This window comes from Condylostylus longicornis, unplaced genomic scaffold, assembly GCF_029603195.1.
Source record: "Condylostylus longicornis isolate FDR11 unplaced genomic scaffold, ASM2960319v2 ptg000135l, whole genome shotgun sequence".
NCBI classification, from domain to species: Eukaryota; Metazoa; Arthropoda; class Insecta; order Diptera; family Dolichopodidae; genus Condylostylus; species Condylostylus longicornis.
This window is the reverse complement of record NW_026578103.1, coordinates 3,269,192-3,341,280: the sequence shown is the minus strand read 5'-3', so window position 1 is coordinate 3,341,280 and position 72,089 is coordinate 3,269,192. Positions and strand designations below refer to the sequence as shown.

At 23.7% G+C, this 72,089-nt stretch overlaps 1 long non-coding RNA gene across 1 annotated transcript; it reads right to left on the bottom strand.

Annotated features, from left to right (window-relative positions):
* Positions 1–30,764: 30,764 nt before the first annotated feature.
* LOC129615256 (uncharacterized) lies at positions 30,765–61,971 on the bottom strand. Its single transcript, XR_008697444.1, has 3 exons — positions 60,487–61,971; positions 33,121–33,261; positions 30,765–30,989 (listed from the first exon to the last, which is right to left on the bottom strand). It is a non-coding gene; the product is annotated as an uncharacterized LOC129615256 (long non-coding RNA).
* Between the last annotated feature and the right edge of the window lie 10,118 nt (positions 61,972–72,089).

Here is a 72,089-nt window from a genome sequence, read left to right as displayed (position 1 = left end):
TGCCTATCAGTTCGCTTTTTGAATAATAAAACTTCACCATTCATAAGATGAAACGTTGAAGTTTTATGGGTAAATAGACTTTTGTGTCATAAAATCGTAAAATTTAAAAGCTTTTGATTATTAAAAAAACTTTTTGGAAATATTATCAGACAAAAAATTCCTTTAACCTTCGTTCATTAACTTAATCAATTAGCAAGATTGTATATTATTTTTTGAACAAAATAGTTATTAATTCAAAATTTCTCCTAAGTAAATATATTATAGATATTATGACAAAATTTCTCTCTCAAATATACTATATTTTCCTAAATATGTTATAGAAAAATGACAATATTTTTAAACCCAAAATTTATACGTTAAATATGAATTTCAGTTCTAAATTCAAATTGTTAAAAATTTGCAGCTTTATAAGAAAAATTAAATGCTTTTATCGAATGCATTTTGATTTTCGATACTACCACTAACATTTCGGTTGTTCTGTCCATCAGATACCTATGATCTTAAAATTTCCAATACTTAATTACACTTTTAAACATCATTTTCAAATAAGCTATTCTATTAAAAGATCAACTTTCCATTCCCAAAAAAGAAAAATGTTATACACTTTTTTAATATGTCAGCCATGGACATCATATATTACGCATAGATACGTTGTTTATACATACATACATAAAGTATGTGCATGCGTAGGTGATTCAGTGAATTCCTTTAAATTTAAATTCAGGTACAAAAATTTTAAATTGTTCATTGTAACTTTTAAATTAAATTATAATATAAAACAAAACTTTAAGTTTTATAAAGATTTTCAAGAATCATTGATTTTTGCCCATCTATATAATATTCATATGTATATATTCAAACATATACCTACCTAACATAAAATACACGAATAAAATTTCGTAAAATAAATCAAATTCTATACTTTAAGTATGAGTACATAGAAAATCGACATTTTAAATATAATTGGATGTTTTTAAAAAATACAAAACAAATCCTATAAGAAAAATTTCCATACTGTATCATCCATCTTAATTTAGAAAAATTTATTTGATTATTGAAAATCGCAAGAAAATATACTTACACAAGAATTCAATTTAATAAAGTAGACAAATACACATTTGTATATATACGCGGGTGTATGTTCGCAAACATATTCAAAAACATTGCTTTTCTTTATTTTTGTTTTTAGACAGATAAACTGGCATTAAAATTGAACTTTGAAAGAATTTTATATTTCCAAAATATATAAATTCACAAAAGAACGCAATTGTAGGTATGTAAATAAATAAGTATATATTTATTTATATTATGTATATAATATAAATAAATATACGTATTTGTATATTAAAATATAAAAAATTTACAAAATGAGAAAAAAAAACAAAACCGACATATTGATATTGGAAGTATTATGGATTTTCCTCGAACAAAAAAAAAATTTTAATGGTATTTCTTTTTCTTATTTATGTATTTTCTAAATATCAATAATATTCAAACTTAATATAAACACACTCTATCTCCGATCACTCTCCATATATACATAAATAGAGAATCACACATACATTTTCACGTTTATGTATATTTTCTACAAGAAACTTTTCTTTTTTTATTAATAAAAGGTGAAAATGTGGTATATGTTCGTTATAATACCAGCTTTATTCTTTGTAAAAAATGAAAAACAAAAAAAAATATATAAAATTTTTCTTTGTTTTTCAGGTTTATAAAGTGAGAAAGCAAGAAAATATAAAATATCATCCCTTCAAGAAAAAAAAAACAAAGTAAAATATTCTAGGATTCACTGATTCAAAGCGAACAAAATATCGAATATATCGGATGAGTCAGTCTTAATACCTTCATATAAACAATACCTAGAGATATTTATATAATTATTGTGTACAAGGCAGTTTTCTGTACTAAAATATTTAAAAACATGAAGCTTATAAGGATTTTTTATTATGTATTTATGTATGTATGTATAAAGATTTATTTTTATTAACATAAATAGGGTGACATATTTTCAATTTCTTAAATCTAGAAAACTGATTTCAATCTTCTGTCTAACAAAGAAAAATAACTAACTTGCGTTATGGTAGTTCTTAACTTTTACTAAAAATTCGAATTTCGGATAATTCAACTAATTTGTAACGATAATAAAAATGAAAAATGAGAATGCTTCTTAAATCTTATTAAAAAAATAACTACTTTATTTGCCTATTTGTTTTAATTAAAATAAAAATTTAAAATGGCATTTTTTTGAAAAAAATTAATTCAAATTCTTTAAAGTTTTTTCTCCTTAAATAGAACATTATCAAATTAAATAGGGATAATTATTGTAAAAGTATAAAATATTTTTGTTTTAAAATTGTCAAAATTATTTATAAAATTCAATTTAAATGAATAATTATTTGAAATATTTAATTTTATTACAACCCCGTTTTTTTGTGTATACAATAACAATTTTTAATAATAATAAAAAATTACAATTTCAAGGCCGCATACCAAATATAAAAGATTCTTGAAAAAATTTAAACAAACATTCAATTACCCTGTATAAAGATTTCTATTCATATAATTTAAATATCCTATATTTTTATTAAAAATATCTCGTATTTTATACAGAATGTAAAAAAAATATAGAATGGGAACTTCAAAAAAATGTAAAGTGAAAAAATTGTGTGAAAAATGATCGATCATCGCTTCTGAAAAGAATAAAGGAACAGTAGCTTTAACAGTATATATATACTAAAACAAAGGAAACAAAAAATGAGCATGTTGATTGACACTGTTGGCAAACATGATGAAAATAAATAGAACAAAAAAACAAAGACATAAAAACATGAAAAATAATTTTTTTTTTAATAAAAATCTAAAAAATTGAAACAAAATATTTAAGTAATAAGTATATAATATAAATTTGACAACCATACCTATCATATTTATGTATTAAAATATATATATTATTTAGCTAAGTACCTGTATACAACGGCAAATTATTTCATACATTTAAGTTATATAATAACTACCCACAGAGGAAAATCATTTTGCTCTACATCAAAATTTAATATTCTATGAACAATAGAAAACAAAAACATAAGGGAACAACAAATACATAAACAGTGCTTATATGATAAAAAACAAAATGTGAGAATCATTCATGAATAATAACACAAACACATGGAATACATTACATCTAAGTACTCGTATATGAACTGTAAATAGATAAATTGAAAATTGCTTTTATGTATAAAGCAAATACATGGTACAATATTATAATGTCCAATTTTCCATTAAATGAAATTTGTTTAATGATTGTCACTCAGAAAAAAAGAAAAAAAAAATGCAAATTAAAATAGAATCAAAAAAATATTTTTAATGGATTTGGTTAACTATAAAAAATATTGATCTGAAATCCAATAGCAAAACTTATTAAATTATACCCTAATGAATCTTTTACAGGATAAAGCATATAGATTTGTGTATGTGTACTTCTACATGTCAACAATCTCTTAGGTTTCAACACAAACTTCTAGTTGGATAATAAGTATTATGAATATAAATAATGTTTTTGTAGCCTACAAATAATGTGGTCCTTTACCATGTCCTTTTATTAATTTAATATAAAATCTTAATGCGTAAATGTCTCAGTCAAATTCAAAATTAAAAATGATTCTTTGTTTTAAATTTAAAAAATCTCCTAAATTTAAAACAAAACTCTAACTCTAAAATTTCAAAATTTTTATTATATTCATTAAAATAAAATTAATATTTTGATTACAAATCAATTTAACATACTCTTTCAAAATATATTTTAATTATATATTTTCATTTTAATTCTTTATAGAATAATTAATTACTAAATTATCCGCAATATATTATAACAATTAATTTAGAATTATATTACATATGTATACATACATAGTTTTCATTAGCTAAATACACAAATTAATAATATATGATGTCCTTGAAACCACATTAGTTGACAAAAAATATTATATTTCTGTAACATCGTTGAGTGGTAAATTTAAAACCAAAATAGCATAAACAAAAAATTTCTTACATACAAGTATTACATACATATGTTCATTTTATACGTATGTGTATACAATAAGCAGATTATAATTCAATTATGTATGTATGTAAGCACATAATGTTTCTAATAAAAGTACAGTCGAATTTATATTTTAAAGCATTACCGTCCTAAATAGCACATGATAATAGTATGTATATGTAATAACATTATGTAGTATTGTAGAGTGTAGACGCTAGATAAAGCTTTAAAAATTCTTTTAATCCTAAATCGTCATTAAACCGAAAACTTTTAAATTTTATGCTGTTCAAACCAATATATTCCTTTAAATCTCAAATCAAACAGTTGATTAAACTAGTCTTAAATATTTCAATTAAATAAAGTTGGATGAGAACCAATGGTGTTTGTAGAAGCACATTTCCCTTTGACAAGTGAAAATACCTTGTTAAAAACAATCAACGACATTATTTAAATTATTTTAAATTGTATATAACTACATTATTTAAAAATATATCAATTTATTCCATATATGAAAAATTCGTTAACGTAATGGTTGAACTCAAGGGTTAACTGAGCGAGTTCATTTTCACTATTTATTAATATCTAACTCCTAAAACTTGTGTTTTATATAATCGTCGGCAAATTTTTGTGGTTACGTAAGAAATTCGACTGACCCATACTATATGAATGTGAGTATGGGTCACTCGAATTTCTTACATTACCCACTTACAAGAAGAAATGACATTTTCAACTGATTTCATTGATTGTTTTATATTGACAAATAATTAATTTGTATGGAATTTTATGTACCTATATTCGTATCATCTTATGATTGAGATCTTAAAATTTTTTGGAAAAATTTTAATAGTCAAAATCGAATATATTTTTTCTTGCAAGCAGAATAGGGGGCCGAATTTTGAAATTGAATGACGACTGCTTCAGAAGATTTGAAAAAAAAAGTATTTTCCCTGTGAACGGTTAATTTTAAAATGGCCCATTTTAATTTTTTAAAGAACAACTATGTTATGTCGCGTTATAGGAAGCCAGCCACCATCTCGCTGCATTTACGCAATTTAAAAAATGTTTGTGGTTTCGTTACAATAAATAATCACAAAATGGTATTTTTACGATTTTAAGGGGGAGATAACTAGAGAGTGGGAGATATGGAAATATTACTATCTATATGAAAATAAGTTTCCTGAAAAGATGTACTTATTTATATGTAAAATTTTAGCTTTCTATGTTAGGGTGTAGGAGTTTTGTAAAAATAAATTCGGACAGACGGATAGAACTAAACTAATGAGCACTTTTTTCAAAAATTTAAAATAAAAATGCTAATAGAAAGAAGAAACAAGATTTCAGTAAAATTCGTAATATTCACAAATCGCAAAACCTTTTGAATGTCAAACAAATTTGTATATTACTGTAATATTTGTGTATCAATATGTAACGTATTACATATAAATTCAAAATTCTAATTAATTATTATGTGATTTATGTATGTACTTTATATTTAAATATTAACACGTATAGTTAAATATATGCATGTACCTATGAACTCATATGTATTTGGATTTGTGCCATACAAATACAATTGTTTTCTAAATTACAAAACAACACACAAACATAAATACGTATGCATACATACATATAAATGAATTGACATAAGTGATTTTTGAAAAATATGAAAATTAAAAGAAAAAAATTTCTATATAAAAAAATCCTTAAAATTCTTTAAGCACACATATTAAGAAAATTTTTGTACTGAGTAATGTAGATACATTTCTTGCATATATACATACATATGTACATATTAATATTATATATACATATTATCATTAAAGAATATATATTATATACATATATATACATATTAACATTAAAAAAGGAAAACAATATAAAAAAATAAAGTAGAAAAATGTGTACATAAAAAGAAAAAGGCTTTAAAAATATTTGCATAGCTAACAAAATTTTAATTACAATGCCATCAATCAAGCCGATGACACCAAGAAAAATTTAACAAAGTCATATCCTTTCACTTTATTCATACATATAAATAAGTACATATATATAACATAAGAATTTCTGAATGGAGGAAACGATGTAAAAAACCTTAATTTTAAAATTAATAAGAAAAACGTGCAAATAAACATACACATGCACAATTTTACATATATCATTAAAATAAAAGAAATGTCTAGCTGTCTATTGTAACAAGTTACATATTAGATTCTAGCAATATATTCAAAATTTAAGTTTGGTCTAGGTTAATGTGTCGCTTTATATGTTAAGTACTCTAACCGATTCCATGTCGAAAATTTAAGTGAAATTGGTTTTGTAAGTAAGACCAATTTAGGTTCACAATTTAAATCTAGACAATTCTGCTATTCCTTCCAGGTACATAATTATTATAAATTTTTGCTTATATGCTTTTAACCAAGTGCAAATACATATGTACAAATAATACATTTTGTATATCAAATTATAACTGATAACAAATACATGTTACTTATTTACCATAAATACAGATTTGATTTTGTCATGAAAATTATAGAATTTCGAAGAAGTTGGGAACTGTAATTAAAAAAACAGGAAACCTTAACATTATAAAAATATTTAAAAATTTAGTAAATACTTTAGTGTTAATAGTCTTATTTATCGTTACACCAAATTGTAGAAAATTTTTTCATTGAGCATCAAAAATGTCAAAACTTATTTATCCCTCTTTAATTAGGAAATTTAGTTTTAAATTTAATTTATTTCCCTAAAAGTACTAATTGACATTTAAAAATTATTAGAAAACTATTTTGAACAAACACTAATACTATGGTGTCCAAGTTCCAGTTAAAGAAAAGTTCGTCAAAGTAGCTTATTAATATATAATTTTTCAATATCAAATTTATAATTGTTAATCTAGATATGCGGACATAATATGTATACGAACATAATATAAAAACATCACTTCTTTATACCCAGTAAAATAAAAGCCCTTTTAAAGTTATAACAAAATTTCCATAAAACTGTATACACTTTTTTCAATGTAAAAAAAGTTAACGCAAAGGCAAAATAAAAGGTTATTAAGATACATTTTTGTAGTTATTATGAAATTTATATATTTTTACATATATATATTTATATATATTTGTTTATATAATATATATGTGTATATAATCAGTTAAACGGTTGTTATAGGTACATGAACGGTAACCTTTTATAATATATACAAAACCAATTTTTTTATTAACATTTTTATTTCAGTTGATAGTAAAAATGTATAACACATACTTTGAGGTTCTAATTTTATTTTTATTATATTATTAATAGTTATTATACAAAATAAAATAGAAACTATATTATAGGTCTGAGTTGTTAAAAATAGAAAAGAAATTAATTTTCTAAAATAGGGTGATTTTGATTTAATTATCATTATTGTTATTACATTAAGTTAAAATCAAAAAGTATTAATATAGGAAAAACTTTTTTGATAAAGCACAAATGAACAAGGTATTAATAGTGTATATTATATGGTTTCTAATAGGTGTACCTATATTAAGTTTTTAAATTATTTATAGAAGTTTATTAACATGCAAATGTAGTTTTAATTAATATTAAGTGATTGACACTCTATATAAATAATATATTAAAAAAATTTCATTGTGATTAATATTTAATTAATTTAATTTATTTTAGGAATTAGAAAATCATTTTGTTATGTTTTTCTATACTTGTGTTTATTATGACTAATGTGGGCTAGGAAAAGCTTCAATTAGTATAAACCACCTGTCAAAAAAGCAAATAGTTTCAATGGCTTACACAGAACCTGTATGTTCAGTACAATCATATTTATTGATTGAAGAAAGTCTTCCCCATAAATATTCCAAATATTATTGTAAACCCTTGAAGTCAACTGTGTGATGTAATTATCTATATTACTAGTCGAATTCTAACGATTCATTGAAGACACTAAATGTCCTAAAGAACGATTTTAAACAAATAAACTGATAATAAACTGGCCAATTAAAGAACTCTTAGATGTTCTAATTTACTTTAATAGAACAATGTGACACAGAGTGAAAATTAAAGAGCATGTTGCATTATTTTACATATTCAATTGGGATGCTGTTATTGATTAATGTACGCGAGTACATTGTTTATATAAGTTGCAATATTTTATTCAAAGCAAAAGAAGCACAAAGCATTTTGGGCACTTCTTTTCTACATAAGATATTTTATATTTGTTTTTATGTTAAACCAAAATTATTCCTTTGAGTTTCAGTATTCAAGATTTTAAACTCGAAATCTTTTAAACTTTAGAACAGTTTTTTTTCGGTTCTTCAGAACCTTTATTTCTTCGGTTTTCACAACTATGAAAATCAATCATAACTATTACGAAAAATAGTTATGATCCTCCCTCAAAATTTATTAGATTCCCGAAAATACTGCGACAATTTAAAGATTTAATATGCCTAGCTTCTTTTTTAATTTTTAGCATTTGCTTAAAAGTAAAAATTACCCTCTGAATTTTCAGAAAAAAATATTTACGTTCCATGAGCACAAAGGTGTTGTTTCCAATTGAACCTTTTAAACTAGAGAACGTGTTTTAAATTACTTTAAAATAATTTACTGCTTATCAAGATAAGTAATTTGGAATAATACTTATAAATATGTAAACAAGTACTTCATGTTAATATTGCTTTTATTTTATAATAAATAAAATGAAAATATTAGAACATTTACACTCGCAGATGCTTCCATTTCTAAATTTTGCAATAGAAATCTAATTTTACTTATTTAATTACATCAAAAAAATTTGACGAATTCTTTTAAAACACTACAACATGTTAAATAACTTTTTTTGTGGCACAATTTAGTAACTTACCTAAGTATATAACTTATTTTTAAGAAAATAAAATAATTATTTAAATTTTAAATAAAGAAAAGTTTTCTTTGACATAATTTTAACCTATTTTAGTGGTTGCCATTAACCTAAATGAATAAATTTTCAAAAATAATTTCAGGATTTTTAAATTATCTACTTAAATACTTAATGGTAAAGTTGTGTAGTTGAACAGTAATAGAACACAATACAGTATACTATATACTTATATATGAATATATACACGTATGTATAGTGAAATTAAACACCTTTAATAAAAATACATAGAAAATATAAAAATTTTATTCAAATGAGACATCTACATCTATTTAAAAACTTTTAAATTTTCCTAGTGACAAAGGTTAAAAGAAAAAGTGTTTTTAAACATTTATTCATTTTTTTTTAAATTACAGAAAATTTCAATTAAGGGTCTGGCTAGAAGATAAATTTGTTTCTTTATTTTGGATATTGGTATAAGGTTTTGCTTTTAATTAATTGACAACCCAAACTCCAACATATTAAGTATGCTTATACATATTTTCATATGCATGTACGAAAATATGTATAAATGTAATTAAATATAAGCAATAATACTTTATAAACGAATGAATATTTCTAAATTATTCAAACTTAAGGGAGAAAAATTAAAGGTATACTATATTTGAAAAATTTATGACAATTAATGAATGAAGTTTATTTATTAAAAACACAAAATATACAAAATTGTTCTTAAGAGTGAAAAATCGAAAAAAAATTTAAAAAGTTTAGAGTCCACCATTCAATCAGATCAGCATAGCTACCCACTCACAAAATTTATTCAAACTTTAAATTTCAATCTTTAAGTAGTTGGTCAACTAGTCCACTAACGATTCTACGTGTTGAAAATTTGTATTGAGGGACAAGTTGAATATTTGATTAGCATTAGATTTATACTAAAATTGAGTGTCTTTGATCTTATTTCAGAAAATTTTGCATTTTCTACTTGGCAATCTTAGTTGCAATCGTAATATTGTAAGAGAGTTATTGTCATAAAGCTTCGGAGTGAGTATTTCTCGAAGGAATTTATATATAATTACAGAATAATACTTTATGATATGTACATACTTGCATAAGTAAAAATTTTCTGTGAAGATCAAGAAGGATTGTAAATAATATAAATTTTTTAATAAAATTATAATTTAGGTATTGCCAACTCAATTCAATTAGTTTTTGGATATAGTTGTCATAATAAATATATTTTTTATTTTCATCTCGAAATATACTGGGTGTACCGCATAAGGTGACGAATAATTTCATGGATGATTCTTTGATCAATTTTCAGCAAAAACTTTTAGGGATTGCGGGGGTGCAGATATACTCGTTTTCGAGATGCGGGCTCTTTTAAAAAAAAAAGGACCAGATTTTTCCTGCTTAGAAATTTGCCTGTAAAGCAAGCCCTTGATAGAGGTATATTGAGGTTCTACAATGTTTTAGAAAGCTGAAGAAAGCTGAAGTTTTAGAAAGCTGAAGAAGAAAGTATAAGTTCTTATGGATTCTACAATGTCTTTAAAATGTATAACTTAAAGTTAAAAATTCTACTTTGAAAGATTTCAAATTCAGTTTTATTTTTCTTAAATGCTACCAGAAATGTCAGTAAAAATTCATTGTCAAACTTTTAAAAATCCTACATAAAACATCAACTCTACAATGATTAGACATTGGTTGTCATACGTTCACGACAGCATTTCAAATTATTTTAGGTATGTATAGAACAATGTATGTGTTCTATACACAACGTTTATATTTATACTTAAAATAATATACAAACAAACTTTTCTTCATACGTGCATAACTAAACATACATGTATAAGAATATATACTAAGTCTTTAGTTTGATTGTATTTCGATTAATTACATGATAAATATTGTTCTGTTGAGTAAGTAGTTAGTTATAATTATAAATCAAACAATTTCCTTTTCCTTTCAACAATTCATCATACAATATAAATATGTACAAATGTAAATGAATAATTAATTTCAAAGAAGTACGAGTACTAAATGAAAACACGACAGAAAAGATTATATACAAACAGAAACACATATTTTTAATTAGATAACAACATTACAAACTTATAAGCAATTATAAAAGGTGTTCATATTCATCAATATTTAATGAAATCATGTAAATTCAGCAAGAATATTTAAAATATGTACATAAGTATTTACGGTAATTGCATTGTACGTTGAGTTACTACAGAAATTTTTTTATGAATTGCAATTTAAATAATTTGATTTGGTAGATTCCTTTTTCAAATATAAGTATTTGTGTAACTGCAAGTGTACGTAAATTAGAATAATAAAATAATATCACAAAACTTGTCATTTAATTTGATTGAAGTCGTTATTTGCTACGACAATAAATGCTTTTAATTTTCTTAAATTAAATTGAAGTAGCAAATATTTAACCATATAGTTAACAAATAATAAAATATATTGACGTGTTATTGAAAAACTTATATTTGAAAGTCAGACTGCTGGAACTTGATTGTATTTGCTACACTTTTAATAATATCAGAGATAATATCTTAGCTGTCTATACATGTATAGTTACAATTGCTTTATTATTCGAAATTATTTACAAAGTGATTGTAAAGCTCTAGTTAATTTTTAGTCCTAAATACTGGCCAAAATGATTAAGTTATACAAATGTATTCAGTGCATTAAAATATTTATTAACTCTGATCAACGCATCAATATGTATTTAAAAAACAAGAATTCATTTAAGTACCTTAATTACCGCATTTGTTGCCATCACATACCTACAATAAAGTAAGTATGTGATGGCACAAATTTTGGATGTCGAAAGCATAAATAAACTATTTTTAGAGAGGTGTCGGTCTATCGGTCTGTCTGTGTATCACAAGATCAGCTGAACTGATTTTGATGAAATTTTATATCTAAGTTTATTTTGACTATGGCACGGATTGATAACCTTTTGGGATATATCAAGCCTCAGAAACTGGACTTTTTAACGGTCCTCTTTTACATTTTTGACTATTTTGAAGAAAATATTTAATCTAAATCAGTTTAAAATTTCATATACAAGCTTCATTCGACCGTACGCAAAACCTACTAACTTTTGGAAGAAATGAGGTGTCAGCAACTGGAAGTTTTCTACGGGCCAAATATATATTTTTTTGTGTATAAAAAATTTAATATGTATATTCGAGGTGTTAAAACGACAAATTTATAAATTTTTAGGAAGATCATGGCTCGCAAACTGATCTGGGGATCGATCCTACATTTTTTACCATATCTACGAAACGAATTAATGAAATTTCTTGAATTTTAATATTTGAGTTGGTGATGAACTTTTCCTCTAAATCGGACGGCACAAAATGAAACTCTACTAAGAGCCAAATTCACATTTTTGTAGGTATGTTAACTAAAAGCTTAATAGTGACCTTAAAATTGTAAAGAAGTTCTTAAACGCGTTTTCATAATACTTTGGAATACTTTTACTAATCTAGACAATATACTTTGCATTATGTTGATTATGTGCTGCTGACCACATTAATTTTCTTTTTTCGAAGTCGTAAAATTCATAAAAGGTACTTAAATATATAAGTACATGAGTATAACGCTTATTTTCGTTAAGGCTTATTTTTGAGAATCTCACGCTGGCAATTAAATTAATATATGCTATATAAAATAATGTTAAGTTACACAGCTGTATCTATAAAATAAAATAATATGACCAAATTCAATTACGGAGCACGTACGTATTCATATATTGATTGCTCCCAAATACGATACTAAATAAAATTTATACATTGAGATTTGCCGAAGGTTCTTTTGAATGTATTCTAAATCAACATCTTTTTCCAAACGATATTTTAAATTCTTTTATAAGCAGTTGTTTTATAACGGTTCCAAGCTATAATCTGTTTTGCTAAGATTTAGCAGAAACAAAACCACATTGAACACATAAGCATTAAACTCTAAAACAAATGGTATCAAACATCTTATTGTTGACATTATTTTTGCTTTCCTTAAGCTAATTAAGAGTGTGAAACAAGTTAAAGTTAAATCATTTGTATTTTAAAGTTAAATAAATTAAGTGCTCTTTAAAATTAAATTTACTTTAAAAAGGAAAGTTTATCAAAAATGAAAATTTACTTTAAAAATTCGCTTCTATTTCGAAAACGTTATAATGCGTTATATAAATTTGGTTTTTCAAAATTTAATTTCAAATCGGATCTTCTTAATTAGAATTTATATTATGTACATACGTACATATACGTAAGTATATAAGTAACACAATAGAAAGAAAAAAAAAAACTGGTACGGGCATTACAAATTCATATTTAAGAAATCCATACATGCGATGCATATAAATATTTGTATGCATGTAAAATGTTTGGTATCTACAGTCGTCTACATAAATACATATATAAATACATACGAGTATATTGATATCGTAATTTACAAAATACCTGAATACGTCCGTTCACATATACATTTAAACTTCATAAATTTAAATTGAGAACAGCGTGCTTGTAAAAAAAAATGTCCTGCTGTGCTAATGGTTATTAAATCACTTTGTATTTTATTCTCTTTTTCCTCTTTTTTTGTTTTTAACGTTGTTGTATTAGGTCAGTTAAATATATTTCGAAATTTACATTTGTACACACACAAGCACGTCAATAGCACTACTATATCTCTTTTCTCTCTTTTCATACTATGAGAAGAATATTGTATAATTCGTCTTGTATGAAAAATAATTGGAAAATTTTTGAAAATGATTTTGATATTTTTAATAATAATAGAAAAAAATACAAAATTTATTTAAAATTTAAATTTTTAGTAAGTGTTTAAACAAAAGAATATTTTATATTTTTATGTAATAATTGAATAATAAAAAGAAAATTTATACCACATACCATCTCAATTTCTTGCAATAAATTAAACCAAATTATTACAGTTTCAAGTATTTTATAGAAGCATATTAGTTACACACAATATTTGTACTTGTTTTGTGCAAGGAATATTATGATAAGTTAGTTAAGTATAATAAAACCTATGTTGTTTTATTGATTCTGTGATAAAGCCTGTAATGAAATTATATCAAACTTTATTTCAAGCAAATTTTCTTATCTCCTTAGTTCAAGCAAATTTTCATCCGGTTCATATACACACGATTCATATATATGAAATATTGTACTTTCTGTGCGTTTCTAATATTATTACACAAATAATTTTGTTTTGAATACTTAACTTTCCAATGTGAACTATAAAAATTTCCAACTTCAACTATGTATAAAAATTTTCGAATCTTTTTATTTTATTTTTTTTATTAGAGCATTCCAACTTTTGTAAATTAATCTACATTTTATTAAAATTCTGTTTTCTCCAGTTGATTAAAACATTTCATTAAAACAACCGTTTTCGCATATTATTTGTTAACACATTGTACTTAAACTTTGTAAGTAGATATCTATTTCAACAGTTACTAAATATTAGAAATTTGAACTAATGTGCACTCACGTTATTTAAGACTAAAAAAAAGAGCAATACTTATATAGTATATGTATAAGAAAAACTTCCAACAAAACTTCCAATATTGAAATTATAGAAATTAAAAATATTGGAATATTTTTGACACACTCTTAAAACAACTATAACTATAAATTTTATAAAATCAGTAAATTATTAAATATAGTTAATAATAACAATATTTTTTACTTAAAAAAAATAAATCATCCTACAAAACACCCTCAACAGCCAAAAACAGTATGAATGAATTTAGTACACATAACTGCATGTCTCTTATATAAAACCAACACAAATTGAATTATGGATTTTATATAAAAATTTTCAATTTCAAATATTTTTTTATGAAGAAAATAAATTTAAAAAAAAAAATAAATATATTTAATGGAAGATGACATTATTCATAAAACTTTTGAATGTTTTAAACATTTATGTAAATTATGTTGTACCTAATAAATTACAATAAAAAAACGTGTTATAATAAATACGACCCTATAACTCTTTATTCTGTATATATATGCATGGTTTAGCCATTTATTTTCCCCAATCAAAATGAAGTCTTAAGTTTTAAGTTTTTCGAAATTTATTGAATAATTTATAAAAATTTTGAATGAGTAGTAAAAAAAACAAAAATGAATTTTGAACATTTTTCTCATATTTTAATTTCTTATTTTCTTTCTTTTATAATTTATGGATTTGTTACTCATGAATAGAAATGATTTGAGTGAATTTGGTAAACGCTTCGTAACACGGTATGCTTTAACATATTTCATTTAAGGTCAATTAGAAAAAAAACAAATTTTCAAAAAAATAATTTTAAATAACAAAACTATAAAATTTTTTTTTATAAACTGCTAATATTAATTTCCCTATTTACTTTCTATTTTTCATTCTAAAAACAGCAATACTACATACTACTTAAGTATGTTGTTGATGAGAAAGAAGATCACCAAAATGCTTTAGTTTAAATCTACAGAATCAAATGTGGTACATACATAACGCATAAACTTAGTTCTAATTATATCCCGAGGGCACAATTGAGTCAGGTCAGAGATATTTGGATGAGCATTATATGTAAGATAACGATAAATATTGTATAAGTATACACATACATAAGTACATATAATTTGAAGAAAAAAAACTTTTCCATTTTTGAAATATTTTTCTGTTTCACTAAAAAGTCTACTTAAAGCAAAAAAAAATATTTAAATCTAATAACTTTGTGGCAATAAATTAATAAATTACAAAAAAAATCAACTTTTCTATCGATCTAAAACCAATTAACTGTATATGTATGTATGTACAAAGCTAAGTTATAAAGAGCTTAAGTTTTATATAACTATAAGTTGGATAAAAATGGTTGAAACTCTTTTTAAAGTATGTATAATATTATGATCAGAAAATTGATATATTTTTATACCGGTTTGGTATATTTTAAAAAATTGAATTTATTTGAATATACTAGGAACGGATATTGGGCAATCCATTTTTTAATTTAATTAAAATCAAGTATTAAAACTTAAAAAATTAACAAAAACGTAAATTTAAAAAACCAAACTTTCGATGTCTGCTTCATTTTTTTATCCTTTTACTCCGGTAACTATTTAAAGCAAATTAAGATTCAGTTCCATCGCATATAAAAAATTTTAAGGGTAAAATTCTCACCGTTTACTTTTATCAATTTTCAGAAGATTATTATTTATACTAAATTTTAAAAAATTTTTAATTATCTGTTTTAAAAATTTCTTAAAAATAACTTGAGTTTATGTTAATGTATAAGTTGATATGTTAATGTATAAGTTGAGTTGATAAGTTGAGTTTGTGAGATCTTACTTAGATCTAAAAATGTAGACGTTTTCGTGTAATGAATTTTGAAAGATCTACTCTTATATATGTACATATGTCATGAAAATGAATGCTTCCAATAATCAAAAACTGACATAACCTGAAAATACAATTGAAAAGCTATAATTATAAAGTGACGATGGAAAAATCAGTGCTAGTTAACATTTTAATTATTTTAAATAAATTTAAAATGTTTTTTTTTTAGATTCAAAAATTTATTGTCATTCAAAGTTTTAAGTAAATTCAAAAGTAGAGCTGATTCCTTTAGTTTTAAAATTTTTTGCTTTAGAATAACGCTGAATGAAGTAGAATTAAGTTTTAAGATCTTCAAAGATAAACTTAACCATAGGTATTTCAACCAAGATTTCAAGTAGTTCCTTATTTTATCAAAAATTTCATTATGTTATATTTTTCAAATCAAAGAAAACATTCAAAACATATAGGAGCCTAGCGTTCATAATTAGGTGCATGTGTTTCATGCAAAACCCTCAATATGATTTAAATTATGATATTCATAATAACTACTCGTATAATGTACGATAACGAGAACGATAAACCAAACTTAAACGTCGAAGTTTAATAAATTTCGCAATTATACTAAATTGAAAACACGGCAGAGACTAGTGACTCTGCCTTTTTATACCCGTACGAACGTATGTTCGAAGGGTATACTAAATTTGCCTTACCGTTTGTAACGCTAAGAAATAACGGTGTTAGATATAGACTCAAGTGTATGTTTTTGATCAGCGTCAAATTCTGAGTTGATTTAGCTTTGTCTGTCCGTCCGTCCGTCCGTCCGTCCGTCCGTCCGTCCGTCCCAACGATAACTCAAAAGCTAATTGAGCTAAGTTCACCAAATTTTCACAAATGATTTATTGTAGTAAGTGCCAGAACCCTATTTAAATTGGACATGATTGGGGTACCGGTTCGGGTAGCTGCCATACAACTTCAAAATTTATTTGGCTATATCTCAGAAACTATAAAAGTTATGGTATTGAAATTTCACACAAACGAATATATTAGTAGGGCCAATATGCCATATAAAAGTCGTTGAAATTACTTGGCTCCTTCTGGTACCTGCCATACAACTTCAAAAATTATTTGGCTATATTTCAGAAACTATTAAAACTATGGTATTGAAATTTCATACAAACGAATATATTAATAGGGCCAATGTGTCACATAAAAGTCGTTGAAATTACTTGGCTCCTTCTGGTACCTGCCATATAACTTCAAAAGTTATTTGACTATATTTCAGAAACTATTAAAGCTATGGTATTGAAATTTCACACAAACGAATATATTAGTAGGGCCAATGTGTCTCATAAAAGTCGTTGAAATTACTTGGCTCCTTCTGGTACCTGCCATACAACTTCAAAAGTTATTTGACTATATCTCAAAAACTATAAAAGCTGTGATATTGAGATTTCACATAAGTGAATATATTAGTAGGGCAGATGTGCTTGATAAAATTCGCTAAAATTTCTTGGCTCTTTCTGGTAGCTGCCATACAACATCAATAGTAGTTTGGCACAACCAGTATTTTGAATAACACATAGTACTGAAATTTTGCATAAATTAATATGGTAATACGGGAACTTAAAGGCATAGTCTGCCCCATAGTTAGTTATGGCACATTAGTTATTCGCACATAGGATAACAAATTCGTACGGGTATCACAGAGTTGACAAGGTCAACTCTATTTTTTTTCTCGTTTTATTAATAAAAATAAATATAAATAATATTTTTGTAACCGGTATTAAGAAATTTATGGGTTAAATAATAATTTTTCTCTCATATACCTGCATACACATACAAAAATACATCAATATAGCTATAATTAAATCCAAAAACGTTTACTTAACTTGTTTTTCTTTCTTCTTTCGTTGTTTACCTATGCCTCATTTTCATATATAAAATTTATTTATGTCTGCTTTCGTGTCAAATGTCTAAATTGAAATAAATTCGCAGTTTCTAACAACAGCATGTAGTTACAATGAAAATGTCAACCTAATAATGTGAATCTTTTATTTTCTAAATATTTTTTTTCACTATTAATTTTTTTTTTATAAAAATGTAAAGAAAACCACTTTTTTTTCTGTAATAAACGATAACCGGCGTGGCATGGCGGCTATAAATTATCTGGTTTCTTTTGACCGCTTTCTTTATAAAATTGGTTTTTTTTTTCTTATTTTAATTATGCACCTAGTTATTTTCATCAATAAAAAATGATTTGCTATAACTAATAGAGCATAATAATAACATGAAATATTTTTTTAATAGTAAATAATTTTTAAAGCCACAATTTATTGTGGTACATAATATACTACACATAGTTTATATATAAAGAGGGAGAAATCCTTTAACTAAATTACTCTATACTTAATAAATATTTTTTATTGACCTAAAAAAAATACTTTAATAAGTAGTGAGTGTTAACATTTCTTATACGCAATCAAAAGGTACAGTGCAATTAAGGTGAAAAAGTGTAACTTAAAAGCATACTTGATTAGTTTAGAATAAAATGTAAGCTCATGATTTACTTAATAATATTTCTAATATTTTTAATTTAAGGTTTATTTAAAACTTTATAATTAATGTTTTAAGTTTGGAATAGGTAAAAAACAATGTAGTTAATCGAATGTTAGTTATTTCATTTATTCTTTCAATTTTAATTGTAACAATAATCGAAATTTAATTCAAATAAATATTCAAATCAGGATATCGAACTGCGAGTGTTTCGAGTCCATTGGCAGATTTGGCGTTTCAAATATTGAAATTCATTAGGTTCAGGTTAAAATTTCAATTTGAGTTCTAAGTTTTGTCTTAAAATGTAATCTTAATAAATATGCATGTAATTATTGTGTACATTTATGTATGAGTACATCTTAAAAATTTACTTCTTAAATTTAAATTTGTTACTTTGAATGCTGCGTAGCTAAACTCGAGATTTAGTGAAAATGATCGAAGAAAATGAGAATTAAATTAAAAAACTTTTTGATTTGCTCCAAATTGATAATCAAAAAAAAAGTAAAAGCAAAAAATATTTCAGTAAAACATGGAATTTGCATTTGTAAACGCATACTTATATACGTAATAAGTTAATAACTAAGTATCGCAATCAAAAATTAAACTGAAACCACCTCATAATAAAATCCGCATTTAGATTCATAAAACTTATGTTCATATTTCATGTGCAATCTCAATTTTATTATACAAAAATTCAACACAAAAGAAAATATTAAAAAAATTTTCACTATTAGCTTTCACAACACTCTTCATTATACAATGCAATATTGCAAAAGAATGATAAAGAAGCTTTAAGTAATTTACGGTTACATACGAATTAAAATCGACATCTGACCAAATTACAGTATATTTTATTAAAACCCATACATACATATATTTTGATAATGCAGCATTGATTTTTTTATTGTTAATAAAAAGCAAAAACATCCTTAAATTTTTTTTATTCGTATAAAAACTATTAATCGTTACAATGACAACCGCAATCAAATCGCATTACAAAACTTTTGCGAACACAGTCAATAAAACGTCATATAGTATACCGAAAAATAAAAAAATATCGCGAAACTTTTACATGCATTTCCAAAAAAAATAGCAAAGTTTTAAATTTATTGTCTTCCTAAGAAACCAAAAAAAAAATAAAAATTTTACCTAAAATTAAATAATAATGACAATCAAATAAAATATTTTTATTGCGTTTATGATATTAGTTGTAAAAAAATCCTTTTTATTGAAAAAAGAAAAAAAACATATTTACCAATGTTTTTGTCACACAAATAAACTTATTTGCCGATTTTTTAGTCACAAATAATGTAAAATTTAAAACCCATTTCTGCATAAACAAAATATTGTGTATATATGTATGTACACAATATACTTGATGTTATTTTATTAATGCCTACACAAACATAAATGATATTATTGACACACAGAGTCGGGCTTAAGGTTTGTATTGTTTTTAAAAATAACACTACTGTTAAGTGTAAATAGAGAAGGCGCACGTTTTTTTTTCTATTAAATTGATTGCTAATGAAGTTCTTCAATGTTAATCTAATAGTTAAAACATATATTTGCTCATGTATTTTCAATTTGCATCATAACATTTCCGCTAAAAAATCGTTCTGCAATCGATTTTTCAATTCCAATTACCGGATACTTAATATGGAGCTAGAAAAACAATATGGAGAAGTGATATGGAGAAGAAAATGATATTGTAACGGAATTAAATTTCGGTCTGCCGCGATGACTTTGAAAAATTTATTGGAAAAAAACGCCGAACTCTGAGAGCTAAATAACATATTTTACGCCTGATAGCATGCAATATAAACGTAATTTGTGTGAATAATGAAAAATGAAAAGCATTCTGCAAACTTGCCCAAATATTCATTCTTCTGAGGGTTAAAGAACGATTTGCAAATTTTTTGTAAATCAAATATTTTAGACATATTCAATCGAAATGACGGTGAATGACGTGAAGAACTACCCTTTTCATAACAATAAAATTAATAAAAAAAGAAAACCTTAAAATTTTGTATACATAAACGAAGGTTATATTGACTAAATTTTGGCATGAACTAATATTTTTTATTTTTATTTTTATAACAAAAAAAAGTAAAATTGGAAAATAACATTAGAAATCCGTAATACAATTTTTTTTTAAATTATTGAATGCATCATTGTGTGTGTCTAACACTAAGTTCGTTTAAATATGAACACAAATTACTTGTTGGCTTTAAACAAAACAAACCAGAAAAATTTTAAGTAACAAGTATTTCTTTTTTTTGTTCATTTAAAGTCAGTGACATGAATTTTTACATATTTGAATGTCGTCCTCATACATGCATGTAACCATGGATCCTTATATATTTATTGGTACAAACATGAGTGTGTACGTTTTTGAAAAGAAAAAAACATGAAATGATAAATATATGCATATTTATATCCTTTTAAATATATTTACATACATACATATTGATACACACGTATATGTATGTTATAAAAATTAGGTGAAAGTAAATTAACTTACTTGTTACGAGCATAAAATATATGTACTTACAAAAAACAAAATAAATAATTTTTTTAAATAAGGATATTTTAATATTATGTATGTCAGACTAATATATTTTAATGATAAAGTACCTATATGTACACATATTACATATATTATAAATGTATGAGACGTAAGAATGCTAATAATAATTTTATTAATAAACAATGTTTTATATAATACGAGCATATTTTATGTATATATATGTATACTACTTATGACAAGTGGTGCTCATTTAATATGCGATACCGCCCTTCTCATCCTGATCCCATCCTTTTAAGCACATACGATTATTTTTTTTCCCAAAATTTTTAAACTTTGACATTACTATATTATATGTATGTATGTTTTAGCGTAATTTTTGTTTATTTTATTGTTATTATATATACACATCCTCTTGTAAAAAATTAAAGCGAAATATATAACTGATAATATATTTAAATAAATACTGAGAAACAAAAAAAAATAAGCAAAACAAAGTTTCTTTTCCATCATTGTTAATTTCATAAAGTTGTGACATTATGACGACATTGCACATTAAATATCTGATTTCACGCAAATTAAATAGCTTTCAAAATAATAATGACTGAAAAAAGGTTAAATTTTTCACATTTTTATAACTTTTTATTTACACACATACACTTAGCATGTATGTAGCATTTATATGTACAAAAGTTAAAATTAAGAATTCAAAATGAAGAAAAGTGGCAAACACATATGTATAAAATAATGAGTATTAAGTTTATTATGAAACCTAAGTTAAATAATTTCAGTATTCGAAAAATAAAAAACGTAAGGCCATGAATATCTCAAATTGCAAATTTACCAACAATAGGATAATATAACATAGTAATTTTGCATATGCATGCATGAACATATATACACAATTGAATACATAACTGGAAGGTGATTTTGTATTTTTCAACTCAAAAATGACCGGATGTTAAAAATTTTTAATAATTGTGTTTCTTTAAGAAATCTGAATTTTGTAGATGCATACCTCTATGCTATAATAGAGGTATATGGCAAACTCAGTAAATCAAAATTAATGTTCAAAAATAATTTGGGAAAATACTTGTGTTTTTATAAATATTTCGACAATAAATTTTTCTGTAATCTTCAGAGCACACTCAATTCTTTAAGTTTAAAATTTAAAAAAAAATATAAAGATTATTTTACCTGTATGTTTTTGCTTGAAGCAGTTTTGTCAACAATGCTCGTGATAACTAACGCTCTTCGTCTTAATATTGTATAAAAATTTGAAACCGTAACATTCAACTATACCTCAAAAAAAAATTCTTAAATAAGAACAAAAGTTCTTTGAAATCATAAAAAGTGTCAAATATTTCAATTCATATTATCTTCACTATAAGGTTAATAAGTAATAAGGAATTTTCAAAAATAAAAGAAAAAAGACGTTCTCTACGTGTGTACATGTATTATGTCTAGCAATAACCGAAAGATTTTTAATGTATTAAGCTATACACATACTAAATTAAATTTACTTCTAATAAATTTAAAGATTTTTTCCTAAAAGTATGCAAAATGACAAACAAAAAATTATTTTAATATGTATTTGTGTAAGTGTCGCAGTTTAAATGAGTATTTTTAAAACATAATACTAAGTGTTTGAAAACTAAAATTAAGCGACAGTGTTAAATGTTACATGATACTTTTTTTGACGCGAAAGTCACTTTAAAGCAACTGATATTCTTTAAATTTCATTAGTCAACATTTTGTCAAATGCTATTATAAATGCTTTCAATGTGAAATATATTAACCTTCTCAAGAATTTAGTTTCAAAACGTGTAGGCACCTTTCAACCCGATTTACTCCATCATAAAGAAAATTATATGGTACAAATTATATGGAAAAACAGAATTAGACAGCCGCATTGTGTCCTCGTAAAAAACGTTAAATGAATTTTAAAATTTCATTTAAAAATAATTTATTGTAAAAGTGTAAAACTTTTGTATGAGTATTGTATCTACATATATATAATGTCTATATATAAAATACAAATACACACTGTCATATATAGAATATTAAACTGTTTCTTTCATTAACATAAGAAATGAGGATGTTAGCGACAGATTAGGAATAAATTTAAAGAATTTTGGAAACGTTAACAAAAAACTTTTTCCAAATGAAATAATTAACAAAAATATGGCATTGAATGTTTTCTTTTTTTTTATTTCTTTTTAGTTACTTTTCCATATTTTTCAAATAATATATTTTCCATATACTTATACATATAAATATAACGTAATTGAATTCTTAATTCTATAATTAGCAACCCACTCAATTAACTCACATATGTACATAGGTACGTAAGTATATTTTGCTCTGTAATATTTTGATAAAAACATTTTAATAAAGAATTAAAATTTATAAATAAACGTAAAAATATGAATTCAGTACGAGTATATAACGTAGGATACCATAAATACGAAATGATAAAATTTAAATGTTATAAATTGGCAAAAACAAATCTTCTTATATACTTGTACATATTTTTCGAAATTAAATTGTATTTTATACGATTTCTAATGAAATGTTTTTTTTATAAAATGTGTCTAATAATTATTATGTTAATTAAGTTTGGTAGTATTTGTTAAATGAAATCAACATAAAAATTATTTAAATTATAAGATATTTCGTATGATTTCGTATATGATAAAATGAAATGCAAATTGGAGTATGTAAGTGTATAAAGTATTTAATTTATTGCAAGAATTTGATTAATAATAAGAAAATATTTTCAAAAACTTCAGCAATATTTTGAATGTCTTCTTTTTGTACAAGCAAGTTCCAAATTGTTTTTGCAAAATATAGAAAATTTTTGCAAAATATAGAATTAATGCGTTAAGACATTAAGTAATACAAAAAAAACATTATTTTTAAAATATTACAGATATTCTTAATTTATAAAGTTATTAACTTATTAACATCATTTTTTTCTGTTCGACAAACACAATATAAGTAAGTAACAAATAGAACAATGATTCAAACATTTTTCTAAGCTATTAAACGACGTTCTAAATAGCGAACGTAGTAAATTAATTAGCGGTTTTTTAAATTCTAAAGTAAGTATAAAAAAACTACACAATATGAGCATTACGAGTACAAGATTGAAATTTAAAACATAAACATAAAAGGTCGGATTGATTTCAATTTAGTTACAAATAAATTACTCATAGGTACAAAAATTGCATTATTCACTTGCCACTTTATTTTCTGTTCTTTCAATGCAAATTAAAATTAAAAATTCAACCTTTTCAAATCAGCTTTTAGAAATAAAGATCTTACAACGAAAAATTAGTCATTACAAAAAAAATATCTACAGCATAATAATAAATTAAAAATAATCTGTTTATATTTAAATAAAAATTACCTAAATAAAGTTTGCAAAGAAATGCTATAATCATAAACTAAAATAACTCCTTCGAACTATACTCTTGTTAACTGAACTCAACTACCTATATCAAGTAATTTTAAACATACAAGTGGATCTATAAATTAAATTTCAATCAAATTTCTTAGGAATGCATTGCTGCTACCAAATTCTGACTTAAACAATTGAACTCCTTTTAAAAACACTGGTATGGCAAACAACGAACCAAAAGATAATTGGCACGTTAATCATTTTTAGTTTTGCTAAATTTAATGCAAAATCTTCAAATACAATATTAATATACGTATGTATATAGCAACAAAATTTCTACAGTTATTATACATAAATGGACAAGTGTCAAATTTCGGAAACATACATTTTCATAAACGTCTTAATGCTTTATGGCTTTGTTTATAATAATACCAGCACCTACTTATTACTTACTCATATTTCCATATGCTACAAATCATATGTAATACTTTGTTTTGTAGTTCTTTTAACTTAAATAATGTTTCACAAGAATTTCAGACCTAAATTTATAGTTTTGCTTTACATATGTATATTTTTATTTTTTGACCTGAACAACATACTAATCCAAATTTTTATTCAAATATAATCAAATCTCTTTTTTAATTTTTTTCTTTTTTTAATTTTTGCAACTTAAGCATTAAAAGAAGCGCTAAATCTTGGCTTAGTAAAAAAAAATACAACTAACAAAGAAAAAAGAAAAAGCTAACATAAGAAAACAATAAACTTCATCCGCTGTTTTTGTACAAAAATTCGCTAATAAATATTTTATTGATTCAGCTGTTGTTTGTTGCGATAACTCACGGGCACTTTTTTTGTATACAATTCATAAGTACACCAAGATTCTTATTAACGATTTCTACATTTTTACGTTGATTGATCAATATAATCACAATTTTTTATTCTTTATTAAAGAGTAATAAACTGTTCATCGTTCTCAAATAAACAAATAAAAATCAAATTTCTTAATTTAATATTCTAATGGAATAACAACTCATCTGTATTTGATAATGGCAATAAGTAATAAGTTTAGCTTAAGAATACAACAAAAATTGAATTTGTTACCAAACAGTTTTCTTAAGCCTCTTGTTAGACTTGTTAAATTTAATTAAAAATCACAATGATTTTTTTATAAATCCACATTTCAGTAATTTAAGTGAGCCATCGTCTCAATAAAACACATCACTATCACAATATACGGAAAAATGGATTTACACCATTTAATTTCTGACGTAAATTAAAATCAAGGTGTACACATATGCATTTACGAATATTTTCGTATGAATCATAAATGAAATTCGAAGAAGAATTCATATAGCGTGCATATGTATTCGAATTCATTGTATTATCGTAAATGTACATATGTATATACATACGTTTTCCATAGGTGGTAATAAACCTAACCGTACAAACATATGCAAGCGTAAGATTATATTATAGCAATTTTCTACTAAAACTTACATACATATGTATATGGGGTACAAAGCCATGTGTATTTTATTGGTATACTTAGTAAATTATGGAGGAAACAAAATTGTCGTCCCATAGACATACTCAACTAAGTATATCTACATAACTCCGTGCTACATGCCGAGTATGAGAAACAAACTCTGTTTTAAGGTGTTGGTTAAGATTTTCTTATGTTCAATTAAAAGAAGAATATAAATTTTTTTTAATCTTCATGTTTTGCCGATTTCGTTTTAAAGTAAAGAAAGTTTGTAAATAGTGCTAAGTAAAATTTTAAATGATTATTAATTGGTTTTTCATTTATGAATGAATTAATTTATCAAAATGATAAAACCATTTGCGATTTTAAATTAAAATAAATTTTTACATATGTATGTTTTCATACCGATAATTAATTCAGAAGAAAGTACATACTACATTATGTACATATGTGTGTGTGTGCGTACGAACAAGATTCGAACGAAAATATTTTTTTTTTGTAAATTAAACTGTTTTGTTTAAATTATAATTCTTCATGTGTGTTTTTTGTATATGTACTTAAATAATAAAAAGGAAACTGTTTTCTATACCCAAAGCTGAAGTTTTGCAAGTAAGTAATTGTAAACTTATACTTAAGTATGTATATATACATCCATTTATATACATCCATTTAGGCGTACCTATCTATTCGTATATGTATGTATGTTTGTATCTTTTATAAAACTATAAATATTTACAAGTTTTTCAAAAAGTTTATGATTTTTTAAATAATTGAACCGAAACTCTATAAAATTTTTCTAAACAAATAGCACGTTTTCGCATCTTGAAATTATTACTTAAATTTTCTGAGAAATATGTAAGTTTTTAATTTTTTTTTTGTAGTTCTAGAAAAAATATTTAAGCATGCTTATTCATTGCAATCAGCTCCTCTGTTCAAGCGTACAGTTGAATCCATTTATAAGGACAACGAAAAAATTTATTAAAACAAAATAATAATAGTAATCAGTATAATGTACTCTAACGCACATAAATAAAATAAATTTAACATCTATTTTTAGGCGATTTTTAATGGTTTTCTCTTATAATGAGTAAATGAAATCTTATGGTTTTAAGGGTATGTTCCCTTAACATTTTGTAGAACATTTAATTACCAACTTATATGTGCTACATAATGAAATGTATAGATATATCTTAAATCACCTGGCAATAAATATTTCGCAATAATGTACACAAACGCTTCATGCACCTATGCACATACACATTTGAATTATATATTTGTTTTCGATATTCAAGATGTTTTGTATATGTGTATATCTGAATGTTATGGGTGTATACACATGTACACGCGTCAAATTAGGCAGAAAATAAATAAATATCGTTCTAGTACTCGTAGTTTATTGTATATTTTTAAATAACATTTTCTTATTCTTAGTAAATAACTAAAAAGTTGTGCAAAGTTAAATAAAAATTACAAATTGAATTAAAAAACGGTCTATAAGCGACACCTTTATTATTTTCAAAATTAATTCATGAAATTTGAAATTTTTTATTTTATTTTTTTATAACCATTTATCAAATTAAAACTTGTCCTCAAATAGGTAAATTTATTTAAATGAAACATGGAACTAAACGTACTTTGAGACTCTCGATTAGTCTCAAGCTTTATAAAAAGAAATTTTGAAATTCGTTCATAACTATATTAAAAATTTAGTACGTAAATTAATTATTAAAATGGTTTTTTAAAAATATACCATAAAAAACCTTTTCGTGATAAACTTAATATGCTTGATTATTTTAGAAACTATTTCACTTTTATCAAAAACAAAATTCAGAACACAACATGACTGTTTCCCAAAACGCACATATTTTCTTGACATAAAGGAAATTTAAAAATAAACTAACTTTTTTATTAATCTCATTTTACTTAGTGTTTATTTAGCGATACCTTGTTAAAACTTAAAATGTTAATAATATAGTTATAAAAGCTGAAACTGATATCAACACCTACATTAACATAAACTAAAAAACGTAATATGTTTATATGTATTAAATGAAATTAATGTACCTGTATGGACATAGAGCGGGATAAGAACTCATTGTTTTCTGTTAATACAAAAAATTTTTAATTTTATAATGAACTTATAAATTTGCAACAATAATAAACGCGGAAATAATGTTATACGAGTATATACAGTATTACAGTATATGTTTTCTGAAATTTTAATTCCAAATTCCATTAAATCGAACATGGTTTATAGATATTTGAAATAAAGTGTTGTTGTATAAAAATTTATTTATTCAAAAATGTTGGCGTATGTTTTATAGCTTTTATATCTCGAAATATATTCGCATCGAATATTCATAAAACAATATGGACTTTGAAAATGTCATAAAATAATGGAAAATTTCATGAAAATAATTTTCATTTTTAACTTCAAACATTATTCAAATTATTAATAAGTAATAAAATTTGTGCCTCGTAAATATATTTCTAGTATTCATCATTCTCGTAGATATATGTATAAGTGAACATACTTCTATTTGTAAATTGAATAAAAGTGCGAAATTTTAATTTATTCACTCATTTTTCACATTGTTTATGATATTTTCCATTTATGAATTTTTAATGACATAATTATACGTTTTTAAATTGAATGAGTTTTGTTTTAACTATGTAGATTATTTTCTAAGTTATGAATATTAATAAAATTTGTATCCCTTAATAAAATTAACGCATGTCAAACTATAACACAAATGTTAACCTATTCGATACCACCTTCCTCAATTAAGCAAGACATACCAAAGCCATTTTCAAACTACTCACTGATATAAAAAAAATATTGAATTCTTTAAAATGTGCAGCATCAAATTAAACGTGCATATCTTAATTTATGGTAAAACCTTAAACAAGTTTAAGATTTCTTTGAAACCAAATCGTACGTGTGTATAATATACATTTAAACTCCGAACAAATATTTCATTGGGAATTTTATTTAAGACCAGTTAAAAAAGACCACAAGTCAAGAAACTAGTTTTATTTAAAGCTAGTTTCTTGACTTGCGATGATAGCTATGTCATTTAACGTCGAAAGTCATTTAAACACCAGGAGCACGATTAGGACATTGTGGCAATTAACGTACAGAACTTGAAATCATTTATTCGTATATGGGTATGACAGAGGAACTGACACGGCGAACTCTACTTATTCTAGTTTTTATATAATAGGTATATATAAGTGTGTCTCGTTTAATAAGTGTGTATTTGCTCGTTTAAGCAAAGACACACTTATATGCATATTAAATATACAAAAGCTGCGACTTAATTGACAGAAGAACTACTTCATAGAATTAAATTAAATAAAAAATCAGTAATTTTTCATCCAAAACATGCGATATTGAAAGAAGAATTTCTTCATAGAATTTAATTTAATAAGAAATCAGCAAATTTTATAATTTAATCCAATTAATTTTATTTTGTTATGCTCAAAATTTCATAGAAATTAATTGTTAAAATAAAATATATTATTCAAAGAAATATGATTTAATAACGCAGACATTTTAATGCGATTAATATTTTAAGCGTTTACCAATTAAGTATTGTTATTTGTATAAAAATACTGTCTGCAGACAAAAATAAAGCGAATAATTCGAAAAGAAATTTTCGAAATAGGATCAAAGTTGGGAGAAGAAGGGAGTTGCAAATTTATTATGCCTTTACCTGTTTCTATGGCAAATAACCATTAAATCTGTAATAATTATGTATTTAAATTTATACATAGCATAGTTTTTACTCCCATAGAACAACATTAAGACTTGTTTCAACTATATAAGATGATTTACATACGGAACAGTTTCTTGTTTTCTACTCTATTTATTTATTTAAACTATAATAGTTCAATTCCACCCATTATAGATTTGAGTAAGGTTTGGAGTTTAATTATTCTTTTAATAGGAATTTATCAAACTAAAACTTTAAAATTTCCATTATTTAAAAAAAAATTCTTTTATGACAAATTATGTGGATGAACCATAAATTTTTTTTATATAAACCAAAGTTTTTTTTGGTAAACCTATGATAATCTTATACCACACATAAGTTAGTATACATAATAAGTAAGTATACAATAAAAATGTATTTTAAGAAATCAATTATAATATGAAAATTTAAAATTTTAATAATAAAAAAAAGTAAATTATATAAAAATTTTAATGAACTTACCTATTACGAAAATTAATTTAAAATTATCCATTGAAAGATCCTATGTATATTTTGTTGTGATTTCCTTTTAATTAAAAATTAAAATTATTAATGTATATATATAATATATATACATTAATATATTATGACCCTTATAAGTGATTAATTATGGCAGTAGCGGCAGTAATAGATGATTTAGCTAGCAACTGCAGCAACAATAATTAAATTTTTCAGTAATAGTTGTAATAAAAATAATGAAATGTGCACATTACGCATTACAATAATCATGTGTACTTAATATTTATGTAAAATATTTTTTAAAATACAATATACATATGCGAATTTAGTATTATTTATTTACTTATTCATTTAATCATTTATTTTTTTTTTTTTTGTTTTTTACACTTGTATGGTCACTAATGCACTATATTTTAATTTAATTACTCTAAGCTTCTTTTCACAAATAATTTCTCTTTTCAAATTATTTTCATTTAATTTTATTTTTTTAATATGTTTGCCTTAGTTATTTATAATAAATATTGTATTTTACTAAAAATATTAAATATTACAGCTTAAACAAAAAAAAAAAAGAATTAATTTAATTATTTAATAACGTTTAATATAAAATATAAACCAAAAAAAATTGAAAACAATTAGTATAAAATATATAGTAATAATTAATATAAAATAAAATTAGGAAACAAAATAATAATAATAACGATAATCGATTCCTAATAAACAAAAAAACAATGAAAATATCGAACCGGTTTTTTTGTTCTTTTATTCTATATAACATAATATTTTTTATTTTATTTATGATTTATCGAATTTATTATCGATAAATGTCGTTCACAATATTAAATTTAAGAGATCATAAATTTTATTATCAGAACAAGTTTTAGACGCAACGCAATTTTCTTCTCTTTTTTCTTTTTTCTTATATTTATCAAAGTATTTATATTTTCTTTTTCGTCATCTATTCTTTTCTATTTAATTCTCTCTTTTTTTTAGCTATGATATTTAAATAATATTTTGATTGTAATTTGCTTGCTTAAAACACACATTTATGTATGTATGCGTATGACTTTGTAAGTATAAAGCATATAAGGTGAAATAACACATATGGATAAAATTTTTTCTCACACAATATTAAATTACAGTTAACAATTTTTTTTATATGCGAATTTTGTTATAGTATTAAATTATTTTATAATATATACATATATATATATATATTAATGTATATGTATGAATATATTATTAATAAAGTATTAAAAGATAGCTAGACAAGATTACAAAAAAATTCAAAGTTAACCACAAATTATATTTTTCTCTTATACTTATTACCGTAGTTAAAAAACTTTAGTATGCTCCTACTTTAATAGCAGTAACAAGAAACGAGATTTTTAAAAGATTTTCACTTTAATATATTATTTTTACTTGTTTTTTTTCTATAAGACTCATGAAAAAAGAAAATTTTTCACTTCTAAATATTTTCTTTATTTCTTTTCTCTCTATTTCTTTTTAAATTATCTTTTTTTGTTGTTGATTGTACCTTCGTTTATTTTGCTTTTTTTCAAGACTTAGCAAATCTATAATATTATTATTATTAGTTTACTTGAAAGTTTCTTTCTTCTTTTTTATATCATATGTACGAGTACTATATGTAAACATACAAAAATATCTCTACATAAAATATATACATATGTACTTATACATAAAAAAATTAAAAAGCAGACGTTTAAAAGGGAACCAAAAGAGAAATGTAAGAAAATTTTGCTTTACAATGATTAAACGAAAGAAGAATTCAACAAAAAAAAAAAAATAAATTATACGATAGTTATAAATGATAAATCGTATTAACAGTAATGGTAATAGTAATCAGCAGCAGTAATATTACGGTAGAGACAGTAACAAGTAGTAATAGTAGTGGTAGTAATGAAATAAATAAGATGAAGAAGATGAAAACTTTTCATGTTAATTCTTAAAGAATTTTTTGTACTATTGTGTTGTGTAGTTGCTTATATACTTTTTAAATATATTTTATGTTTTGTTTTTGTTGTATTATATTATATATTTATTACACTTTTTCTATTATAAAATCTTTTTTTTTAAATACGTTTTTTTCCTACTTTTATAATAGTTTTATTTATTTTATTCCCTTTTGTTTTACTCTCTATAGAAATTCTCGTAGTATACAAAACTCACTATAATTTACGAATAATGTACTCTATATAAAAATATATTTGAATATTGTTTTATATAAGAGTTACATAAAAAACAGATTTAAAAAAAAAAAGGAAAATACAAAACCATTCACAAATTTTCACAACCGAATAGTATTAAAATAAAAAGAAGAAAATAATATCGAAAAAATGTAAAAAAAAACTAATAAAAACAAAAATATACTTTTCTATAATATAACACGTATGTACATATATACTCCTGTATATAAAAAAATAAAACATAAATGAAAAACTTCTTTTGAAAAATAAAATCGAAGATTATTTTTGACTGTTATTTATTACACTTGTTTCACTAAAACCATATTACTGATTTTCTCAAAAAAAAAAATAAAAACTGAACAAAAGAAAAATTTGCGATTTTCTGTTTCAATTTCTATTTCATTTTTTATTTGATTTTATTATAATTATACATATATATATATATATATATGTTTTTATTATATGTTATATATTTACTTTATTATAGATTTTCTACTGCCTCCTTTATGTTCTTTCACTCTGTTTATTTTTTTTATAAGTTTATCATTTCGATTTTTCTTTTCTTTTTTTATAGTTATCGACTTTATTAGATACTCTTTCTCTTTCTGCAATAGTTTACTGAAAAGAGAGAAAAAAAAATATATTTATTAAAAATTCAAATTTTTATTTTTTCTTTTATTTTAAGGATAATATGTATTATTATTTCATATATAGGTCAAAATTGAACAGAGAATAACAGAAAAAAAACGAAAAACAGCATTACAAAATTTCGAAATAAAAATTCTTGGAAAAATTGCTTTTCTTTCTAATTTTTAAGCTTTAATTCACTTTTTTTAATAAGAACCAATGAAAAATCGAATTTGAATGAAGAGAATAAAGTTTAAAAATATTTAAGGTTGAATACAAAAAAAAAACAGAATTCGAAATTCGGCGTTTTTTACAATTCATTTTCGGCCAAATTAATGAAAAATGACGATTACAGGTGAAACTAGCATAAAAAATATCAAACTACTTTTCAGTTTCAGTAATTTGCGAAATGCATCATGTTTTTTTTTATTTGATCCAATTCAAAAATATTAGAAACGACATTTTAGCTTTTAAAAGTGTCAAATTAGAAATAAATTCAATATAATTTGAAAATTTTTTACCAATAGTTGAAATAATCTTATATTAAGAACCTCAGCAGTTCCACAAACTTTATTAATAAACTAAACTGCACGCTAAAATATAAAAAAAAATTACTTATTTTCAAATTTATTAAGTTATAAAATGATGAATTAAATCGACAAACTATACCGGCAATATTAATGAATCAAGTATTAGCATTGTCACATACATGCACTTATTTTAATTTTTATGTTCTTGAAGAACTACTTCCATATTTATTACTCATCAATATTACGATATATAAAAAGTTACATTTTTAATTTTAAAAAATTTTGCTTAAATAATTTCCAATCTAAGATTTTTAAAATATTTATTTAGTTTTTCGATATTTTTCATTTTTGAAAATTTTTTTAATTATTGTTGGCTAATACATAATAGATATTTTCTCTACTTATTTGACCCATATAATCATAATTTTAAATACATGTTTAAATATACATAATTATTATTAACCATATTAATTTACTGGTATAATAATAATAATAATATTAATAAAAAACCAAAATTATTAAGTAAATAAGTATATGGTGACGTTAGCAATAATAGAATGATGCTGTTGTTATTACATTTTATACATATTTAGTATACATATATAAGTATATATACATAACATAGTAGCAAATGATACTATTGCCAGAATGTATATATACATGATTTTATATAATTTATACTAATGTATAAGTTTGAAAAAATTTTCGATTCTGTTTTGATTATTTCTTTAACATTTTTTATTATATTTTCCAATTCTCCCTTTTTTCCACATTTTATATGTTCGTCTATTTCCAAATTGTAATTTTGTTATACCATAATAATCACAAACATATTAAGTGTGTATCATAAATGTTTCCTTTCTTTTTTTTATATTTTTAGTTTTATTCTCATTTATTTTGATATCACATTCAAGCGGTTTGTAGACATATTAGTTAAATTATTCTAATGTTCATATTATATTATATTTTATATTCCAATAAATATTACTGATATCTACTTAAGTATATCGTATTAATATTACTAATATCAAAATTATAATCATAAATCGGTTACAAATGATTCAATTTTATTTTAATTCGATTTTTTTTTTGTTTTTTGACTAAAAATAGTTTGATTGCCTTCTATTACAACTCTAATAATAATCTAAATAAACTTTAATAAACATTATTAAATGATAGATCATAATTTCATAAAAATAAAATAGAAATTGGGGGTTAGCTTTTGTATTACGCGGGTATTAATATTTGAATCAACTCACGAATTATCAACCAGAAAAAAAAATTCTTAACAATTTGATTATAGAGAAATTTCGTTATTATTGCTATATTTTGAAAAATGTGCAAATTTTCTATAGATTCGTGCTAATCTGAAATATTGTAAAATAAGTTTGTCAAGATAGCCAAGAAAGATTTCTTCGAACTATTTATAATTGTATAAATTGTAAACAATAATTTTTTTCCACTTACAAATTTTTCAAGCGCGCCACCGGATTTTTGGCAATTTTCAATTCAAACTCAATTATTTTTTATTTCGAAGTATTAAGCTTTCCCAAAATAAGTATTTTATTTCTTCATTAAATACATGCATTATAGATTGTACTAAAACAACTGTGTCTTGAGGTTTAATAGGATATATTGTACCCACATTATTTTAAACAATTCTTGCTCATATTTTTACTTCTCTTCGAAATGTCTCCCAAAAATTTCTTTACCTAACATTATCATAAAAATAAAAATATTCTTCTATATGAGTATTTTAGCTAATCCTTTTTTAGTTTTTAGCCGTATCATATATATGGACCGGCCAGAAATACCAAATATATAGTATGTATGTTACTACGTAGTACTGAACATAGAATGTATTATCAAATAAATTGTTCATTATAACTCTAAGTTAAATCAGAAAATTTATTTTTCGTTTTACTTTGTCGCAAATTGCTTTATTTTTTTTAAATCACAAATTTCAATGTCGTAGCAGAGTAAAGGTAACAAAATAACCTTAACAAGCACAGTACAACATTATTTGACTTTTTGTTTGATACAAAACGCATATCAAATACCCAAGTGAGAATTCATGTAACATAAAAGAGAAGTACATAACGTTCATATAGATAGCACAATAAGTATTGTTTTCAAAAACGAAAGTTACATTCGAATGTATATTACGTTATGTATAGTGTACGTAATCCTATGTGTATATATTTAGACATTTATAACAGTATTAATAAAAGGGATTTATGTTTATGTTGAAATTTGAAATTTCCATTTCATTTTGTATTTTTTTTTTTTTGCTTTTTGACATGTTTGTAACCTTAAACGCACACATAACTTGTAATTTTATTCGTTTTAATATTAAGTATTATTTTTAAAAGTAAAATGAGAACCAGTCAATAAAGTGATTTAAATATGTTTAGTTCGTTACGGGCTTTTAATGGTAAGAGTTTAAAATTATATAAAATATTATGGAAACAATTCAAAAAGTTAATTATGGTTTTTGCCGAAATTGAATACCCGCCTATTTAAGTCTTTTAAACTTTATCTCAACTCAAAACTTTAAAACTTTCACCCTCGGTAAACGTATTAAGCTATAATAAAAAGAAAATTTTGGAACTAGCTTACATATATTTTGTTAAATTATATTAAGCTTTTGTTAAACTCTTAATTATAAATAGTTCGCGTGCAAAATTTACTGTTAGTAGCTGGGTTGTACAGTTTATTAAGTGTTTCCTAAATGTTACAAATGGCAGATTTTTTTTTTATCATTATCTCACATACATACGTCGTACATGAGAACTTTTCAACGATATGGCGCATGACGATGTTTGGTAATTTTTTTTACCTTTAGGGTATAATTTCTAGTGGGTCACACTTGCTTAGCTTTAATACCAGTCTGGGTATAGTAAACTATGCATCTGCGCCAAATCATTCAAATATCTTGCTCAAATAAGACCTTCAACAACAGATGAATAGACAAAGGACCAGAAGAACAGACAAAGCTGGATCATCTTAGAAGCAAGTATATTCTTGCTTTCGATTGTTTCTGAGCAAGGTTATATATAGAATATATATTTATATCTACAGGGTCATTAATAATTCCTTCTTATTGTAACATACGTAGCGACAAATTGAATATACCCCTTTATACCCATTTCATGTTTATGTATAGGCGGGTATAAAAAATATAAGCAAGAAATAAGTTGCCATTTTAGTTTTTGAAAGAAAAAAATATTTAAATGAAAACTGCTTTGCAAGTGTTCATTCTGAAATTAATTTATATTGTTACTTAGTTGAATGTTTTTCTTTTCTTAATATACAATAAAATATTATTGTAAAACCATAAAAGAAAAATTAAACTCTTTCACAACTCATAAACTTCTTAAACTTTTTTTTTCCGTTTTCTATTTTTTTATTTATTCCCTGAAAAACTTTAAGAAATGAAATAATAAAATCTGGACCAAAGTAATTTAAAACTTTGAAATTTTATTGCATTCGAAGAATAAAAACCAAATTAAATTACACAAGCAGAGTTACAGAGTGGTCTGTCGACAACTTAAAAGACACAAATAAATCACAAAATAAGCTCGTAGCTGCATTCTTTCTAGACTAGATTTCTGTATATCTTTATTAACTTCATCATTTGGAGTGTTTCAAAACCGTAATTTTACCAAATGTGATTACTTATGTACATGTATGAATCCCTCCCAGTTGTTGCGTAAACACAACAAAATTTTTAGGTTTCTATTTCAGAAGTTTATTATACTTAGTTAAAAATTCATTTTTTTTGTTAAGCTATTTAAGTATGAGAGCTATTATAGTGAAAAAACAATATTGTAGATAGTAAATTATATATGCACAACATATTATATATGTATATAAAAATGTTCTCTTATATTTTAATAAAAAGTCTCTTTTAAATTCTCAAATATGAAACAAAGTTTCCTTATTCTCACCTAGTGGAATCCATTATATTGTTATTTGCTCTATGGCAATACTAGTACTTTTATTAACTGAAATCCTACGAGATGAGGAATGGCAAAAGCAATATTTTTTGAGTTCACATTTGCTTATTTTAAAAATGCGACCGTTTTAAAAACAAATATGGATACCTTCACTTGGCTACATGTAATAATACGAACCCTATAATCGAACTATCTTTCAATTATTTTTGTAGAAAATAAGTACTTACAAAATAAAAAAAAAAAATTACTTCAGATTAGAGCATCTTGTTGTGAACCCTGGATTAAAATATAAATTCATAAACGTTTAGATTTATAATTACTATATCAGGTTAAAAGTTTATTAAATAAATTTTTAAAAAATTTAAAAAAAATCAATAGTAAAACCAGAAATAAATATTATGTGCATTTAATACACACAAACTGCTTTCGTTAAGTGTGTATATGAAATCTAATTATGGTGTTATTGAAAAGGGATTTATAAGAACATCAGTAAGTAAGTCAGTAAGTATATACAAAATAAAACTTTTCTTTTTTCATTTTTTATTAAAATTTACAGTTGAATAATTACACATTTATAAAATATTGAGAATAGAGAGTTCTATAAATTTTTATTTTCTATTATCTGTAGAATTCAATGAACTCTGCATTTTTATCTTAAATATTAATTAATTTTTTCATAAAATGTTGAATTGAAATATTCTTAAAGTTTATTAATTCTTTTTTATTTTAAATTTAGTTCAAAAAATAACTAATTCTATACAATTTTTTCTGTTTAATAAACTTTAATTTAATAATAATTTTTATACATATCCTTCTTGAAAATTAAGGATAATAATATGTACCTACCGAAAAAATAATAATAATAATAATAATATGTGTATAGAAATAACCTTTCATGACATACTTAATTAATCTTCTTCCAGGAAAGTGAAAGTAACCTTTCGTCTTAAGAATATACAACTAAGTATATATGTGTATATAACATTAAAAAATAAATTACCTCATACTTTTTTGTTATACGCATGAAATTTAATGCAGAACACAGAACATTGGAATGATGAAATTTGTTACGTATTAAAGTAAATTTATTTTGATAGTATAAAAAGTAGAAGCACGCAATCTAATAAACATGATTTCTTATGTATAATACAATTGCAATTATAATTCTGTAAACATTTTTAAAATATTTAAGGGAGGTATTCAAAAGTTTATTGTTGAAAAAAGAGAGTACTTATATGTCAGAAATCTAATTAAAATCGGGTTGGAGAAAAAATAAGAAAATGAAGTTTAAAAATTATATTTTTCTAAGAAGTCGTGTGATTTGTGGTGTTAATAAAAATCTCTTATAAGTATTTTTTACAAAATATTTTTGTAATTTTTTAACTTATTCAAAAGACTTAAGACTTCAGATTAAGACTAAGCCTTATACAATATACGTACCTTAAAAATGCAATCAGTTTACTTTATTAAAAATAAAACAGGTAATGAAAAGCAAAGTTTCATAATAAAAGTTTTGGTACGACTGGTTAGAGTTAAAATAAAGTCTTTGGTTAAACTTATTAAAATTCCTGTTTTCACAAGCTTGCTATAAAATTATTGAATTTTGCAAAAAAAATCTGATTTATGAAAAAAAGTCTGTCGTTATTAGCAATAACATTTCCATATTAGTTCAAATGGCAATTAAAATTAACGCTACATTGCTATAGACCTTAAGTTTTACTTATGCTTAAAACATTTACAACACATTATGCTTAAAACATTTTACAAAATTAAAAATTTCTTAATGATTTTTCGCATCCTTGGTTTTAATATTTCCACTTCCAGACTCAGGTATTTAATTTAGGTAGAAAAAAAAAATTATTGTGCAAGTAAAGTGATTTTTCTTCATTGAAACTTTCATTCCTTCTTCAGATTTTTTTTTAAATAAGTACATTTTATTGGGCCCCAAATATGATAGTTTTATTCCCACTGTACTTAAATTATTTTTTTTTCGCATATAATTATTGTAATAACGAAAATTCCATTTTCGAAATTAAAATATAAAACATCATCGTAAAAAGAGATCTGCTATTATTCATCATTTTTTTTTAATTTTTAACATCAAGGATAATAAATATATATAAGTAGAAAAAAAATAACAGTTATTAATTTACGTACATGGATACCTCCACTTGAGCAATATACAAAAACAGTAGGTAGATAGGTAAAATGCAAATGTAATTCTTGTAAGTATATTAACTATACATTTATTCTATTGTAATACTTGCATATATATATACACGTACATAAGTGTAAAATATATGTATATGCAAGTAATATTTGCTGTTTTTTGTTCGCGAATACATCAGTTTTTCTGATAATTTCAAGAGCGAATTTTCATGTTCATTGTCACAAAGATACGAGTATAAAAAAAATGTGAAAAACAAAATTTCACACGTACCCCAGCTATACACACACTGAAACATTTACAAAAAATAAAGGATTTCCGAGGAAAGGAATTGAAAAATAAAAAAAAAAGAGAAAATAGAAATAAAATTCGTTTCATATCGAGATTCATCGTGAAACAATTTATCGAAGAGGATATCTAGTGTCAATCACAATGGCGTATTCTGCGCTTTTTTTTTAATTTTCGATATTTTGATGATTTTTACTTGAACTTTTTGTTTGTTCTGTAACAATTTCTCGTTTTTATGAAGTTTTTGTTAATTTTTTTATTTACATCTTTAGCTGGTTGCAGTAGTCATCCGAAAATACAGATATTAATGATGCTTCAAAAGAATTTATTTTTTGTTTTCAATCGAATTATCATAGAATTAATGATTGAACTTTCACGTCAATGATAAAAAGTATATCTACACGGCCATATCTCTACGTACAAGTTGCACATTCCATTTGTAGGTTTTTTATGTTCCATACAATATTTATCGTAAGTATATTACATTTTTTCTAAATTAATCTAAAAGTTTGTTACAATGCTTTTCCAAATTTAAACGCTCTCATACATCACATTGTATTCAACAGCAATCATTACACAAAATACCTTATTTCTTAGTATACAAACACAACTTTGATGACACGCAACTTGTAAAAACTATTGTAAAATATATTCATGAATTAAATACAATTCATAATTTAATATTGTTTCATAGATTTGTTAAAATTCTATGAAACGGTTAGGCAAAAGAATTTCTTCAAAACTTTTGCTTATTTGGCCCCACATATTACTATTATTATCGTCATTACTCGATATTATAACCATTTCTGAATATTAAAACATTTCAACTCAATATTTGATGTCCAATTTGAGTTACTTGCGCAAAATTAATTATTTAATTTCATTATTTTTTTTCTACTTTTTTACTTCACTTGTAGAATATAAATCATAAGTAAGGTTTGATCTAAATTTTAAATAAGTTTATAGGAGGTTTTTTTTAATTAATAAGGGATATTCTCTATACAATATATAAGTACTAGAGCATTTTTCTTTAGTAAAAAATCATTTTCAATAACGTCCTGGTAGAATATAAGGAAATAAACTTAATATTTTAAGTGAAAAGGTTTAAGTATATGAAAAACAATTATTTGGTTTCGAGCAATCGACATGCTAATTATATCTTAAACGAAAATAGTACAAGGCTGTTAAATTTAATTTTGAGTGGTTAAGAAGCTATTTAAATATACAAATTTAAATATATATATACATGTGCCATGGCAAGGAAACAATCAAATGTTGACTTGAAAATTTGAATTCTTTTTAAAAATAATTAAGTAATAAATTTAAAAAAAAAATTACAATTGAATATAAATGAAATTCCCAAAATTTGAACATAAGTATCTAAATTTATTTTATAAATATTAATGTGATATAATCAACCTATCAAATTTAAAAATGGAAATTCAAAATAATTCTTTTCGCTCGAAGTAAAATGTTTATTTTTATCAAAAAATTTTTTTTAAAAAATAATTATTTTCAAGAATTGCTATAAGTACCAATAATATCACAAATATAAACACCTCATTCCAATATTTATCGACCACATTGCATACAATAAGGGAGGTAATGTGGTGGCAACAAATTTTACATATCGATTTTTCAGTGGGAACGCACTTCTCCATGGTAGTCTGTCTGTCTGAATGCGTGTATCTCAAGTTCGACTGAACCGATTTTCATGAAATTTTATACCTGTTTTATTTTTTTTATCATATTTATGGAACTAAGTGGTGGAATTTCTTGAATTTGATATTTGAGTTCTGGTTGTTACCGAAACTAACTGGCGAACATTTCAGGGAATTTGGATGGAACAAAGTTAAAATCTACTAAGAGCCAAATTTACAATTTTCTAGGTATGTTAACTCTAAGCTTACTAATATCCTAAAATTGGAAAGAAGTATTTAACAGACATTTTTATAATATTCTGTAATACTTTCAGTTAACTAGACAATTAACATTGCGGTCGGTTATATGCTGACCACATTAGAATTTTTTTTCTTATAAAGCAAAGCGGGAAAATTGTAAGGCGATTCATGTCAAAATTTACCATTTTACATTTAATTTTCACTCATTTACAACGAACGAGTGAAACAACATATGTACATGTTAGTTACGTATTGTTATCTTTTATTTATAAATACAGTTCTGAGTGTGAGCTACCATATTTATATGAAAAGTAAAATCAGATCCATGGTACATATATACACATTTATGAATTTTCCATATTTTCCATAATTTTTTTTGTCACCCTGTTTTTTTTCATCTCAATTAATTTCCATTTTCATTCACTGAAAAACTTCTGAAATTTTTTGAGGGTTTTGTATTTTGAAATTTTTTGAGAGTTATGTGTACGCGAATAGTAATAATAAAAAAAGAGAACGGAACACAATAAGGTCCATTTTTTCTGTTTCATTTTTTTTTTATACATGAAAGTGTAAAAAATGTATTATTCTTAACTGAAAGGTAAAAAAAAATTAATATAAAAATACTGAATATAAGTAAGTATGTAAGAGTTTTAATTAAAAATGAAAATTGAACCGACGCTATTTTCCTTTTTGTTAAAAATGAAATTTGGCGAATTTAAAAATATATTTTTTTTCTATTAAATTTCAATAATTTTATTACCCATACTAAAGTTATGATTAAAGAGTCTTAAATATGATTTTATTCAATTAATAAAGATGTTTTTCAGTTAAAGGATAGAGGCAAGGGAGATTACTTATGACAAAACTCTTGTAAAATTTTATTAAATAATTAACGATAAGGTGTGGGTGTTGTATCAAAAACAGTTATTAAGCAAATATTTAAATTGTTTTCCCTTTAAGCATGTTATTTTATAAATCTTCCTTGCACAATTCAAATATTCAACGCATATTATTTACTTCAAAGTCTATAAAATAAAACACAGTTAAGTTTTTACTTAATAATTTTATTTAAGTATTAAAGGTAAAAACTAAATTGTGGTTTTTATTCTACAACACTCCCTTTTAAAGATAATTCACTTAGAATGGCCCTTTATCTAAAAGTAAGCCCTTCATCTTAGAAGCATTTTATTCAAGTAAATCATAATATTGAAACTTAATTTTATAATCTATGATAAGTTTACTAAAATTTATTAAATTAGTTTGTTAATTAAGTATTTAATAAATTAAAATTAAATTCTTATATTCAAAATATGCTTAAGTATTTAAATAAAAAATATACGATAATGACGACGAATAAAATACGACTTGTAATACTTTAACAAAAAATTATTCAAACCAAAAAAATATTTTAAATATTTTATAAGCGATTCAACTGTAACGTTTCTAGTTAAAGATATTATTAAGAGAGCTTTCAAAGGTAAGAATTTCCTCAACAAAAAAAAAAAACAAAGACAAAAAAAATAGAATAAGTATACTTATAAAAAATCCTTTTTTATTTCCATCCTTTATAAGGAATCATTTACATTTACGATTTAAATAAACATAAAACGAAGCTAATAAATACACTTAAAGTAAAGTACGAAGATAATCGTAATAAGTATATGTAAATTGGATGTATATAAAATGATAAGGAGTAATATAAGATTTATATAAAAAGATATAGGTAATTAGGAAAAGGTGATGAAACATTTAAAAATCCCAAGTACCTACGTAATTATTGAATTTTACACCAACTTCAATAAGAATAAATACACTTAGAATTTTTATACAAATAGGTGCATATACGTACATACCAACTAAATTGAAAACAAGAGATTTGAAAATTTTCTCAATAATATTCACCTACGCAGAAATATAAAAAATTAGTAATAAAAATGGCAATAAATTAACAAAATTAAGGAATAAAAATTGACTAAATTTCGATTTAGTGTTGCTGACCAATTTAGATTTATTAAGAAAATTCGATTGCCAGACCACGATTCTGTAGTTTTTAAAATTTTTTTAATTGAATATTTTGAATTATTAAATTGAAACAGAAAATAAAATTTTCAATAATAATAGACCCCATTTTCTTTCTATAGCAGTACGGAGTTCTTAACATGACCATATTAAATTTTTAACTTTTTTCAATAGTTTACCCAAAACTTCTATAAAATAATTTCATTAAATTCCCAAACAATTTTCGACTCTCACATATAAAAGATTCTCATATTTAAAAATAAAATTAAATTAGAAATTTTAGCACCTTAAAAATTTTAAAGGTAAGCTATCTGCCATCATTATTTATAAGTAAGTATATATTTTTTTTCTTCGCGATCATATAAATATTTCATACGTTTTTTTTTAAAGATTTCTGTATACTTAAGTAAGTATTACAAATTTCTTTTTTTTTCTAAAATAGAACAAAAGAATTTTCATCTAAATTTTACATTTTTAATAAAAATTCATTTCAAAACATAAAATATTCAAAATAATGTTATCCTATTTTTAGTCGAAAAAGAACAATAAGAGCATAGCGGAGAAGTTAAATCCGTGCGCTCTTCCTTCATCATAAATTACTTATTATGAAAGATAGATATGCATATAAGTTTGTAGAAATGTGTAAGCATTTAGCATTTCTCTTTCCCTTCATATTGTAGAAGCAGAAGAAAAGAAAAATACTTGATATATGAAAATATCATCTGTCAGTAGTATTTTTTCTTTTGTTTTTTCTTTATATTATCCCCGAATTTTATCCTTGAAAATTGTGCTCTCATATATGTATATACACATACTTATTACTTATATAGAGTGTATAAAATGCTTATGTATTTAGACAATCTCATTCTGATTTTTTTCCTTTCTCCTTTTTGGTTTTGTCATTTTCTTACAACATCTTCTTTACTTATAAAATATGTACATAAATAACATAATATAGCAATATAATATTATGTGACCTACAAATAAGGTGACCATTTTGCCTTAATAATGACAAACATGTTAGGGTATAGAAGAACTTATAGTCGCCTTTTTTACAGGTATCGAAAAAACTATTTACATAAATTATCACTCATGTACTTAGTACATCAAAATATCTATTTCGACATTTTCGAATATGGATTTATTTTATACTTCAAAATTTTAATTAAAAAAAAATTAACTTGTAATTCTCACAAGTTAGAAGTATTTCAAATCGATGTCGAACGGATTATGGGAATTCAAGGGAAAAAAATTTTTAGTAAGTATTCAAGGAATATCGAATTACACATTATATAATCTTACATTTATTCTAAACGTTTTACAAACGTAATCGAAAAGGAAGAAGTGGTCTCCTACTAAAAAAGAAACAAAAAGGAATCGGTCACCCTATAGTTATATATAACAGAGGTAGAGGTGGGTAAGGTAAGTAACAGCTGCATTCGAATATAATATGAAATAAGCAAATACACACAGTTTTATACTTATTTGTCAAATATAACATTATTTTTCGTGAAAATATAAATTTCGAATAATCTTTTAGGCTTAAAAATGTAATTCATATACATATAACATATGTGAAAACATATGGGCATACATACAAAATTTATACAAACATTTTCTATATACAACAGACGACAGGATTTTGTGATGAAGAAAATTAATTGAAAGAAATTGTAAATACTTAATTCAGTAAACACTTCAAATAGAAATATTTACTAAGACAATATTTTGTAATATTCTAGAATAGATTTGGAAAATGTCATAGAACACATATAAAAATAAGAAGGATTAGACTTTTTATTTTTTTATCGTTTTCTAATATGTAATAACCAATTTATAAATGCTTAAAAGTACATATATAAGTATAAAGACCAAAGAACTATGAACTAACAATCTTATTAAAACATTCAAAACATATTAAAACACAAATAAAATTACTCAGGATAATATAGACTCAGGATCATATAGACTTCTATGTATATATATTTATAACTATATATGAAATCCAATACGTATTATGTATTTTATCCTTATTAAATGGTCACTTAATAAACACATATTAGATTTAAATTAAGAGGAATTAACTTATAAATGTTCAAGAAAAACTATAAGCAAATATTATCAAATTAAACTATACGAGTATTTAGCTATGTAAGTAAAAAAATAAAGTTTCATAAGCAATTGTAAATAAAGTTTGATTTTGTTCAGACACTTTCATTTAATAAGAAAACTAATTCCATATTTTCGCAATTTTAAATAAATTTTTGCTATAAAATACAAAAGTACAACTTCAGTGTGTACTTTCGATGCTTTGATTTGGAACCTTAACTATAATATTAAATTATCTTAGAAATTAATATTATTATTTTTATAATCAAATCTGCTAAATATAAAAATATGTACTGTAAGTTTATCCATAAATGTTCTTTAGTTTGAGTTATGCCAATGGCTTTAATTTAATCCGAAATTTTTACAATAGTCAAATCTTTGTGTCGGAGTCAAATCTTCTTCTTATTTTGCAATTTACAGCCTAATCGTTTATCTTGCTTTTCATTTCACTTTTTAGTCACTTTTAAATCAGAATTCTCCGATTTTCTAATGGATTTTCCATTTTTCCCAATAAGATTGCTCTTTTTTTCAATTGGATTTTTTTATTTTTTCTCAAATTATCGAGTGAACTTTACCTTCAAAAACAAAGTGAATACATTTTGTATACATTTCAGAAAAAAACGAGATACGCAATGCGGAATCTTCTCACTCGAAAATTATATTATACAAATATACGTTAGTTACATTCTTCTAACTTGATAAGTAAAATAGCGAGATACACGATCTGGCTCTTAAAGAAAAATTAGATGCAGGTTTTAAACTTTATAGATAAAATGATGATTCTTTGTACTTAATTCTTGATCTTTTTAGTTGAATTCTTGATCTTTTTAGGAAGCTAAACATCCTAAAACTTTTAAACTCTTTTGTCAATTACTATATTAGGACTTTAACGTTTCGTATGTAATTTATCGCCTTAGAATTTAGTTTAAAATGTTTTGTTTAAAATTTCAAAGTAAATAAATAATTTCTAAAATCTTATAAACTCTTCTTTTAACACCGTTTGAGTACAAATTAATTAGTTTTATTAAGCAGCAAATTTTGCATTTTCAGTTCAAAATGGTAAATATAGTAATAAGTACTATAATTTTGCACTAACCCTTTGCAAAAGTGTTTATTTATTATTTAAGGGAAATCATTAAAAAGAATCTACTTAAATCAAGTGTTAACAGCTCGAAACAACTAAGTATCTTTGCTCAAAACTTTTACAAAAATATTTTTTATAGTAAATTTCTACATTTATGCATATGTACGTACTTATCTCTCGAATGTTTGAAAAGTTTTACAGAAAAAAGTTAGTAACTTAAAAAATATCAATGAATTTAGAAAATAGCCGAAGGTCCCAAGAAATAAAGTTTTCCAAAAAAAAAAAAATTATTTCCAACATCTTTTCAAACAATTTTATTATTTTTTTTTAAATAAAAGCCTATAAATTTTTATGATCATTTAAAAATGTTCAATATTAAACTTTTTCAGGTCAAATCACCCTCTCTCACTCTTTCTCTTTCTATATGTTGAATGTAAATTGAAGTCAAATTGAAGAATAAATAAAACTAAGCATACAATAACCTACTTTTAAGCGAAAAAAAAGTTTATTATTGTTAAAAGAAAACGAGAATAATGCAAAACAATATTTGCCTTAAGAATAAATTGTTAATCTTCAAAGGCTAAAAGCACTGATGTAAATACTGCGTAAGTATGTACAATAATATTAAATCAATCATTTATTTATTTCTAAAATCACACGAAACCTATTGGCATTTTAATGAAATGTAATAACACAAGCGATTCAGTGATTCAAAATATTCAATTATCATGTGAATTATAAAAGTAAATAGACATTGAAGTATGTATTCGTAGGTACATATGTATATGTATATGTATGCATGTATTTGCTCATCAAATCAATCAAATTATCACCTTCATGTATATATATATGTACTTTCATATCTTTTGAAAGCATACCTTTATATAAAAAAAGGTACGTAAATAATATGCAGAATCATGTGGTGTATATCGGAATCTATATAATAAGTTTATAATGTGCTCACATTGAAAATAATAAAATGTTATTTTATAAATGTAATTTGCCAATTCACTAAATACTAATTTAAGTTTTGTTAAAAATCTATCAAACTTATTTGCGTCTTCAAATTTCTAAATTAATAAAAAAATAATAAAAAGCTAGTTAAAAGATCATGCTCGTTGCTCATTGAATAATAGCAAATAGTTTTTCTTTGCGTTACAAACAATGCAAGAGCAAAATTTTGATTATTTAGCTTTTACAGTTGCATTCTGAGTAAGCCTACGGCACAGAAAACCAGAATTTTTTGCACTTTTTGATGCTAATTATGAAAAGGTAAGTATTATGAAAAATCCTTCATTTCACTGACTTTTTGCTCTTTTTTACTTGTCAACCCATAAGTATTTCGGGACAGCACATTTTAACGAAAAAAATACTTTTTTTTCAATTTTGATTTAAAAAGTTGAAATTTAAAGAATTTAGCACTTAAATTTTACAAAAATTCCATAGATTCTCAGTCATTTTAAATTTTTAATAAAAAAAAGATAAATAAAATTTTAAAATAAATATTGAATTAAATATAAAAAATCTGATGTGGTCAGCACATAACCGACCGCATTATGTATTGTCTAGTTAAATGAAAGTGTTACAGAATATTATAAAAATGTCTGTTAAATACTTCTTTCCAATTTTTAGGACATTAGTAAGCTTATAGTTAACATACTTAGAAAAATGTAAATTTGACTCTTAGTAGAGTTTCGCTTTGTGCTACTCGAATTCCCTGAAATGCTCGCCAGTTAGTTTCGGTAACAACCAGAACTCAAATATCAAATTTCAAGAAATTCCATCAATTTGTTCTGTGCATATGGTGAAAAATGTAAAATCGGCCCGCAAATCAGTTCTCGAGCCCTGATCTTTCCAAAAAAGTTATATGTTCATTGCTTTAATATGAGGAATTCATATATTAAATTTCAATGAAATCGGTTGATTATTTCTCTTTATATACACAAAAGTGTATGTTTGGCCCGTAGTAAACGTCTAGTTGCCGATGCCTGATCTTTCCAAAAAATTTAGATGTTCATTGTTTTAATACGGGGAATTCATATATTAAATTTCAATGAAATCGGTTGATTATTTCCCTTTATATACACATAAATGTATATTTGGCCCGTAGTAAACGTCTAGTTGCCGATGCCTGATTTCTTCCAAAACAAACGAGTTTTTGCGGACGGTTGAGCTGAGCTTATATATAAAATTTCAAGTAAATCGGTTGAACATTTTCTTCAAAATGTTCAAAAATATAAAACAGGCCCGCTAAAAAGTGCAGTTCCCGAGGCCTGATATATACCAAAAGTTGATCGATCCGTGCCATGGTGGAAACAAACTTACATATAAAGTTTCATCAAAATCGGTTCAGCCGAACTTGAGATACACGCGTGCACACACAGACCGACAGACCGACAGGTTGCTAAAAATAGTTTATTTACACTTCCGTACTACGGAGAAGTGCATTCCCACCGAACACGATATGCAAAATTTGTTGCCATCACATAACCTACCTATTGTTTACTCAATACGGTCGGTAAAAAAGAAATTTTTTTTTGTTTTGCAAAATTCATTTGAAGAAATCAGGTTTCTTTATGCAAACAACTACGCTGAAGAATTTTTAAACTAAAATATTTTAAACAAATTTATGAGTTTTTGTTTACTTAAAAAAAATGTTTACATAAAATTTACATTCATACATATTTAGCAAATCTATATAAATTTATTCACATTCGCTTACTTGCAAGTTATAAAAATTAATGAATGTGTCACATCTTCATCTACTTCTTTGATTATTGTAGATTTATCAGTTAAAATCATTATTAATCCCATGTTTGTACGTAAACAAGGAAAAATTCGTATTATATTAAATTTGCATGGGACAATATTAAACTAAAAAATTACGAAATTAAACCAATCGTCGTTGTTTTAAAAAATAAATTTTGTTCACCAAATAATCATTCCTAATTTGTTATGTCTTTACTTGAAATTTAAGATTTGTACTGCAATTGAGCCAAAAAATTAATTTAAATATCTACCTACTATTCAATTACATTTATAAATGTGCAAATTCATGACACTAACCAATACACAAATCATTTTTTGTTTGAGGTTAAAATAGTAGTTTCATCGCTTCCACTGAATTCAAGAGCATAAAACTGTTGAAATTGTTATATAAATGCTCTTTGTCTTATACATAATTTAATCCAGTTTAAGGAAGTGTTTTAATACTTTTTTATAAAACAAAATTGAAGAATACGACTGAACTAAAACATCAAAGAAACGAGTTCCGAAAACTTGTGTCATTTGAACTAGCTAATAATATTTTTCTCTTATAATGTTTATCAGTCTATCAGAACGTTTTCAATTTTTTTAAATCTCTATATTATTAAACATTTTTGGTATGAGATAGAAATAAATTCTACTAATTCAATGAAATCATTTAAAAATTCTTTTTATAAATGAAAATTATTTGATACCAAAACTCCTTTATTAAACTAGCAATTTGAAATAAACAAATTTTAAAAATACTTTTTGATTACATTAAAATTTTAAGGCGGTGTTCTTTAAAGTTGACAACTACTCAACTACACTACAAACTCAACTACACATGTTAACATTATTCCTATACAATACATATTTTTATCTGACTCTGTCTACTGTGAGCTTTATGGACATTTATAAATATTTACACAATTAAATCAACATGTTCGCAAGCCTTTGTTTATAATCAGTTATTGTTTATACATATTTATAATAACTATATGTATATATATGAAAAAATACCCTTTAAAAATTGGGTGAATATTGTTAAAATTGAAAGAATGACTTTTAACCTTGTATAGTAAAAAAACTTTTTAAATTGTTAATGAAATTTTTAGGATATTTAATTTTTACTTAAATTTTGCAGAAGTCTTAATAAATTTTGATATAAGTGTTTGTTTTTCAACTAAAAAAGTTAGGGCATGTTGTGCAGTTTCAATCAAATCAGGAAGTTTATAATATTTTCATTTGTAAACATAAAAGTCTTTATTCTTTAAGGGTTGTTTTAAAGATTTAATTTTATATTACAACTTGTAAATTCAAATTCAAACTAAGTAAGAAACAAATTACTTATCTAAAGTTTTCTTTTCTTAAACGGAATTTTTTACTTTTTGCCTTTCCTTGAGCATAACCAAATTACGATGCCAATTTTTTGCTTTAAACTTTCGAAAAAGCGTAATGATCGTTATAGTTACATTATCATAAGTTATATTATATAAAATTTTTCTTAGGTAAGTATAGTTTTTCAGTTAGAAAGAAAATACTTTTTGATTCAATTATAAGAATTTTGAAATTTTTTCAAATTGCACAATCGCTTTGCCAACAAATTTCTTACAGTTTAAAAAAAAATAATGAATAAGAACGTTTAGATGAATGTTTATTTAGTATGCACTAAAATATTTCAAGACAATCTGATGCAAAAGGGAAAATTTCAGAAGCAATTTTAAGTATAGAACTTCTATTATTTTCTAGTATATCTAGTATAGAACTTCTGGAATATTAATAGTTCGTAAGCATATCTACGAAAGTGAGGTATCCTAAATTTCATAAGAATATTTAAAACAATTTTTCGTTCTAAATACACTCGTATACAGAAACTTACAATATAAGTTATTTCCTGCTAACATAATATTATGCATGGTTTGAAAAACTATATTGTAGATAAAACAAAAAATATTCCTCAATTTTTTGTTTGTTTGTTTTATAAAAAAAATATATTGAGACCCCCTTTAAAGTTCTCCATACTTTTTTATATCTTTAGTAAATTCTATATGTGTATATATTTATAAGCCTTAAGAATTTTATATTATGTTAGTCAATAATAGACTCATAGTTATTTCAAATTTATAATTATTTTTTGATACTATATCCTTTTTAAAAATAAATAAAAAAAAAAGTGTGTATCACCATAACAATTCATCAAGCAGCATTTTCATAATAAAATATGATGAAAATCCTTGAAATACAATATAAATAAAAAGAAAAAAATTGAAAAAAAAAGAAGTGTTTAATTATAATTCATTATTTAGTATTTTCAACAAGGACATTTAACATCTTCCAAGGTTTTTAACAAAAACGAAATCAAAATTCATTAAAATTTTATCCTTTAAAAAAAAACTTTTGAAAATAAAAAGAAATTTAAAAATTTTATTTTAAATTTTTGAATATTCTAATTTTGGTTAGCATTATCAGTTAAAAAATAAAACAAAAACAAAACGGAAAAAATATAAATGGAACAAAAGAAATAATAAAAACAAAAAGGATAAAAATAAATTTTCTTCCTATGTTAATAATTTTTGCATTTTTGAAAATAAAGTATATTAATTTATTGTTGAAATTTTCAATCTTACAAGTAAATTTATTCCATCGAAAAATTCCAATACTTATACACTTAAATATAGGAGTACTTAATTTCCATACCCCTTTCCTTATTATTTTTACTCCAATGTGTTTGGGAAAATTTGAATTTTTCGGAGGAAAAAGAAAAATATTAGAGAAAACATTAAAACTTAAAAGATATATAAAGGATTTGATATGAAATAAATTATAATAAAAAAATTTTTAAACTATATAGAACGTCCCAATTTTATATATAAGAATTTAACATACACCTACTTATAAGTATATATATATATGTACATGTACACTACATTTAAAATATATTTTGCATAAATACGTACTTATGTCCTAACACAAATTTCAAAATATCATTTAATAAAAATTCATGACTTTTAACATATTTAGTTTTATACATGTAGATAAGTGTTACATACATAAATTTAATATACTTATCTATACGTATAACGTAAATATTTATAACAAAGGCTCAAAATTTTATCTCGCATTCATACACAAGAAGAGAAAATTTAAGATTTCCACATTATGTTTTAGAAGGCTATAAAACTTTTCCAAGTTACAAAAAATCTTTAAGGAACATTTTTTTAGGTTTTTCAACAAATTGTCAAAGTATAATTGAGGGTTGTTGCTATACTTATATGTAATAATATGTTTAGAGTTAATTATTTTGTTTAAAAATATTTCGCCAACGACAATTCAACTTGAGACGCAATTTTCCGGATCGCATCTCCGACATAAATTGGACTTTAATACTACTTATTACTTTGCATATAATCACTAAGGTATGCTTGCGAAAATTTGGTTTACAAGAAAATCATAAATTACGAATAGTCTTTTTACAAATGATGCTTGACAAAAATTTATTGCGTGACCTTGATCTTGATTACTGTCATTTTAATGAAGTATCAGTAATATTATAGAGTTATTTAATTGGAATTTAACCAAATGTAATTAAGTAAATTAGTCCTTAACTTGATTTGATTTGCACTGCTATAGGTTAATAATTAATCTTTTTAACTCTTAAGGTTTAATTATGGTTTGTTTTATAAAAAAGCATCCGTAATTTAAGGAACCATATTATAGTTAGTATACTTGAAGGTGATTCTAATCTGATTACTAAAAAGTGAACTTAGAAGCTTTTTAGGCATATCTAAATACTTTTTGATCATTTTCTTCATAACTGAATGCAAATGGTACTTGATTAGCTTTAGAAGAACACCAATCAGTTATAATAATATCACAGTTATAATAGTAACTACTTATCAAAATTGTTATATAAGTAAATAAGTATATGTAAACCATTTAAAATTTGATTTTAATTTGGTGTTCAATAAAAGTAATTAAATAATATTATCAAAAATCTATTAGTAAGTAGTTATAAAAATATGAACCTAATATTTTGTAATTGTCATATTCCAAAGCATTTTACTAAAATATGCTTGGAAATTTTATTTAAAATTCAAATATGGTTTCTTATAAAAAAATTTTTCTCTATTAAAATTTATAAGGAGTTCTAGAAACAAGCCTAATTTCATAAGAAGCAAGATACTTTTATTATACTATATATGTAACTATACAAGTAAGTACATTGCCAATTCAAAATAAATTAAGTAGGAAAACTTATTCTACTTAACTCTCCGAAGGAACTTATCTAATTCTGTATAGTTAAAAACTTTTTTAATTTTATTCCACAAATATAATCATCTTTATCCTTAAATAATTCTTATTATAATTCGCCTATCATAATATTCATTTGGAAATTTCTAAACACAAAAAATGAAGGGATGGATTCTAAGTTTTTCAAGAGAATGAAAAAGAAATAACAAATATTTTATAGCAAATTACACGCCTGGTAACACTAATTCTAAACGAACAATATAGTCACTTCCTCATTTTTTTCTTATTATTATTCTAATATGTTTTTTTGTTTTTTTTCTTGTTTTTTTTTCCAAATTTTCTGGGTTTTCTTCCTGTTGTGATAGATTAATCCCAAGACAATTTCTGATAGGTCGGGAAGAACTTTTCATTTTTTATGTTTTTTATACTTCGAATATATCCTTACATACCTATAGGCGCTAACACAAAAAACATTATTTATATAGTAAAAAAAAAAAGAAAAATAAAGAATTTTTCATAAATATTTTTTATTCATTTTAATTTATTTTATTTTGATGGTTCATGGTTAAACTTATAAAGTATAAATTATTATTATTTTATTATAAATATATTGCATAACTTTATGAGTATACATATATGATAAGAGGAAAAAAAGAGTAATAGCTCAAAAAACTGTCTAAACGGCTACCAATGGAATAATATGTTAACGATAAAATATCATGGAATTACAAAAAGATGAAAATGTGGAAAATATATACAGTGATATTCAAATCATTGAAACAAGCTAGAATATTTAAAGGATATATCAAATTTACGCACGAGCAAGGACATTCGCTTTCATAGAATATTCATTTTTCTTAAATTCATAAGTTTTGGTTTCAGTTTTCAGTGTTTAAGAAACAACACTTACAAAATACATTTGTACTACATGCAATGTTTATAGATCAAATGTGATAAGAGTTACATTAAATCTTTCTTCAAAAATTAATTAAGAAAAATTAATAGAACGGTTTTGAAAAATATTTGATCTAATTCTAAGACTCATAAAACATTAAATAAATTATATACATGAAGGTGCTAAGATTTTAGTTTTTAATTTTATATTTTAAAAATAATTGAAATGACTATATACAAAATCTGTATAAAATTCAAAAATTCAACAGTAGCAAGCCAGAAACCTTTTTCTGCTAACTTCTAAACCCAAACAGTAAAATTAATTTCTGATCACAACTCAAAATATGCTCAACTAGTGTCTTTTTTTCCTACTCAATATTGATTTTAATCACATAACACTATATTACGTGTGTGTTATACGAATTTATCTATTGTTGTTTACATACACATGCATGAACAAATATACATATAAGTATTATATCAACTTATCTAACATGACTAAATGAATGAAAAAAATTCCTCAAGTCATTCGAGAACACTTTAGAATCCATTACATATTAAAAGCATCTAGGGTACAATAGTATTCATAAAAAAAGGAATATGACTGTATAAAACCGCAACATAAGTAATATATATTTTTTTAATAATAACACACACACACATATAAACACCTCTCAACATAATATTCCTATATCATCAAATTATGAATAATGATTTTTAATAAAGGTGAAAACAATAAGGTGTGAAAACAACACAAAATAATTCATTCATTCAAAAATAAAGAATAAAAAAAATTTCCAAAAAAAAAGATACATACTTATATTAAAATGAAATTTTTTAAATTAAAAAATAATTTTTTTTTTCATCAAGAAATTCAAAATATATAGGTGTACAGTCATTTTATACTTGTATATATTAATTATTATTATTGGAATGAAATGCAAATAGAGGTACACAGAGCATTATTTATTTTATAGCTCACGGAATAAATTTCATTCCAAAAATTTCAAAAAATTCATCAGAGTGGAGAAAAATAGAAAGAGTTCACTATAGTAAGACTTTTATATAAATTACATTTGGGGCATGATTAATTTCTCAATGAAAATATGTTTTCTTATTTATTGTATCACGAATGTTAGCTGTTACTTGGCACTCGTGTAATATCAACATCAAATTGTTGTACAAATTAGTTTACAAATATATTAGTAAATCAATTAAAAAAGCAATAAAATACGAAATAAAATGTATGCTTTGTTAAGTAAGCCAGACTTTAACCAAAGTGAATCTAAACAATCTACGATATCCAATAAAAGAAAATTTTATCATGCTTTGTGAAGAAACATATAATATTTGTTTAAATATTAAAAGTTTCAATTATCGACTCTAACTATATATAAAAAATTTCAAAACCCAGGATACTGTAAATAAGTTCTTTTTTATATTTTCATATATTTCTGTAGGTACATGTGCACGAAATTCTTATTTGAAATCATAAAAATAAAGCATAAGTAAATGAAGTCATTTTAAATATTGCAAACTCTTAACAATATTCGTAAATTTCAACAATATTTGGCAGTAAGAACCTAAATTTACCCTAATAATTAAATTAAAACGTTAACTGAATACAAAATTATAAAATATTTTCACAATATACTTAGGAAATTTTTCTTATTTTTGTATTTCATATAGCATTTTATTATCATACTTAACTATTAAATATGCTGTGGCTTCTAAGCATTATTTCAAATTATATTTTAAAGCATGAAATGCCATCACATCGAAAACATTTCTAAACAAATTTAATTTTACTGAATTTCTCTTCTCAGTTTTTAACAGAAAAATGTTAACAGTAATACAAAATTATTCTAAAAAAGATGAGCAATTTAAACAAATATTAAATTATTTCCAGTATGTAAGCTCGAAATTTAATTGTTGGAAAACTAATACTTTACAGCTTTTTATGTACAAGAAAAATAATAAAAAATAAATTTCTTTAGCTTAAATTCTAAAAGATTTTAAAATTTGTAAAATTTGCATATTTATTTATTTCTTAGACATAAGGTCTTTAAAATTTAAAAATAAAATTAAATATTTATTTTTCTTTGAAATTTTACTATTTTTCGCAAAATTCGATTATAACTGTCCGAATGTTCATTAAAATTAAGTGTACTCGTACGTATATAAATTTACTAAACAGTATAAGACTAAGTGCATACTTAAAATGTACTTATACGTACATAATAACTTACTGCTTATATCATTTTGTATTAATCAGTCAATACTTAAAAATTCAGAAACACAAAAAAAAAGTACTTTTCAAACAGGTTCCTAAAGTTCTTTAATTCAATTTGTTTAAATAATTGCGCGATATCAAAGAACAGAATCAAGTTAATTCAACTATAAGTAGTTATTCAAAAACAAATTGATATTTTTTGAAGACTACCTACTTGACGTAAAGCTGTATACTTAGAGCTGTATATATATACCATTATGTATATAAATATATTTTGATATTCACACATAAATAATTTTACATTGCAATTTTTCAATGTCAACCAAATTTGGAAGTTAATAAAAAAACTGATTTGTTACCTTCATACAACAAGTATAAACTTATGTAGGCAGATTTATCTTACTAAATTAAAGTTTAACATCAACTATTTGTACTTGAAGTACTAAAGAATTTATTAAAAATTATTAATTGAAATTTTAAACGGAATAATGACGTTTTACCATTCATATTGATAATTAAAATTGTTTTAATTCTTTTCAATTTATTTTAAACTGTTTTCATTAGAAATACTTTTATAATTACTAATTTATAAGTAATAGTATATATGTACATTGTGTAGATTCATTGTGCAAAACTGAAGACGTTTCTTTACTTAAAGAATTCCTCGTTAGTACACAGTTCATTAGAATTCAAATTGTCGCAGGCAATCGCTCAAAGCATTGTAAAAATAATAATTAAAGCCAGGAAATCGCTAAAAAATTTTTTAATATCCAAAAGCTTTCCTATACTTATGACTGCTTCAGGTCATGTAACCTCATCAGAAAGACTAGATAAATATCAGAAAGACTAGATAAGGAACATTTTTTAACAAAATTAATTTCATAATTTCGGGAAAATTTTAAGAATGCATATTTGAAAATTTTTCCATTTTAATACCGGTTTATAACTACGAGTAACTTATAAAATATTTGTTTTATTTTAGAAAATATTAATTAATTAGAAAACAATTTCTCCAAATTGGTTTGGCAACACAATATCAATATGCATGTCTATAATGCTTCTTTTCTAAAAACCCTTTGAAGAAAACAAGCTTTAAACATCGAACTTCCGACGCACAAATTATGTATTTGTATAAATCAAAGTTTTTCATAAGACATAAAGCTGCTTAAGTAGATATTCGAAAAATTAAACGCGGTTGTCATAAATTATATGTTGGTTACAAGCAGTTTTGTAAAACACATTTTTTTAAGAAGGCAAACTATAATTTCTGTGTAAAGTCGAAAAACATTAAAAAAAATTGATTTTTTATTGAAAATTCTATAGAAATTATGTATTTCTATAAGTTTTATTTTTGTAAATTAAATTCAAACGTTAAGTATGTTGGATAGAACATGTATAGCTCTTTTAGCTATGCTCATAATATTAAAGTAAAAAAATTTAAAATTGTAATCATTTTATTATATAGGTTGCAAAAAATACCTGTTTGTACCAGAATTTTACAATTAATTGCCTATATATAACTTTTTTTTAACTAGTCAATTGCATTTATAATAACAAAAATTTATTTATTTATTACATATATTCAAGAATTTTATAAGCAATTAATTAATTATTAATTTAAATTCAATTTAATTTATAACAAAAAAAATATAATATAATATTTTATCAGCTTTAATAATAATTAAATATTAAGCAGAAAAAATTAAAACTGAATATCAAATCATACATTATAAAATATATACAAGGTACATAAAACAAAAAAAAAACACTGGTATAAAAATATAAAATTCAAAAATTCATTATAAAATTTTTAAAAATTTGTTACATTGATTATCAATTAAAATTTTAATATTTTTTGCCTTTCTTACAATTTTTTTTTTTAATTTTTAATATAAATAATTTATAAAATAAACATTAAATACAGCAAATATGCATTAATTGACATTAATTCTCATTAATTTTTATCATATACATAGTTAATAATAATCATCATCATTATTATCATTGCTATTTTTAATCAATATCAGGTGAAATCAGGTGTGTAATAATTATCAAATTAATTGTAGCATATTTAAATAATAATAAAAAAAAATAGTAAAACCAGCTTGTTAAGGGCAACAAAAAAATTAAAAATTATTTTTACTTTGTAATAAATTTTTTTTATATGTAAGTATATATATATTCCACGTTTTCATTTAGTTTTTTTTTTCAATATAATTTATTTATTTGTAAAAACATAAAAAAATAAAATAAATTTTATAATTTTTTTCTTTGTTAAAATTAAATTACTATATTTTTTTTATTACTTGTAATTATTTTTTATTTTTACAATTTAGTATTGAATTTAATAGTACACAAATATGTAGGTAAGCGCGTATGAATTAATATTATGCATATTAAATGACATAAAACCACATATGTATATAAATGCAGTACATGTACTTATACATGTACTGCATATATACATAGTACTTATACTTCAAATAAAATAATATTTAATTATATTTCTGTTTTTGTATTTTTTCAAATAATTTAATTAATTATGTAAGTATTTAATGTTTAATATTAATATTTTACACAATTATTATTGAATTTTTAATTAATTTTTTCCGGATAACTTCAAATTAACAAAATGAAAACAGCATATAAGTATTAAAATATTTTTTATATGTACCTAAGTATATGAATGTGTAAATTAAGTACAATTTATAAACACAATAATTAATTTATTAATTTTGTAGAATTTTATCATATTAAATTTTATTTAACAATTATAAATGTTGAGCTATACGTCACACACATACTTATTATCATTTATTTATACATATTTGAAATAAATATATAATATTAAGCTTTTACTTAATAACATTAACTATTATTTAAGTATATGTATATATATATATTTACATACATATCATACTTATATTATGTATGTGAATATATACTTGCATACCTAAGTATGTACTTGTGTATATAAATTTGATATTAGATTTTCACTGTGTATTACTAAAATTATAATTTTTTTTTGCTTACTTGCTTTGCTAACTCTCTTTTTCTTTGCCTTTTTGTTTCTTGTTTATTTTGATTTGTTTTTTATTAATTGAATATTTTTTATTATTTTAATATTTAATTTACGTAAATATTTTTTGTGTATGTTCTAAGTATAAATAAATTTTTTTAATACATTTTTTTTTCAATTAGCTTTTCAAATTTTTGTAAAAAATTTTTTTAAATAATATATTTGCATAAAACATACGTATGTTTTTTGTTAATTAATTTGACCACATTTAAAATATTAATTAAAAATAAAAAAAAATATGTTTTTTTTTGTTAACAATTGCAATTTTCTTTTGTATTAAATGATTATTTTAATATTTTTCATATTTTTCCATAAATAAAAACACTTTTTTTGTGGCTTTTGCAATACGAACTACCTTTAATTTTTACACCAACAACAAAAATAATAATTATTAATTATTTATTTTAAAAAGGGTTTTTTTTACTGTTTATAAAGTAAAAAACCAACAAAAGAAAAAAAAAAACACAAAACAAATATTGTAATTAGGGACGAGACTTTATTGTGTTCTCTCCTTTTTGTTTTATTACAAAATAAATTCTCTAATTTTATTTATTTTATTAATTTTAGTATTAAATTAATATTTTTGTATTCAATTATGAATTTTTCTTTTTTATTAATAATAAAACATAATCAGTGCATTTATTAATTTTTTGTGGATTTATTTTTTGAATATACTTTTTTAATAATTTAAGAATTTCAGATTTTTTGTGTAGATTTTAAATGGATTTAATTATTTTGGTATTTTACTTTGCTTTCTATTTTCCTAATTACACTTTTATTAAAATTAATTGCAATAGGTACATATTTAAATTTATTTTTTATGTTATTTAATTATAAATTGTGAATTGCAATTCAAATTACTTACACTTTGTTTTTGGAATTATTCTTTTTTATTTAGGTTGGTAGGTATTCTTGAAATTTTACACAAATGACCTTTTCGGTATCTCAACAAAGTAATGATAATCCAATTATATTGAGAATACCGGCAGTAATAACTGTATAATTATGTATAAATAATAATGTATTGTACAATTTTCACTATGACTTTCTTTTAATTTCTTAACTCCATTAACAATAATATTATTTTATGCAATCTTCAAATATTTCAATTAAAATTCACAATATATTTTCTAATACTTTTCTTTTTTTTTTGCTTTGTTTTATTAGAATTTTATATTTATTTTCGCGGTAAAAATCCTCCAGGTAAAAATTTGCTTTCCCTGTTTTTCTTTTTTTTTTGTATTACTATGAATTACATATTTTTTATTTCTTTCACATTTTTTTATTATTTCGTACACAAATGTATAATAATATGTAAATAAATTTGGATTATATGTATATGTATATGCATCTACATATATGTATACGAGGAAAAAAATAATAATATAATGACGCGATACGATATTTTAATACGTTAACATGAACCTCATCGAAAGACTTCAGCCACGAAACTGGTTTTTCTTAACGATTTTCAACTTAAAAAACGAGACGAAAGATATTTCTACTTTGCTTGGTTTAGTCAGTTTCTATAACACATACCAACAAACAAATAATATAAAAATATAAAAATTGTATTAGCTCTGTATAATATTTCGATAGCATTCTAAAAATCGAGACTCGAACATATTTCTGTTCTGTTTCTGTATATGAAAAAGAAAATAATAAAATAAAATGTATATTATATTATATTTATAAAATATTTTTTTATTTTAGTTTTTTTATTTTGTACACACACATATGCTATTGAAAAATTCCTGAGAATTGTGATGTTTATTTCTGTTCAAAAATGTTGTATACTTTAAAAATGTGTAAGTGTGTGTGAAAGAAAACCTGTTTTTTTTCTTTAAAAGTTCATAATAAAAATTTTCATAAACATGTATTATGTACAGAAATATTTAAGTAAATAAATACAAAAATTCAATGCTTTAGAGTCTTTCTGCATTTTCTGTAAACATTATAAAATAATTTGTTGAATGTTGACATTAATGTTGCATCATCATTGTTGCTCACAAGAAATTAAAATGGAAAAAGTTGTATTAAAATTACGATATTTTTAATGTTATAAATCTATTTCGAACACTAGAAAAGAATTGAAAGAAAAAAATATTTAATTTTCATTAAAAATTAATTACTATGCAGTACTTTAATTAAATTAATAAAAATAATAAATGCGTATGGCAATGTGAAGACTTTTTAGACACAAAATCTCATTGAAATAGAAATTCGTTAAGTACCTGTATGTAAGTATGTATGTAGGCACAAGATTGTTGGTTTATATCAAAGAAAAATTTATTTGCTTTTAATAGGTACAAAATTTTATTTTCCTAAGAATAAACAAAATTTTGGTAATTTTCTTGCTTAACGAGTTTTGATACCACACTTTTTTCATTATCGATTTCCAGAGTATGAATTTACTACAAAATAGATGTGTACAAATTTTGTAGTATGGTTAAAATACCAAAGGAAATGTTCAATAAGGGGAGGAGAGGCCAGCAAAATGGCAAAATCATAGAAGCAAAAATTTTGTTGCCGACAATATTAACTATTTAAACGGATTCTCAGCAGTTTTAAATTAAATGGGAACGTAGAAAATCAGGTGTACTGATGATTACACGATATCTGCTATCTGGTTTACTTTTTAAAAAAAGGCAAGCTAGGGGCTAGCTATGTATGTATGTATGTACATCTTTGTTAAAATAAGCTTAAAACAGGCAAACTAGTAAGCTTCAATAATATTAAAACGTTAAGTGAACGATTGCTCTAAGAAAATAAGAAGAAATTCTAAATAAGAAAATGTGGAAGATTGTATGTTCTTTCAACAAACATGTTAAAAATTATATTTGGCAATATATGCACATACGCATAAGATATGTACCTGTAAATAAAAAATCATTTAAGAATTAATTACAAAATTGTTGTACTCAACCAAATGGATTCGCAATCTCCTTTGGAGTTTCACGTTTCCATACATACCTACACATATATTTATACGTACATTACATTTATAACATATTTTCTGAGAAATATTTATTAGTTATTGCATACATATGTATATACCTACCATACATACATACATCCATTCTATTTGTATTTTAAACTTCAAACATGAATTAATAATTTTCCTCAATGCTACTTCAACTTTCTTTTTTACTTTTTTTTACATTACAGCAGACCAAAGTACTAAATTGTGTTTATACGTTATAATGATAATGCATAGTAAGCTATTAATTAGCCTCATTTCAAATTACATACTTTTTTCTTTAAATCATGAATGCAGTTTGCGTCTATCAACTTACTTTATCAACATTTATGGTGCAACAAATCCTAACCAAAAGGTATATTTACATTTCTTTTTTTCTTAACTTGAAGAAAAAAACTAATATAACCGGTTTTCTTTACAAATTTTTACAATAGTGAAACTGGTTACTTGTAAAAATTTTGGTATTTATAAAAAAAATGTTGCTAGCAACGTCATAAAACTTCCTCAACTCTTTACAGATCTGAGAAAAACCTGTTTATTATAGATATAAACATAATTTATAAATCAAATACGTATATACACATTGGATTTCCATTAATAACTTAAATATGATACCGCAACTCCAAAATCCTAAAAGAATTTTAAATATAATTTAAAATTCATAAAATTTGAACTTTCGCCGCCTTTCGCTAATATTTTCATTTAATCAAAGTAGAAATGCTTTTTTACAAAGCATTGGTTTGATTCAACTTTATTTAAACATTTCTTCAAATCTTATTTTCAGGATTATTTTTGAAATAGAGCTTAGAGCACTGGTGACTATTTCCATAAAATTGAGATTTGATTGAGGATTGAGATCTTTTACTTCTTTCTGTTTTAGATGAACTTAGATAATTTTGCTGCCGTATTTTCAAAACAAAATTTAACTTCGTATTCAACTGTACACGTGATATTAGGAAAACGCGTTTTAAATTACTTTGGTATTCAATTTCTAAAATTAAAAGTATAACATGAAAATGAAGACATCATGAAGGGTTGGTTTAACTTCAATCAGCTCTTTTTGTATTTTCACAGTTGCATTGTCAAATAAAATAAAAAAATTGTTTACGAAATAATTTTTTCTTAACTAAAAGTACAATCGAGATTATTATTTTGTATAAGGCACAAAGATACGATATTGTTGACCCAATATTCAACTACTATAATGTACGAACATATGCAATTTGAGCAAAAGCATATTACAAATATACGTATGTAATAATTTTTTAAGTTGTATTGAACTCATTATAAAAAAGAATAAGAAATAAAAAAAAAACAAATTACATCTTTAAAAGTTTGTGCTAAAATGAATAAAAAAATTTCTGTTTTTTGTTTTTATTTACTTGTCTGCGATTTGTGATCGTTTATATTCTTAGAGTTAGTTGGTTTTATTCCTGCAAAATTTTTAAATCTTTTCTTGGCCTCAATTTTATAAAAAAAAACTTTTGAAAGTACTTTAAGAATAAAAATAAGGAGAAAGGATTAAAATTGCTAGAATTTCATTTTATTTTATTTCTTTATATACACAAAATATGTTTTAAATTTCAAAAAAAAAAATCTCTAAACTTATTCCAAGATGAAAATAACTAAATAGTTGTATGATTTTAGTTCTTTTATTACGCTATTTAAATAAATTCAAACACAATGATTTTACGTATGTTATTTTACATTGTGCAATATAAAATCTTCACGTAAAAAGTTTATCTAAGTTTAGAATTGTTTAAAGTTAAGAATAGTGACTATACTTAATTGAGCAAATCTATGACAACATAAACATGCATTTTAACATACCGAGCGACTTCAACTTTTAGAAACATATGCATACTTATGTAAAAACTACTTACATTTTGCACTACGTTTATTTAAACACAATTCTGTCAAATTAATTTCGCATATTGAATTAATATTCATTTAGAAGATCAAAACAGTTTTAACGTAAATGTTATAACGTAATGAATGTCGCAGTTTTCGAATCAAAAGATTGAAATGTCTAATTCATTATGTCCTATAAATATAGTTACTTTAAGTACATAAGAAATCTAAAGCTCAATTTATTTTAAGTACATAAGAAATCTAAAGCTCAAGTCACTTGCTCAATTTAACTAAGGCTAAAAAATCATGATTTTCAATATTCTTCAGTATGTCAAAATTTTCATCAAACGAGGGCTCAAAATTTCCAATTTTACGGTTTCATTATTTTAAATATAATTTTTGAATAACATTATTATTTATGATAAAAGAAGTTAAAATTTTAGAATAATGTTTAAGATTAGCATATTTATTTGGTGAACACTAGTTTATATAAATATTTAAGCGCGATGTTTTATTAAAAATATTTTCTAATAAATATCTTATAAAAAAATAAGATAAAAATTATTCTAACGCATTGAGTAATTAAGCTTCTTATAATCAAGACAAATAAAATTTCTTAAAATATTTTTTAATAAAAAAACGTTTGTTTTTGCCATTACTTTTGTAAAAATCTTATGAATTCCGAAGATCGAAACACAAACGATCAAACAGCGTATTTCGACTTTCCTAATTTTAAAATTCTATTCATTATATATAATGTTCAAAGTTTTAATAAGGATCCGTAATATATTTATTCCATTTTTGAATAAACAGACGGTTTCAACCACAAAACTGCAACTTTTTTTATAAGCTATTATAAATAAATAAAAAATACTGTATTTAATTTCTTAGCTTATTTCTGTTTCTGTTTCGCATAAGGTGGCAAATAATTTCAGGGATTTCTAGTAAAAAACTGTGCAGGTGTGGGGAGGGGTGTAGGACCGAAAATAAAGAGCAATCAATCACCTGTAAAACAAGTCCACGATAATTACTCTATGTCGCATTGTTCTGAAGTTATAAGTATTATTTATGTTATGTATAGGAAAAATCTAGTTTTTTGAAACCTTTTTTTCAACAGGCTGTAGCTCGAAAACCATATATCTGTAACCCCCACCCCACAGATTCAATTTTTTGCTGGAAATCGATCAAAAAATCATCTCTGTAATTATTTGCCACCTTATGCAAAACACACTGTATAATTTTAATTATTTTAAAATTACGTTTTTTTTTTAAACTTTAACCGCCTATGTAAAAATATTAAAAAACTAAATTCTAAAAAGGAGGAAAAGATCTGGCCTTGAATAGTTTTGAAGAGCAGCCGCAAAGTAAACAAAATTAAAAGTTGAAAAAGAAAACTAATTGAAAAGGAAAATCTCAATATAATAGCTATTTTGTATAAAGAAAAGAAAACTAATAAACCTACAAAAAAGGAAAAGAAAATGTAAAACCATAATTATACCTACTCTAACAACTTTAGTTATTCAAAAACTAATCTTCCTTTTAATGCTCTTATTACCCACATTTAAATTTATATTATACTTTAAATAAAATTACAAAAAATGAAAAAAAAAATCCTTGTATTAAATACGTTTATTATGTAATTTATATACTATTAAATCCACGCACTAAATTGTGTACATGTGAAATACTTTATTTTAAAAAAGTTCCTTAAGTCTTAAAACTTCCGATTATTCAGAAACCTATTCACTTAACCTTAAACTATTATTCCGTTAATTTTTATTAAAAATTTAATGTGAAAACAAAATAAGAAAAAAAATAAAATAAGAATTTTTTGAAAAATAAAACCATAAGCCTCAAAAACAAGTATTCATATATGTTATATGTAGATATGTATGTATATGAATGTATAAACAGGATATTAATAAAGCAATTCAAATAAAATTTATACGAAGGTGAATTTATAAAGGCTTAAGAATTCTTAATCTCATTGAGCTTTTCTTTGTTTTATTCAATATATTTATTATGTACTCATATATTTAACGTATGTATGTACATATTTAAATATATTTGACAATATATATTTTAATATATTTAGGTATGTGTGAAAAAAGGTGTTTACTGCCTACTTGTGCTACCTATTTGTGCCTATCACTTATTCCTTACATAATGTACCATACGAGCACACGTATTATTATGTACAAGGGTATGTATATAGTTCAAATATATGTAAATACACACACACACACTACAACCGCATATTATGACATACATAATATGTACATTTGTTTGCAATTTTTTTTACAATTTTCTTTCATTTCAAATTAAAATATTTGTTTTTCCAATGTTATAATTGCGTGGTATTATAATGTTGACCTTTTTCTAAAATCGAAATGTATGGGTCACAATAATTTTTGTCCCCGAAATAAATACATATATATGTACCTATGTATATAATATGTTATTATGTGCATAATAAACACTGGAAAACAAAAAACAAAAAAAAATCTTTTTAAACCATACTGTAAATATTAAGTGAGTCCTTGTTGATTGATCCCTTTTTAAAGATCGAATGATTCGTGTATTTAAAGAAAAACAAAATAAGAAGGATATAAATCAAAACAACCGGAAGATAAAAACAAAATAAATAAAAAATTAAAATAATGACAACAAAATCAAAAATTAAAGGACATCATGATTAAATTTTTTTTATATATTTATTTTATTCTGCGGAAGAAAAACAACTTAATAAAAGATGTGTTCTCTGTTATTTAAAAACAACAATAAACAAAACAACAATTCAAATATTGTCATGGAACACAGTTGAGGAAAAATATCCCAAATTGTTTTTTTTTAATTTGTTTTCCTATTTAATAAAGTATTTATGACTTGGAGTTAATTACATAATTTAAGTCAATTAATCCGCTTATAAGTAATTTGTATTGCCTTTTAAGACAGATAATCTTTAATTAAATTTTTAAATCAATAAAATTGAAAAAGTAAATATTTTCACATCTATTTTTGCCAACCGCATTTCATACAATAAGGGAGGTCTTGTAATCACACCAAATTTGATATATCGAGTTTTCAGCGGAAATGTGTTTCTGTTTGCTAGAAAAGTGTAATTACACTATTTTTGGAATGATGTCTCTGTCGGCTGTCTGTCAGTCAGCCTGTGCAGTTCAGTTTCTTAAGTTCGACTGAATCGATTTTCTCGAAAATTTATGTCTAAGCTTTTCACATACAAAGAGGAATAATCAAACCGATTTCCTTGAATTGATATTCCTTGAAACTCATATATGAATTTATAGTGTTAAAACAGTGAAATTGTAAAATTTTCGGGAATATGAAAACACGGAAACCGAACTTGCGGCAAAATTTACATATACGTTTTAGCATATCTTAAGATGGACATGGACGGCATTTGTTGAAATTTAAAATTTAAGTTTTGTTTGCTAGCGGAAGTTAGTGGCGAATTTTTCAGGGAATTTGGATTGCGCGTTAAGTGAAACTCTACTAGGAGTCAAATTCACATTTTTCTAAGTATGTTATTTTAAAGCTTATTATTATATTTAAAATTTAAAAGAAAGAAAAAAAGCTTGCGGACGGTTATGTGTTGATCACATTCGATTTTTTTTAGTTTAAGTTCATTATACGAGTAATGTGGTTTTTGTAGGTGGAGTTGAAACAACTCTTGCAAATCACAAATTTAAACATTTATTTTTTTTTTGAAGTAAAAAAACAAACCTTCATGATACAACTGCAGAATAAATGAATTTCGTAATCAAAGAAAGAGCAGAGGCAGTAGTATAAAAAGGGCTTTTAATTTGCTTAACAGATATTTGACGTATTTTATAAGGTTAAAAAAGAAATTTAACAGGGTATTACGCGTAAAAAGTTTTTTGATGAATTCATTATTTATATATTTTTAATATAATATAATAGGTATGTATTATTATGCAAATTTTATACAGAAACTCAGTTTTGGTAATAATAGTAAGCTACCTACATAAATCAGAAGAACTCTAGCACCAAATCTAATGCATTTAATGTGCAAAACTGTTAAACTTTTTTTCTCTGTTCTAATAAATATCTTTTATGTAGTCGTATGAAATTGAAATTATGAAGAAATACTCGTACTTACATGTACAGCTTGAACTTAAATGATTGCCTATTTAAAAATATTTTAAATTATTGCACAACTTGACTTTAAACTTCTAAAGCGAGCACGTTGTACTAAAAACAAAAGAGTAAATCCAAAAAAAAATTTCAAAATTAAATGAAAATTCTCTTTTTAAATTTTCAAACATCAGAGGACTTTTGAATAAAATTTCACTTACAAATATTTTTTTACCCTTTATTCAATGTTAAAAAGTTTTTTTTTCAATGTTCAAGTTTTTTCATATCAAATGAAAAAAAATTTCAACAGACAAATGCAAAGCTTTTTCACACTCAGTTTTACACACACAGACAACTTTAATTGCATTTATTAATCTTAATTTTCTTTGAACATGCATGCAAATTATTTAAAAGTTTCAAGTTCAGTACCAAATAAATTGTCTACACTCTACATTTTTCAAATATTTCAATTTAAATTCCTTTTCATCATTTTCCTTGTATGTTTACTTTATAAACGAAACCAAAATTCCGAAAAAAACCGATTTAAAATTTTATCCTTAAATTCTACACTCTTGATAAAATTTTTTGCAGAATAAATTTTTCCATGTGTATATTAATTTTCGACTTTATTGTTAAAAGCCTTGATTTTTTTTTCGTCAGATAAAAATTACAAGATATGAAACATGTCAACAACAGAGAAGATTCGTATCAGAAGATGACCCTTAGATCTCATACACATGACAGAAAAGTTTTGATTGCCGTAATGCATTGAAACTTGTCGCCGAAAATAAAAAGCAAATTTTTATGTGATTTATCAACTTTTTATTTTATTTAAATTTTATTCTATTTTAATTTTCTCCCAATTCATTTTATCTAAACTTTATCCTCCTGTTAACCCTTTATACTTTCACTTAGAATTTGAATAATTTCTAAGTAAATATTTTTTGATAAACATTTCATAAATTCTATAAAAAATATTTGAAAATTGTCCACTACATAATTTCATACTTTCGGGCATAAACTATAGTACATTTTAAACATGAACTGAATCCAAATTAAAAATAATATTAAAAACAACTTGAAAAATAAATAAAAACTACTATTATAGCTTTTACAATTAAAATTTTAATTTTTATTGTTAATTTCATCATCAATTTTAAAATTGAATGGAGAAAATTTTCATTGTAACTTTCAATTTTTACCATTGGCTTGAAATTTTCTTTTGAATTGCTCCGTTTAATGATTAGTTTTATATTCATTTTCCTTTTTCCATATTCCACAATCATTCTACAATTTCTCAGCATTTAAAACAATAAAACAACAAAGGAAATAAAAAAGAACAAATTGAAATTAGAATATTCAATGCAAAAATAATTTTATTTATTGAAAAAATAACAAAATCTGGTTATTTACATAATTTTTCTTTCTTGTTTAGTCCTACCAGTTTGTTCGTGTTTTTGCATAAACGGTACACATTTGATGTAAAAGTCACTACTGCTTACACTACATTTTTAATAAAGAAAATTCAATATAAACCTCTACGTTCGACACCATCTATATTTACTGTGACATCCAAAGTGCAAGTAAAACGCAAATTTCATAAAGTTTTATGATTCAAAATCGTAAACTGAAAAATTTCTACAACGTCTACTTATCCAAAATGTTTAATATGAGAAAGAATAAAGTAAACTGTGCATCAACAAATTTTAGTGTACTTTACTTAAACTGTCAAAACGGTAGTATGCATGTATTATAACCTTGTATGATATTGTTAAAAATTTTGAATATCCTGAAATGTTCGATTATATCGAGCAGCTGATATCATTATTAAATGCTATCACTGTCACCAAAATAATATATGATCTGGATTTTGGCAAAATCTTGCCAAAAAGATAACCTTAACATATTTGTTTTAATTTTGTTTTTTTTTATATACTTAAGTTAGAACAAGTTGAATATTTGAGTTGAATGTAATGTTAACTTGAGATTCAAATTCTCTGTTCATAGGCAGATCTCAAAACAGTCTGCACGTTAAAGAGAATCGATTTTGAGAGAAATCAATTTTGAAACTGCTTTTTTTTGGCTCTAGCTACATGTAATAAAACAAAAATACAAATTGAAAAATTTAAATTGCATAGCTAAAAGCGATCTCTATTCAAAACTATGGAATAAAATAGTTTTGTTAAGTAAATAGTTTGACTTTTTTTCATTTTCAAAATAATGGGAGTTTTCTACACAAATATTACGTTTCCATTGAAATTAAGATTTTCTACCTAAAGGTATACAAGTCAAAGTGTTTCCAAATAAAATAGAAAATTATGCAATTTCAAAATCATTATTGTTCTAAAATATATTTCTACCTTTCTACTATATTATTTGTATGTATTTTAATGCTGTTTATGAAAACTAGTCTAATAATACATAATAGAACAACTAGAATAATTTTCATTCGTGAAATTGCAATTGGCCTTTTCTTTAATTTTTTTTTATTTTTGCAAACGCTACGGGGCAGTGACGTGTGCTAAAATGGATAATATTTATATAAATGAATTTTATCCATAATCATACGTCAGGACTGCTAATCAAAAAGAATTTTTACATTTGAATAAA